This window comes from Castanea sativa, chromosome 3, assembly GCF_040712315.1.
Source record: "Castanea sativa cultivar Marrone di Chiusa Pesio chromosome 3, ASM4071231v1".
Taxonomy (NCBI): domain Eukaryota; kingdom Viridiplantae; phylum Streptophyta; class Magnoliopsida; order Fagales; family Fagaceae; genus Castanea; species Castanea sativa.
Window position 1 is genome coordinate 41,332,160 of NC_134015.1, and position 72,089 is coordinate 41,404,248.

A 72,089-nucleotide genomic window follows, 5' to 3' on the forward strand; every position below is an offset into this window, starting at 1 on the left:
AGTATTTTGTACAAAATTTGTAGTTAATCTGGCCTCCCAACCTTTTATAAAATTATGATTACAAATTCCCTTCTGAATTCAATCTAACTTTGGTATTGTATGTGCTAAGTGGCCAATAGCTCAGCCTACATAGCACCTAATTGAGCTAATATCTCAAATTTCGTAGTGATCACATCTCTCATGGTCAAAATTTGAGGTCTCTTACAAGATATTATGTATTTCGTTGTTTCATGTCATCTCTTGTTTGATCTTATGGTAGATTAATGGTTATGGCTCCGGGATCCATGTCATCTCTTGTTTGATCTTATGGTAGATTAATGGTTGACTCTGGTAGATCTTATGGTAAATTTGAGTGTTTAGGTAGATTATGTTTATGAAGTTCTATGATGCTCGTAAATAAAATTACTTGTTTGGTCTGTATTGATGCTAACCTTGTAATGAAATCTATTCGTCATGCATGATTCCCTCACTTATTGCCCAAATCATTTAGATTGGGTCAACATCAATTATTGCCTCTTTTATAGTTTTTTTTTTTTTTTTTTTTGTGTAAACTGTGCAAGGCCGGCCCTAGACATTTTGGAGCCTAAGGTGGGAACTAAAAATGGGGCTTTTTTATACCTATATATTAATTAAATTAATATTTATGTAATATTTTTATATTATAATATATTTTATTTAAAATCTATTTTTCTTGCCTTTTAAGATGCAAATTGACTAATTAAATTTTTGTATTCAAGTTCTTCTAACATCTCCTTTTCATCTAAATTTTGTGTTATATTTTGTTTATTACTAATAACAAATTTATCCATTGATCCTTTTTGAAAATCAATTAATTTTTCTTCTTTTTTTTATTTTTTTAAGTTTTTCATATCCAGATGCATATTTTCTAGTAGACATTTCTAATCAAACAATATACTTATATAGACTAAAATAAAAAAATAACTTTCAAGTGTAGAGAAAATGAGAAATGGAACCTGATTTATATAGAAAGTATTGTTATAGTTTCACCGAACAATAACAAATTTTTAGCAATCTCAACCTACATAAATAAAGACTTATTTAATATATTACCACTAACTAATATATATATATATATATATATATATATATATAAACACAAGATTAAAATAAAATAAAAATAAGCACAAGCATAACAAAAATTTAAGCACAACTATAACATTAGGCTTATTAATATATAATACCCACCCACAAAAAAACACAAAACAAATCCTATCTATAACTCAAAAAAAAAAAAAAAAGAAGGGTGAATCAGAATCATTACAAATACACGACAAAATCATTAAATAAAAAGGGCTGAATGTCTGAATCATTAAAAAAAACAAAAACTTTAAACTTGAAGGCCTAAACTGGACCCCAAATCCCAAATATTTATACTTGATAATTCATACCTGAAGATCAGAAGATGGATTGAAGTGAACGACTGTACTGATGAGGGAGGCGGGGAGCAGAGTAGATTCAGAGAGGCGGCAACGAGGCGGATTGTACTAATGAGGGAGGCCGGCAGCGCCGAGGCGAAGGCGGTCCAGGCTTGCTGCGGTGCTACCTTGCTTCAGTTGCTTGAGCTCAGGGCCGGCCCTCCCTTAGGCGAGTTAGGAAATCACCTAAGGCCCCAAGTGGAAGGGAGGCCCCCAAATTTTTAAAAAATAAGGGGTAGTAGGGAAAAAAAAATTAGTATCAGATTCAAACCAAAAAAAAAAAATTAGTATCATATTTAAACAAAAAAAAAAAATTTAGTATCAGATTAATTACAAAATCCGGTTAAACACTGTTTTCCTCTGGACAAACCAAAAATCATCCAGATAAACCACAAATCCGGTCTAAGAGATTAACCATCAAACAATCACAAATCAAAACAAATAAAACAATTCAAACCCTAAAAATTTTACCTTTCTCAGTTTCTCTCTGCTCTTCGCCTCTCTCTGTACTCTGTCTCTCATTCTCTTTGATTCTCCACTCCACTGTTCACTACTTCACTTGAATCACTTCTCATCCGCTCAAGCTCCACACTACAGGCAACAGCTCAAGCAACTGAAGCAAGGCAGCACCACAGCAAGCCTGGACCGCCTCCGCCTCGGCGCCGCCGACCTCCCTCATCAGTACAGTCTGCCTCACCGCCTCTCTGAATCTGCTCTGCTCTCCGCCTCCCTCATTAGTACAGTCGTTCACTTCAATCCACCTTCTAATCTTCAGGTATGAATTATCAAGAATAAATATTTGGGATTTGGGGTCCGATTTGGGCCTTCAAGTTTAAAGTTTTTGTTTTTTTTAATGATTCAGGCATTCAGCCCTTTTTATTTAATGATTCTGCCGTGTATTTGTAATGATTCTGATTCACCCCTTTCTTTTTTCTTTTTCTTTTTTCTTTTTTCTTTTTTTTGAGTTATAGATAGGATTTGTTTTGTGTTTTTTTGTGGGTGGGTATTATAAATTAATAAGCCTAATGTTATAGTTGTGCTTAAATTTTTGTTATGCTTGTGCTTTTTTTTTATTTAATTTTAATCTTGTGTTTATATATATATATATATATATATATATATATATATTAGTTAGTGGTAATATATTAAATAAGTCTTTATTTATGCAGGTTGAAATTGCTACACCTCCTTGAGGCATGTGTGCACAAAGGTTGTGCACATACCCTCTAGGTTGAGCACATACCCTTGGTGATTTAAAGTAAACACCACATTTTGCAACTAGTGATAAATTAAATGTCAAGTGAAAAATGATAATTTTGGAAATACAAGGGTAAAAATTCATTTTGAATTGTTAAAAGAGCATAAACTTAAATTGAAACATCATCAACACCTGGAGTCATTGTTGTGAAACCCTAACCAGCCGATTCGACCAATTTAACCAAGATGGTTGTTTGGATTATGGTTCAGCCCCTATATTTTTTTTGGAAAAAAATAATACTGAAATTAGCCAGCTCCAAGATTCAAACTTGGCTTATCTAGGCTGATATGTATGTAAACTATTAGTCCACAAGTTTTGTGTTGGTAAGATATAGAAAATTATTATATATAAACACAATTTATGAATTAAATATAATTAAATAATTAAATGACACATCATGATTTGACCTGGTTAAAGCCCAATCTGACCCCAAAACCTTAAACCTCTCAATTTTCTAGATCTTTGAATGCCTCGGCTTCAAAACCATGCCTAGAGTAAAAGTGTAGATTGACACTTCGATCTAAAGTTGAAGTGAGGATTCGTATATAGAAAACCCCCAATTTGGCACTTCAAACAAACTCCTAATATTGAGTTTTAAATCATTTGCTTGATTTTTCTGATGGCTACATTTATTTTATTAGCCGAATGATAAATATTACTATAAGTTAGATAACTCTAAAATGAACGAGTCCTAATAGTTTACTAAGGGCATATTTGGTAGCTACTCCTTTCTAAAATGACTGTAAATAGCAATTCTTTAATATATGTACCAACTTTTTAAATTGAAATATTTGCAAAAAATAAAATTTTTCCACATGCATAAATTTTTACAAACTTGCTAAACCTAACAATGAAACTTGTGAATAAGAATAATTATCCCATTACAATATCTTTTATTTCCAGTAATAAAAATTATTATTCCTAAAGTAATCTTTATTCATGGCATCAACGTGCTCTAAGGCTCTGAGTCTCTTCCTCAATAAATAGGTGTAGACTCGACACATATGGGGAACCAAGAGCTGAAACTTTTTATTGAGAGGTAGAAATCTAAAGGAGGGTGGGTGCACCATATCTAATGTAAACCCACAATCCTAAGCAAGAAAACACTTTCTTAATGGAGTAGAAAAATATGGGCTGTGAACCCATTTTTATGAAGTGAGAAATGCGAATCATTAGGAGAGATTTTGAGTAAAAGCCAATTTGTGTGGTTGGATAAAATTTGAGCTCTTTTGCTCCTTAAAATGATCTCGATCCAAGACCCATTCATTTTCCAATACAACCGCGTATGGTTGTGTACCAAAAGTGAGACCTCAATTCTCAGCTTCTCAATGTTGGAGAAAACTAGTTCCCAGAGAATCTAAGACAACCAGCTTCTCCTAACTCATGCATAATTTTTAAGTACTCTATAGAACATGTGTACCGTGTAATTCAGCCGATTTGATTTAAGATTGGATCAGATAAAACACCTTTTCTAGTAGCAGAGTCTAAGCACAATATATATCTACAAACATCTGCGTATGAGAGAAGGAAAGAAACATGGCTATTCACCATCTCTCCATACTTCCCGCAAAAGTTGATATCTGACAACCTTTCGATCTCCGTCTTTTTTCAGCATCAAGTTGGGTTTTGCTGAAGTAGGAGAAATCCGGAAGTTGTCTATTACAATTGAAGAGATGGGTGAATCCAACTCATCAAGCTCATCATCACTAGTGTATGATTTTCTTAGCATTGATGACCCACTCATCGTAGATTGACTTTTGACCTCTCCAATGATGCCTGTTAGTGAAGCTGCTGGAGGTGCTTGATAGATTGTATGAGCAGCAATGCATGGAAAGCTTTTGAAGGAATCTTCTTCAGACTCAAGGTCCTAAATCAACGCCAAAACAGTGAGTTCCATGCAGATTGTTGCTGTTAACTATATACCGTGATGGCCAATCACACAAAATTTAGAAGGGGAAGCAAACAAATCCTACACAATCTTAAGAAGAATGCAGAGTAGAAATTAAGAGGGGGAGAATATATTTGCAAAGTGGGAAATGGACTAACCTCAGAATCCAAGGCCTCAAAAACAGCCTCTGGAATTGGGTCTGGGCAAAACTCATCCGGGACAAAATTGTAAAGAACCCTCTTGATTAATGATGCATCCAATGAGGGGCATACCTGCAGATGTTAAAGTTAATCAGAGAACAGAGTAACAAAAATCAATTGAAATCATTGAAGTTACAGGATTTCACCTCTTTTCTTATAGACCTATCCGCAAGCATTTCAAAAGGAAGCATCATGAGATCACTCAATGCATTGAGGAGATGGAAAACCTTGAAGGATGTCTCATATTCCACTTTCTTGTCACCATCAAGTTCAATTCCACCTTCACTGTCATCAATGTCAAATAAATCTGTAAGCCATCTTGACCAGTTACCTATCTGACAGCACAAAGAAAAGAGAGCAAAGAACTTTAATCAAGAGTATGCAGAATTGCTAATCTTCATAACTAATCTTCATAAAGATAGAATTTGAGAATATCTTTTTTTTTTCATTCCTTTGAAGAAGTCCAGAAGACAGATTTTTATACCTTCAACATAATCATGAATAAGAAAGTTCATACAAATCCAAAATATCATAACTCGAGAAAGCAATTTAAATTAATCCCCAACTGAAGTTGAAAAGAAGCAAACTTCAGAGAGGAAATTTTCTTGTAAGACTCTGATGGAAAACCACATAGAATTGGTCACAAAGAATCAAAGACCACTGTTAGGTGTAACTAGGACCAAACTCTTTTCGAGGTAGCTTCTTTGCATACCATTAATAAAAAGGTTGCAATAGTGTTATCAAAGTGGACTCATCTTGCATACTCCAGGAGCAAGTATCTGTAATTCAATCAAATTTGTAATTTTCAATTGACAGGTTTCTCTTTAGTGAAAATGGCCACAAGTTCAGGAAAAGGTTTTAAAGTATCCAAAATTTATAGTCAACAATCATATCTGTTTTTTAGCTTCTGTCAATTCTTTTTTTTATTTTTTATTACTATTTAATGAATGCACCTCTGTCAATTCTTTGACACCATATTCTGACAAGTGAAAAATAGTTTATGAGATATCATTTTGAAAAACATCTCATTTCTAGGGGCCCACAAAAACATCAGGAAGGATACAAATTTTGAAGATTGTCACTGAAGCAGATAAGAACTGTAAGTCTTACAAAATAAGAATGAGAACGTGATAAAATAATGAAAGCAGCTGATAAATGATGATATCAAAGTAGCCCATATTAAATTTTTTATAAAAATACTCACAGCATTTTTTAGCTGGGCACCAGACCCAAAGCTTGATTTTCCAGCCGGAACAGGGAGAACCTTAGAATCACTAATGGGATCAGAAACAGGATCTGTTGGCATCTCTTCAGCTGATTCACGAAGAATAGCATTGAACATTGCCACATCTAATCTGGCCACCAACTGTTCCATTACCTAGAAACACAACAGAAAAGCAAAGATATTCTATCAGACTTCATTTCTGCAATAGTAAAACTAATCTTAATATTCAGAGAAGACAAAAACATGTATCATATGGGATAGGAGGAAGAGGTATAGTCATGCCCAAGTATCATATGGGATATGAAGTGGCACATGTAATTTGTAAACACTAAATATATCAGCAGTATGTTACCAGAAGGGAATTATATGCTAAGGTCACCTAGAGAAGGCACCCATTTTAAACATCCTGAACACAAGCTTAACTTCAGGTGCTTTTATTATTGAACTTCATTAGACAATATCCCAAACTGAATTCCAGCCTGATAGAGCAAAGACCAAATTCTTATTTTTGATGCCCAGAAGTGCAAAGAGAACTCCATTAATGAGGAGTTTGTAAAAAAAATAATTCCACTGAACTAGAGTGTTGATGTAGTTCAGACCCCACATTGCATGTAAACCACATTACAATAGAGCACCAATAGAATTAAGCATATTGATATCATAATGCTAATAAACAAGCAAAAAACACAACTGCATAGATTACCAAGAAAATATTCTCCAATTAATTACTTTTATTGCTTATGTATCCAATCAAGCATACCTCACCTACCAGAATGGCTTCATCAACTTCTACTTTCTAAGGAAATATACTTCCCCACATATGGTTTCAAATATGACATGAGTGTACAAATACACAACTTGAAGTTTCAAATTTCAATCAACAAACTAGAAATGTATCATTTAAGCATCTCCTTCTTGTAATACACATTTGAGGAAGGAAGCTTAAATGCGTTAACATACCAATCTAGCCAGCACAGGCAAGCAGCCACACTCATGCCCTCCAGCTCGAAGAGGACAAAGTCTTTCACAAGCATCCTTAAAAGCCCTTTTCCAAAGATCTATGGAGAAGTTTCCCTGCTCCTGGTCACCTATACCATATCTTGTTCCATGGGTTTTCCTTGAGCCTGAGCACTTAGCAGCAGCAGGCTGCATATGTGGAGTCAAAGTCTGAAAACAACCAAACAATGAATCAAATTAGCCAACAAAAGTGTATCAAATTTTTCTATGAGAAAGAACTCCTTAGGAAGAAAGAGAGAATTTGACCTGCCACCACACAGACTCTGTGATTCGATTGAAGATCCAAGTTTCAACATTTTCCAATGCAACTATAAAGGTTTGTGGGTCCTCCCAGTCATCAAAATATTCCACTGCATTATTTTTCTTTTCCACGAGAAGAGATGACTGACACAGCTTCAAGGAAGACCTCTCACCCAACCCATTCCCACCACCTCTACTGCTGATGTTTGGTCCAGCAGAAAGTTGCAATTTGTCAACAGCCTGGCTGATGATTGCCCTTAACAAAATTGAGTTTGACAACCAGAAAGTCAACCTGTTTAAAGAAGGAGAAACATTCAACAAAACACCCAAAGAAATACATGATTTTGGAAGCCCTGGAAGATGAATATTTCCCTGAAGCTTTCTGTGGTGAATTAGGAACCCTGGCATGAGTAATATGTATCACTAAATGACAGTTAACTGTCCTTGGCTGAAGCTTACTGGCACTTTCAATTTCGACAATAAACACAATCATTTTTCTATATCAGTGTAGGTAAAAGAGCTGGGTGCACTTAAGCGCAAGGACCTCTGGAGCCTAAGAATAAAGTGTAAGCACGCGCCTAATTGAAGTGAAGCACACAATTTTTTTTTTAATTAATAAATTTGAAAGTAATTATTAATGACCAATACAACAATCAAGTCATTTTATATAATAATATAACATTTATATAAGCCCCTCCTTTTGCAATTTTATCACAAAAATTGCAATATTTTGGATCAGCTAGATATCAGTACTTCGTCACCATCAATATCCTTTCATGAATCTCCAGTAGCCATAATGTGCTATGACTAATTACTAATATTAATTAATAATTTAATTACTTAGTATAAGAAAAATAAGAATTAGTCAATATAAGATTAATGGTGGATTACGGAGTGATTCCAGTCCAAAATGGGTCTTATAGCAGTGTATAGCAGCGCACGATAAATTGAATTTTATATACCAAATCAATGGTTTATACCAATAGTGTTAATATCACATGGCTACAATTTAGTTTTGGTTTTTTTTTTTGAAAAACATATAAAAGCCCAAAAAAGCACGCTCAAAGCGCTCTTCTTTGAATGTGCCTTGCTTTAGAGGCAAAAATGCTAGAGCTTTGGCGCTTCGCACTTAAGCGCACTTTTACCAACACTGTTCTATATGATGGAAAGATGATCATTTAAAATCTACCATACTTATAATGCAACATCATCTGCACATGCTTTAAAAATTCAACAAAGTGAGGTCTTTTACATACCTTGGAACATCATTTCCACATGCTTTAGCAACCAGAACTAATCCCGAAACAGCAGTTCTAGCTGCACTGGACCTCTTAGCTGGGGACCTTGCTTTACAAGCATGAAGATAAAACCTAGAAAGGCGCCGAGCCGGAGCATGTACCTTAATTGCAGAACTCCCATGCTCAGCAACCACTGAATAAAGGGAAACCTCAACAGCAGCAGCTTCTCGCAACTCTTCCTCAAGAATTTCAATTTTAGATTTTAATTCGACTTTGTCATCAGAAAAGCTACTAGTCATTTCTTTACTTTCACTAGTTGAATAGATCCTGGCAACCTCAACAGCAGCAGCTTCTTGTAACTCTTCCTCAAGGATTTCACTTTTAGATTCTAATTCGACTTTGCCATCAGAAAAGCTACTTATTGTTGCATTATTTTCACTGATAGCTTTTGGTGAATAGGCAGCAGCTTCTCGTAACTCTTTCTCAAGGATTTCACTTTTAGATTCTAATTCGACTTTGCCATCAGAAAAGCTACTTATTGTTGCTTTATTTTCACGTATAGCTTTTGGTGAATAGGTCCTGGCACTAGTAGCTTCTGGTGAATAGGTCCTGGCTCTAGTAGCTTCTGGAATATTATTATTGTTTCCCTGTTCCATGAGCTGACTATTGCCAAACATCACACTGCTATTGGAAGAGTGAAAAGGGAATTGAACAGACTTCACATGCCTTAATTTGTTAGTCGTAGGGACACTTTCCTGACCTCGAAGTGGATTCCTGCTGAATGAAAGGGTATCATTCCTAAATTTGACTTGCTTTCGGGCAGCATCGTCTGAAAATTTATCAATTACTTCATCTTCTAAATGATATTTCTTCACCTCTAAAGTCTGTTCTTCCCGTCCATTTTCTTGCTGCTCCTTTTTCTCTTTGTCCTCAAAACTGGCAACCTTAACCCAATCCTTTGCTAATTCTGATTTGTACTGCAATTTAATTAACCAAAATTACACAACTAAGTTTGTTACGACAAAATAAAGACAATTGTGTCCATATTACTCCATTTGCCAGGTTCAGAAGTATTAAACTGATGGACAATTGCAAGTTGCAACCATATCATTTACACACTTCTCTATGAACATTTTGCAATACTTTCATTATCCATCTAAAAGAATAACTGATACATCCAGTTGGACTCATCAAATGGGTGAATTCCATAAATATTTTCCAGACCTATGTACTAGAGTGGCTTAAGAACATACCACAAGTTAATAAAAGCTACATCATGTTTATTCATGTTATAATTACCATAAAGACAGTACAACTTGAAGAATTCATCAATTCAGAAGAGAGTCATACATTTATGTATGAACTTATTCATCCAACTAAATCCAAAACTAGTCAAGAAGACCATAATCCACACACCGTACAGATGAATGAAACCACTATTGTCACGTTTTAATGCATGGGACTGGGCCCTGGGCATTTGAGCTCACTCACCTTATTCCAGCTTGACTGTTCATTTAATTTGGGATTTGTTCAAAACTACAGAAATATTTAATCTAAGAATTATTATTAAAAAAAAATTTATAAAAAAAAAACACCATGAATTTTGAACCACATAAAGCTGAAATTCGATTCCAATTCAATTCAGAGCAGCCAAAAAAAGTTAATATAATTTCTCAATGACACCAATACAAATGTTTAATGCAATAGAGGAAAGATATTTTTGAGAATGCATTCAGTGAGAATAATAAGAAAGCAACAACATTGAATACCTGATCACTTTGAAGTGGTGAAACTCCTGCGAGTGAACTTCCAGTAGTCTCAAGAGCAGAAGAGGTAATGGTTTGTGATGAATGTGACGAAACATCATCATCTTCCTCATCAGTAAAAGAGGCAATCTCAGCTTCCTCATCATCCCCTTCATTTGCCAATTGCAAAAACGATTCACTTCTGTCCTTGTCCAATGAAACTTCCTTTGACAAGCTGCCCTTTGATGATGAGGGGGGAGTGGGACTATCTCTCAATTCTGAAAATGATTCACTTATGTCCTTGTCCAATGAAACTTCCTTTGACAAGCTGCCCTTTGATGATGAGCTGGGACTATCTCTATTAAGAGGTTGAATGTTAACATAAAGAACTGGCTGCGCCGAGCTCTTAAAACCCCGTTTGCAGTTCACCTGAGCACTTATGGTTAAAGACTCCTTGATAATTCCATAATCTGCAAGATTTATCACAGCTGAGCCCAAGAGTTGACCTTTCACTGCCTTGTCCTTTCGAGGTTCATATAGGCAAAACTCTAAGCTATTCTTCTGAAAATTTTCACGGCCTGTGCCTTTTCTAGACGCCTCCTGACACAAAGTAATGGGAAGCCTGAAAGACTCGCTGATTCCAATTTTCCCATCCCCAACACCACAGCTAAAAGACCCAGAATTATGATCACCATTTTCCCACTGAAGCAACACAGACTGAGAACATTTCAAAGACTGTGATGGGGTCCATGGCTTCACCTCCTGTACATGGACGAGGTAATCAACCTGAATTGGCACACTTTTTCTACTCTTTGATCTTAACCCAAGTACCATTTTACCAAAACTGCCCGTGTAGCCCTTAGCCGGTATGACTAATCACAATGCATCTACATTTACAAAACCACACACAAATGAAGACAACCATAAAGAAGAATCAAAATCCATTTAAAACTGGTGGGAAAGTCCACATTTTAACACACATGCACAAAGTACATGGAAAGAGCACAAGTTGTGAACTAAATTCCGACGAATGATGCAATGCATTGCAAAGAAGTTCATTCACCAAAACATTAAAAAAAGAGAAATGGTGAACTCTGATTATAAGAAAGAATTTGAACACAAAAGAGAACGTGGGAAGGTCTTCAAATCTAAAATTATTAACAAACTTGGGTTTGACCCAACACAATCATTGAGCTATATACAAAGCAAAAAACAATAATATAAAATAAAACATGCTAATAGATGCCTTAAGACTTGAGAGCTAAGAAAATGAAATCAGAGATAACAATAATAAAGAATAATCATTTAATTTAAAATAAAAGGTGGGCAATGGTCAAACAATTATATTCAACAAGATTAAAGAAAAAAAAAAAGTAGATGATCATTGTCACAATAACCAGGCAAAGTGGCAAACACAAAACTGCATCAGATCCAAATAAAAGAACAGAAACATAAAGCATTAAGATTAATACATGCAGTAGCAGCAAAATAAGCCAGAAAGGTAAAGACTTTAGAAGAAAAATGTGAAGATCAGAGTTTTGTGACTCTGTGAGTAAATGTATGTACAGTAAAAATGAGTAAACCAGAGAGAGAGAGAGAGTTTACTGTTTAGAGTGATGATGATGTTGGTGAAGAATAATGCAGAGGATTAAAATGAAAGGAAGAGGTTGTTGGGTTGTGGACTTGTGGGTTGGGTGGGAAATTTTCTGCTTCTGTTTGTTTGTTTGTGAATGCAGAGAATGTCAGAGTTGAGGTGTTGTTTTCTTTCTTTGGACGGGTCACGGCGTGAAAAGTGTTTTGAATAAAATGGAAACTGAAGGACCAAGAAAAGCAAAAGGCAAAAAAAAAATAGAATGCGTGTTGGCTTGGGATTAGGAAAAATGCCTTTTATTTTTGGCTATTATGGTTGCCTTTTCAGGTTCTGTGTTGGATACCAACACCAACTCCTTGGTTTTTTTTTTTTTCTATTTTTTTAGTATTTCAAATCTTTTAGGAACCATTCATGATGATTTTTCTTTATGTCAATTCAATATATCAATTGATTTTTTTGTGTAAACATAGACTAGTTTTTGGTTTTTGTCCTAATTAATAGTGCTTTTCATCTGTTGAGAAAATTAATAATGTTTCTTGACTAAATTATTTGGCTCTCAATAATTGATTATTTATTGGGATAATCTCTCCATCTCTATTCTAAACTCCCAAATTTAAACCAAAATAAAATTAGAGTTTTATCTTAAACTTCCAAATTTAGAAGCCGTAGTTATGCCAAGTGACTATCCGGTTTAATTGCCGAAGTTGCACCAAATTTTAGAAATTTCCAAGTTTAATCATTCCTAATATTAAATTTCATATTTTTATTCATGGGTTTTTAGTTGTGTTATATTTAGATGTATATGATTAGATTAAATTAATTTTCTAAATAGTAAAATTGATTATATGCACAGAATCTAACTATCATTTTTTAAAAATCTTTTTCTTTTTACTTTCTCTCTTCTTTTAGCTAATAAACGTATGTATGAATGATTTTTTTAAATGTGAATATTATGTTGTTTCAATTAAATGGAATACTTGCTTTCAAAAAAAAATTAAATGGAATACTTCTTTCTAAAAAAAGAACAAAAAGAATTTAAGGGAATGCTTCATTTATTACTTAGTGAAAAACAATGCGTTACTTTTATTGAAAAATTAAGATTAAACAAGGCTTCAAAATATTAAAATTTAAAAGAAAGTTTCACTATTTATTTTAAATTATTTTATAATCTAAGTATAATGTTTTGTTTTTAGAAAAGACTTGTACTTACAAAATATAAATTTGTCATATGACTCATATAACTTAAAATGGTTTTTTTATTATTTTATAATAATTCAATTAAAGTTATGCCTTTGAATATATTTTTTTAATTTACATATGAATCTTGATTTCTTGATTGAGCAGTGCATTGCATAGACATAAATCAATTTCATTATTTTGAAGGTATCATTATTTTGAAACTTGAAAGTAAGATTAGAGCACGAACCTATACTGTGAACTTGACATAGATCACTTTCATTATTTTTTTCTCATGATGTGCATTACTAAAGTGGTTTCTGATTATTCTCAAAAAAAAGAAAAAAAAAAGTGGTTTCTGATTATTAGTTTCAATGGAAAAGTTCTTATTGGATATGCATGGCTTAAATACTGTTGACAACGAAGTTTGAAGATTCTTTTTTTTATATATAATTATCTTGAATACAATTCAGTTGCGCTAGCTCACGCAATAATAATTTTGCATATAGTTTATGTTGATGTATTTGATAGGGATCTTTCACCCTCTGTGTTTTTCATTTCAAGTCATGTATGCATCATTCAGATGGCAACAATTGCATGTGTTGCTTGTTGAAAGAGATGTAAACCTCATTTGCTTAGAGGTGGTTTATCTATCAAAAATAGAAAAAGCTTAGATGTGGTTTCAAATTAAACCAACACTATCACAAATTTCAAATTAAATATCCTATTTTAACCCACAAAATAAAAATTAAATATCCTACACTTTCAAAATATCTCAATTTAAACCATAAACTCATTTCACATCAAATGTCAATGGAAAATGTTTGTACAAAACAACATTGTGTGACTTTGGGTGAAATAATCCATACAGAATAGACGTGTTATAAAAGTATGATGTTTTGAAATATAAGATTTCATTTGAAACATCTAAAAAGTCAAAGTTCGATTTGAAAACATTTCTAATTATGGGATTTAAAATGTACTTTAGCCAGATAACAACAAGAAGAAACTAAAGCATAATTACCGGTGAACTGCTAACTAAATTGATTGGGAGGCTTCATTAATCTATTGAGGTCAAACTCAATTTTTAACAAGCAAACTCAACTCTAGAGTCGTTGTCAGACAACAGAAGCAGCACATATATGACATAAGAGACAAAATACAGATTTTTTTGAGTCAAAATACAGATATTATTAACAAATTCATCAAAATGTGAAATAAATATCTTAGTGAAACACATAACATGAATTATGATTTCCCAGCACATCCAGAACGAATCATGTTTTCTCCGGGACAGTAAGTGAAGTCAAATTTAATACAGCTTAAAAACAGGCAGAATATGAAAATGACCGCCAGAATAATCTATCCTCCCAAAATCTGGGGGCACTGTCTTCATTTTATTCGATGATATCCACCACTAAAGCCATATGCCTACACAACAGAAACAAAAAAAAAAAATTTTTGATAGGTAAGAAAAATTATATTCAAGAAAACTGCTAGATGCAAAATAGCATCAGCATATCAGAAGAACAAAAAGGAAGGGAAAGCACACAACAGAAACAAATTAATCATTAGCCCAAAGCAAGACTAGTTAATATTTCTCATCCATAGTTCAAACAGCAACCACATGAAAACAATGACTAACAAATATCCTATCTTCTTCTCTTTTTTTTATTGATAAGTTACATACGCACCTAATAAGTCTTGAACCCATGACCTTAGGAGGAGGAGGTGCCGGTCAAGCTAGAACTCAGTGGCACTAAAACGTATCCTACCTCCATATGGTGGAAGGTCACCTAGTGACTTCTAAATCTATTTGATGAAAATGTTGAACATCCTTGACTGTCGAACTACAAATTATATACAATGCTATCTTTGTGTCTCTCTTTTCTTTTTTATAATATGGTCCAAAGAGAATGCATAACAGCATAAGATTAATTTTTATTTTTTTTAAGGTCACCATTGTCAGTCAGATGTCAGTATCCACCTCACATCTTACTAACTAAACATTATCAACAGTGTTGCTAATCCAGTATCTAGAGAATAACATATTTAGGGTTCATTTGGGAACAGCTTATCTAACTTTTTACTGAAAAAATTTTGCTAAAAGGGTGCTAAAGTATACTTGTACTTTGAAAAAAATTTTAAAAAGTGAGGTTTTAAAAAACTGTACATAAAAGCTTAAAGCTGATGCCAAACTCACCCTTAGTACAGATTCTTTTCCTCCACTGTTGCAGTAGCAATGAGTCATAACATGAGACGCACTCATGCACGACTCAAAAAAACATCAAAATGTTACCCTGTGTATTCATTCCCATATGATTTAGAGCAAAGAACCACAATTTTTTTATGTTTACTAATAAATTACTAATTGTCCCAAAAGTTAAGCTAGAGACAGTGGTTCTTTAACTTTTTAAATGGAATGTAAAGTGGAGACAGGATTCAAACTCAAGACCACATACTCTGATACTATGATAAATTACCAACTATCCTAAAAGCTTAAGCTATTAGGAAACTACGAATTTTATCAATTTAACATTATTCTAGCATTTACCAATATGAAAGAATGCACTGCCCCACTGGGCAAGTAATGTTCTATACTCATTTATGCTGCACCAGGAAGCAGAAAAATTGCTTGAAAATGAAAAAAAGTGATATTCAACTCAACTAAGTGAGAAGAAGTAAACTGCAGTACAGGCCTTTCAGCCACTACAGTCCTCTCTACATGCTGACTACATAGAGGCAAAACAAACTGTATTACAGATATCACTCTCAATTTGAAGATATAAGTGTTGTCCAAAACATCCGTCCGTCTAAGTTTGACAAACTTCCTAAAATATACCTCGTCTTTTCTGACAACAACAACAAGCAAAGCCTTAGTCCCAAAATTTGGGGTTGGCTATGGTCCCTATGGATCATCAATAGATTAGTTAGGGTCAATCATAATGGATTCTTTTCTGACAGTGAAAGAAAGATAACAAAATTCAATTTTCCAGATCAGGCCACCAATCAGTGGTCCTACATAAATATTATACCACGCTACAAGTAGACATCAAAATACTAAACTCTCTCCAAAAAAATAAACATGAAACAGATTTCAACATTATAGAAAGCATTCATGCCAAACCAACCAATTTAGGGATTTACGTTTTTATTTTATTTTCCATCTAAGAAACATGAAAAGGAGGAAAGAATAGCAACCTGAGTGCTTAAGCAGCAGCCTCTAGCAACTCCCTCTCTGCACGCCCCCGGATCCTTCTCTCAAGCTCTGGCCTAAAATGCCTAATAAGACCCTGCACAGGCCAAGCAGCAGCATCCCCCAATGCACAGATTGTGTGCCCCTCGATCTGTTTGGTTACCTCCTGAAGCATGTCGATTTCTTCCAACTTTGCATTCCCAACTTTCAATCTTTCCATGATCATCCAAAGCCATCCTGTTCCCTCCCTGCAAGGCGTGCACTGCCCACAGCTCTCATGCTTGTAGAAGTAAGAAAGCCTGGCAATTGCATCCACAACATCAGTTGATTTATCCATCACAATCACAGCAGCAGTCCCCAATCCTGATTGGACGGCCTTGAGAGCATCATAATCCATCAAAACATCATCACATATGTTCTTGGGAATCAACGGCACAGATGAACCACCTGGAATTATAGCAAGTAAATTGTCCCATCCACCTCTAACACCTCCACAGTGCCTTTCTATCAACTCTTTCAATGGTATACTCATCTCCTCTTCAACAGTGCATGGCTTGTTCACGTGTCCAGAAACGCAAAACAACTTTGTCCCTGAATTATTCTTCCTGCCAAAACTGGAAAACCACTCTGGGCCACGCCTTAAAATTGTGGGAGAAACAGCCACTGTTTCCACATTGGTAACAGTGGTAGGGCAGCCATATAACCCTGCATTAGCCGGGAAAGGAGGCTTCAATCTTGGCTTCCCTTGTTTCCCTTCAAGACTCTCCAGAAGTGCTGTTTCTTCACCGCAAATATAAGCACCAGCACCATAGTGGATATGAACATCAAAATCATATCCAGATCCACATGCATTCTTGCCCAAAAATCCAGCTTCATAGGCTTCCTTTCTAGCCCTTTCAAGGTTTAATCGTTCATTCACATATTCACCTCTTATGTAGATATAAGCAGCACTAGCCCTCATCCCTACACCAGCCATTAGGCAACCCTCCAATAGTTTGTGTGGATCATGCCGCATAATTTCCCTGTCTTTACAGGTCCCAGGTTCACTTTCATCAGCATTGACAACAAGATAGGAAGGACGACCATCAGATACTTTTGGCATGAAAGACCACTTGAGGCCAGATGGAAAACCAGCACCACCACGTCCACGAAGGCCAGACTTCTTGACTTCATTAACAATCCAATCAGCACCCTTGAGTACTAAGTCCTTCGTTCTGTACCAGTCACCCCGTTTCATAGCACCTTTGAGAAAAGGGTCATTCAACCCATATAAGTTGGTAAAAATCCGGTCTTCATCTTTCAAGCCACCAAAATGGGTTTTCTCTGGAGGTGGAGGAGGTGGTGGAGTACCAGCTGTTGTTGCACCCTGAGTGCTGAATGTTCTAAAGCCTAGGCCCAATGAATTACTGTGACACCGAGCTAAAGCTGCCCTTTGCAAAGAAAGAATACCCTTGATGGGTGCCTATCAAAAGGGTACATACAAATATTACATTCAAATGAAAGCAGTCAGATCAGTTGAATGGATTATGTACAATTTAAGTCCATTACCAAGTATAACCAACCAATCCTTACCTACCTTATCAAAAATCAAAAGGGTAAAACTTATGTATAGTTCCATAGCTGTAATATATTATATTTTCTAATTAAATTTCAAACACATAACTGTATTGAATTCAACTGTCCTTGGAGAAGATAACATTGTTTGTGCTTTATTGGTCAATGCAACCGTGCATTTGAATTTAATCGGAAAACCTAATGCACAGCACCTAAGGAACTGAACATAAGTTATACCCAAAACAAAACGCCCAATACACATACAAGTATAATTGAAAAACCAACACCTAGGGGTAAAATAACATCTAAAGCAAAACATTGATCTGAAAGGAAGACTGAAACATATCTCTAGGGCTAGGGTGTTTCATCTTATGCTAACATTTATCCTAGGCTCCACTAGTTTAGAATTTAGATGGATACTGTCATATTAGTTAAACTTTTGCTTAAAGAGATATATTTTCTAAAAGAAAGGCTTTTTTTTAATATTAAAAAAAAATACTCAGAATAAAACTAGCCAATGGGGTTTTAACCAAAAGCGGCAGCTTGATATCAGAATCACAAATTTCTACAAATACTGGCAATGAATTTGACAAGGCCGAATGTATATCTGTCTACCTAAACAAAAACTTTGCGCTATAACTTGTTACCTTCTTCTTCTTCTTCAGTAGTGCCGGTATTTAACTGCCTTCAATTACTTCTTTCTTTTTTCTTTTTTTTTGGATAGATTCAATAGGATTTCAAATTTATGGCATTCAACTCCGTGATTCAGGCCAAGGCGCTACTTGGTTTTTTTTTTTTTTTTTAAAGATGTAGGCGGGGATTCGAACCTACATCTCAATTGAGCTAACTAGAACCCGGGCGATCAACCACTGCTTGGATGAGCTTATTTTCATCAGTTTATCCGTGCTTTGGAAAAAAGTGAAGCTTAGGAAAGCTGTACATTCTGTTTTAAGATGAAAATAAGCTCATCCAAACAAATTCTAAGCAAGAAAACCTCGAGTCGTACTTGTTATAACTTATTAGATTACTGCATTTTCCAGCTGAAACATTGCAATGGAATAAAAAAATATAATTGAAAAAATAATTCTAGCTCTTAAAAGTTTTAATCATTTGGGAATTTCAACAGAACCTAAAATCTTCTCAAATTTACAGAACATTTTCAAACCAGATCTATTACAAACACAAAAAATTCATGATCCTTGGTTTAATTAATATAGAACTCAACAATTCATCCACATATTGATATAAAAACGCGAAAATGAGTGTGAAAGTGAAACCCTAAGGCGACGATTTCAAAAACGAAACGGAAAAGCGAAGATGGAGAAGAACAAGAACGTGAGTGAGTGAGTGAGTGAGAGATGTGAAAAATGCGTACCATAGCGAGAAATGCTTGGAAGATGAGCTGCTCCGATGCGGTTTTGTGGTTTCAGGTGATTTTGACAAAAACGAGTTTTTAGAGTCTCAGAGTCTGAAGGACTGAACCATACGAACTGGAGGATTTTTTTTACAGCAGGTGGGGAAATGATTCTCTACTCTCGCGGAGAATGGACGGTGGAGATTTGTTGATGGAATAGGCTTTTGTGGTGGTGATTATTTCTTACGGTTGAGATTGTGGTGGTTTTTGTGATGACTGTAGGTTACACGTAGTGATAGTAAGGAACAACGGTTCTGATTTTGGGCCTGTTTCTTGTATTGTATTAATTGGGCTTGTTTTATTTGGGTTGAATTTTGGGATTCTAAAAAAGAAATGGGCTTGGACTAGTTGGAATAGAACCGGCTATAATGTGCAAAATTGTATATGACATGCTTGAACCCAAGCCATTTATGGCTAGTATTGAAGCCATATTTCTTAACAATTTTTTTTTTGAAACATATTTCTTAACAAATTGATATGTTAATGACTTAACTATAAATTTTAAGATTTGTAAAATGTAATCTGAACCATGAAATGAATGAAATCGATAAACTTATACTTCACATAATAGGTACAAGCTTTCAGTAGCACAAAAGTAAATTTTTAATTGTGGGTGTTAAACTATATCAATTAATGGAAAAGAGAAACATGGCATTTCATTAAATATCCCTACTTACCCCCACGTCCCTCTTTGCCTCTATTTCGGCATTTCAGTTTCATATCACCACTTCATTTCCCTTTTATTTCATATTTTCTCATCTATACGGCTTTTAATCTTTGACACCTCGATTTTTACCCTTCTCACTTTTGAATTTCTTCTCATCTTTATCTTCACTTTTATCGTTTTATTTTTTGTCTTCCTCAATGATTTTTTTTTTTTTATTTGCGTCTTCAACCCAATACTAGTAGACTACAGGTGCTTCTACTACACTTTTCACTCTTAATTTTTTCACCATAAATGGTTTGTTTTGTTTTTATTGTAGCTGTACAAGTCACAGTTCTTCTTTTCTCATCATGACTCATTCTTCTTTTCTCACCATGTCTTTGTTTTTTGTGTATATATTCAAAGGGAAGTAGGGAACCGTTCAAACCATAAGAACCGATCACGATTCTTAGAACTATGCAATTGTACTACAGTTCAAATGTTTCCCTGCTTTTTTGACATAGATTGGTTCTTAGGGACCGACTTAATAGAATCACATTTATGAGAAGTTCAGGGTTAACCGGCTTGGACCATATGGCCAGATCCAAGTTTAAAAACCTTGCTCGAAGTTGATCCTAAATTATGTGCAGTGCGCAAAAGAGGCCCTTGAAGCATGAGCGATTATAAAAGGCCTTCGATGGGTCATATTTGAGACGCGCTCAAAAGACTAAATTGGTTTTCTAAATGGGCTTAAACAGCCATGCCACATGCTGTCGCAACAATTTTGAAAAAGAAGGAAAACAAAACAGGCATGGGAATTTGGGTCGCCCATGCACTGTATGTTGTAGCTTGCCTGTATTTTTTTTTTTTTTGTCACTTTGTTGATTTCCTAGCTACATATTATCACCCTTATATTTTGAGCAAAAAGTTCACATTTTAAGTGCCATTTGTTCCTATATTTAAAATTGACTTCGAAAATTGTTTTTCCTTTAATCTTAGTTGCACTAGTGAAACATGTTTAATAGTTTGAATTATCAACAATAGTAATAAGTGTAAAACATTTTCTGTTTTTCATGATTTTCCTTCTCAATAAAACTTGGGGAAAAAAAAAGCATTTAGTCTCAACCAAGGTGGTTAATATTGTACCATACCGGCGGGTATATACCATACCAGTACGTGCAACAATAACGACACATCATCGTTTCGTATTGGTTTAAATACCAGTTGTACCGACTGATACAAAAATAAGTTTTTTTTTTTTAGTTTTTTAATTTTTGAATTTTTGTAATGGCAGAATGGTAACTTCTTTGCATTAACTTATTAGTATTGTTTGTTTTCTTAGTATGCTAAAATCTAAAATCATGAATAATTTGTTCTAAATTGAGGTAATGTTTTATGGTAAACTTTTATTTTTATTATAATATATATTTATAAATATAAAAAATAGCAGTAAACCCAAAACGATACACCAGTATTGACCAGTACCGAAATATATCATTCCACTAGTCAAACCGGTATAACCTCCGGTACAAGATTAACTCCCTTGGTCTCGACTCTCAATAGTATGTTTCATTCTATCTCTCTCTCTCTAACTCTAAGAGCACTCATACTAGTCAATGTATAATAAAATAAGAAGTAAATTTTGCACATTTAACTCAAAAATTACCAACATCGATGTATGTAAATTTAGATTATTCCTACAATAATCATTTAAATATACATGGTTACTATTCATATGTAAATCTATTTTATAATACTTTTTACTTATATATATATATATAGAGAGAGAGAGAGAGAGAGAGAGAGAGAGAAATAAAAAATGAATAAAGAAATAACATTTTAATGAAATGTAGTGTAAGCTCACTAATTTCATCTATGATCATATAATATGATGTGAGGTATTTTTGAAAAGTAATTGTGCAAAATAAAAAAAAATAAGAAAAAAAGTAAATTCTTCTACTAAAATAAACAAGAATTTTTACACAAGTTGATGTGAATATTTTAACATCTCACATTGTATCAACATATTACTAACATGTGAATAAATAAATAAATAAAATCATTTTCCATCTTCCTTGTTTCCATCCCACTAAATAAACCATTAATTAATCATTTATATAGAAGAGATAAGAAAAAAAATCATTTTCTCTTAAAATAGTTTATACTAAATATATTTTCATGGCAAAAATATTTTTTTTCAAAACAAACCAAGCTTCATGTTAGCTTGCTTACCTTTTTTTTTATTTTTTTATTTCAATGAATGTTATATAACTTTCTGAACAACAATGGAATGACCTTATGTTAGTATTAGAACCAATTAAAAAATAGGTTTGGCTTATCTCCAGTATTTTTTTAACCAGAGGTCTCCTTTTATTTTAAATACACAATGACAAGTGGTAGTAAATTTTAATCCCCACATTTTATTTAGTTAGTGGATGATGTATGTAAGCGCACAGTTGCACCTGGACCCAAAGATAGACGTGGGCTCAGGCCCAATGAGCCTTAAACAATAAGATTTGTAGAGTGTGGATTTGAAATCTAGTTTAGGGGTGTTGGAAACTTGACAAACAGGCTAGTATGCCACAAGCTTTGCAAATAATAAACAAATATGACGAGGGAACCTCCTCGGATGTAAGCCGAGGACGATTTATGTATTGTTTCTCTTTTATGACAGAATTACAGTTCTTAGTTCTTTTTCTACTAACTCACGGATCCCCCTCCACCACTTTCTTCCAGTCCTTATATAATAGCTAGAAAGTTTTTTATTCTACTGTCCAGGGGTCATTTTCCCATTAATGCGGCCAAGAAGGTAGGTGTAGGGTCTTTAATGTGGAAGTAGCAACCTTTTCATAAGATATTTCCCTCACACCGTTGCGTCTGGAGGGCGCTTAAGTCCCCCTTCTAACCAACGGTTTTTACGTAACCCTGCCTTGATCTTTTTGGTGAATCCTAGGGTCACCATGGGTCTGTTCGAGGAGATATTCGTCCTCGGACGAATCCTCGGGTTCTTAACTCGTGGGCCAAGCTACAGTTCTAAGAAGCTTTTAGTCTAAAACAAACTAGAGCCCATCAACTAAGCCCGAGGCCCAAATACTTGCTTAGGTCCTTTTAGTCTCCACAATGTAGCAATTTCTCATTAAAACAAAAGGAGATTCCAATTAAAAAAAAAACTGGGGTAAGCCAAACCCTTAAAAAATTAAGTGTGGTTTAATTGAATATTTAATGTATCATTTATGTTATGTTCCTGAAATTTTCGATCGAAATCATTAATATTGAACCTAGATCCCACATAAGATTTGTTTAAATCTTAAATAAATTTTTTTTTTAAGCAATGTGGACCTTCTCGTAATAGTAAATGTAGATACCAAAATTGCATAAATTGTCCCATTTCTTTGTTAGTCACTTAAATTGACTTATTTGGTATATTTTGAATTAACAATATAAAGTTGTAAACAATTCAAAATTTTGTGGAATTGCTAAGAGAATTATAACTCAACTAGTTGACACTTTTTAGTATCTTTAAATGAAATATTTAGAGTTTAATTTTTTTCCCCCAATCTATTGAATTTATTATAAAAAAATTTCAAATTTGTCAAAGATTCCCAAAGTACGGAACCATCTTTCTATTATTTGTCTCTACTCTTAGAGCCCGTTTAGTCACTGATTTTAAACACTAGTGTTTGGTGTTTAAACACTGAACACTGGTATTCAACAAAAAAAAAACACGTGTTTGGTAGGATATCTATGTTCAGTGTTGTTTGAAAAATGTTGTTGAAAATATGGGTTTTAAACAATGCTTTTTGAAATCACCTGGGACTTATTTTTAAACAACAAACAATGCTTCTAGTGGCAGCACTGTAGATACTTTCAAATCCCGTGGGTCCCACCTGATGTGACAAACCTTCTCTCTCTTCTCTTCTTCTCATCAGACCTGCCTCTACCCACATCTTCAACACGCCGAATCCGCGAAGCATCAACATTGATCAGCAACTCTCACCCATCAGTAGCAGAACATTAAACTCTCACCCATCAGCACCTCTTACTAACCCATCTCACATAAACTCACCCAGCACCAAAACTCACACCAACTGCACCATTAACTCTCCTCACCGACCCATCTCACTAAACTCCATTAAGCTCTCTCCGTCACAACGAATCAGATCTCAAAAGTCATCTCAAACCCATCAGCGCCATAACTCACCGACCCATCAGCGGCTTCTTGTAGAAGCTCTCTCCCTCACAACGCATCAACAAAAGAAGTCAAAATCCTTGCTTAGAAATCGGATTCTTCGCCCAACTGCCCCTTATAAAGATCCCCAACCGTTACCAACCCAATTGAAGACCCAAGTCTTGTATGGATTTCACTCCACCTATAGCTACTCTGCTCTAAGCTTCTGCCACACAGTTGCCTAGGGCTTGGTTAGGTAAGATGTTTTAAATTTCTCCAAATTTTCTAGCAATTTTCTTTCACATCTAAACCTACCTCATCTCAAATCAAATTAACCCACTTTAGTTGCTTATTTACTCTCACTTCTTCATTCAAATGGAATTAGACACTGCATCCTCATCCTCATCCACCTCAGTAGTGCCATACAGAACATCAATACCCTTGAGTGCTTTCTCCCCTAACCGTGTTCCCTTATTGGTACGTCTGCATCTATGTAATGAAACTGTGATTTTACCGTGTTCCCTTCAATTCCTTATATATGTGTTTTAATTCGTCATCATTTTTTTGCTTGTTTTGTTATAATTTCATAGCTAGCTCATCATTTTGTACCTAGTTCTGATATAATTTGTCTTTATTTCATGGCTTCTGTGTTGTTGTGTTTACATCCTTATGCTCTTAATGTGTAACTGTGAACCTGTGAATAATCAGCAATCTATGTTTTGGATATTCTTTCATGAAGCTATTTTTGGCGTATGATGTCCACTTCAATTTTTTCAGTGTATTGTGAGAAAAACAAGATTATGATTATTACTCTTGCTATATAACAATTATAACAGATCAATGTATGGTTGTGATACCTTATGTACTTGCTATACTTGTTTCTCATTTTCTTCGGTTGCTGTTGTTGCCTTTAACTCTTGAAGATGAACCTTTGCCTTTAACTCCATTATGGCATTTTCATCCTTTTTTCCTTATAATGTTATGAAGCACATGATGATTGTCTAACTTAGATTCACTCTTATATGCCTGCTGCTTGGTAGTTAGTGAGTAGGAAGTTCATATTTGATTATTTGTATTGTAAAATTTCAAATGAGGAGTATATGTGAGTATAACAAAATTTAGATTGTCTAAGTTGGATTCGCTCTTATATGCCTGTTGCTTGGTAGTTTAGTGAGTAGGAAGTTCATGTTTGATTATTTGTATTGAAAAATTTCAAATGAGGAGTATATTTGTGTATAAAAATATTAATTTAGATGGCAAATGCCATAAATGATGCTGAGGATGGAAGGTTGTGGTCTCTCCCAGTGGAGAAACATTTCATAGATGTATTAGTAGAGGAGAAGCTTAGAGGGAATATGCCACCAAGGCCAATTCAAGACAGGACTTTGGACATCCATTATATGTGAATTAAATTTATGTGTAAATAAAAATTACAACAAAGAACAACTTAGGCAAAAATATCAAAGCTTGAAAGTTCGACACCAGATCTTCTCCCAGCTCCTAGGACGTACGTGAATGGGATGGGACCCCATTGCAAAAACGATTGTAGGAAGTGATGACGCATGGGCTAGTGCAATTGCGGCAACTGTTAAACATAATTTAATTACCAAAGTCATTTGTATTCATTCAAATATAAATAAATCGTTTAACCCCATATATACGATTGTTAATAGGCCAACCATCGATGCAAGGAGTTCTGGAAAAGGGTCTGCAACACTACGAGTTGTTGGGCAGGCTTTTCAATGCGAACACGGCCATGGGCCTCCTACAAATATCATTAGTCCAACCAACTCCAAACAGTTCCAAAGAGAGAGAGTTGAATGCAGCCTTCCTATCATCGGGGGTACATGTCAATTTCGACGCTGATAGTGTGGACGACGTGGAAGAGCTACGCACACCGGGTAAAGGCAAAGCCGAAGGCAACCTAAAAAGCGGGCAACCGAACCGGCTCATTCAAGCGAAAAAAAAGAAGAAAGGAGGCTCCCTCAAAACCATGAATGAGGCTATTTGGGGGTTCACTGATATGAGGAACCGAAGGCTGAATAGGTCCATCAACAGTATATCCCAATTAAGAGAGTCTGTTGTGAAGGGTGATCAATTGTCAATTACGCAAGCAGTAACACTGCTCAACTAGCACACAGATGTAGATCATTTCACATACTGCGAGGTCATAACGGAACTTCATAATCCCCAGAGTAGAATCGCTTTCTTTGTCATGACGGTAGATAGAAAAAGGGTTTGGATTGAGTTTGTTGGTGGTGGACTGCAATAGTGGTAGGGTGGTTGATGGTGTGGTTCGTTTAGATAGTCATGACTTGAGATTTTGTGGCTGAATATATTAGTCTTATTTTGATTTCATTTCTTTGGTCAAATTGTGTATTATTTTAATGCTTTAGACAAATGTTTGTATGTTGTCTTCTTTTATTATTCTAATGCTTTGGACTAGAGCTATTTATATATCACATATGTCTTACTGTTGTGTTCTTTACTCCTTGTTTGGTACACACACATATTATGTGTGTGTGTGTACATAGATACTTACATACATGTGTATATATATACATATATATATAGACACACACACACACATACAGTATTATATATACACACACACACACATTTATATACATACATTCAATAACATATATACATACACCAATATATATAGATCCATCCAAATATATATATATATATATATATATATATATATATATATATATATATATATATATGCCCTTATGCAATAATATATATACATATTTATATAATTACATTCAATAATATATATACATACAACAATATATATATATAGATCCATCCATAAATATGTACATAGATATATTGATATATGTGTGTGTGTGTACTTATATACAGTGGCTCATGTGAACCTATTGGCTGCCCATAGGTGTGATTCAATCATGGCTGACTCCGATTTAGATTACAATGATAGTGATGTCAAGCTTGAGATTGTCACAACGTATGTTCAACTTTGTATAGAGTATGTTCAAAAGTACTACATGAAACGTCCAAGGTGCACTAGTATCTTGAGTAGTAAGTCATACGTAAAAGAAGTATAAGAAGGAAATCCCCAAATTTGTTATGACATCTTTTGCATGGACGTTCACATTTTCAAACACTTGTGTAATGAGTTGAAGAGGTTACACCTATTAGAGGAGGATACTGGCATTGTGTCAGTGAAGGAGTCGATTAGGACGTTATTTATTGTTGGACACAATACTGACTTCCGACTAACTTGCAACCGCTTTCAACATTCTCTTGAGACCATTCAAAGGTAGCTCAGGCATGCATTGCGGGCTATCCATGCACTGAAATGTCTCATCATTCAGCTTGACACTGATGCAGCCGAGCTTCCTCATTTACTTCGCGAAAATAACAAATATCATCCATGGTTTTGTTAAGATTAGTGCCCTTAAATCCTATTGTATGATGCTATGTATGTTATTATTTATGACATTATGTATGACTTAATGTTGTGTTTAATAAAGTTGTTTTGTTATTATCTAAAAATAAAGGTAACATGAATATTGGGACATTATCATATAATTCATGAGATGCATAGTGTGTGATTTATATGAAAAGTCACAGAAGATATAAATCACAAATTCTTTGTAAACTCAAAATTGTAATTCGTAGTTAGTGATGAAATTGGATATTTCATCTGCGAAGACTATAACATATCAACTAAGATGATTTGTCTTGATTATGAAAATGGAAATTTCTAGTTGATATGTTTTAAGAGTTAAAACATATTGAACTGGACCGGTATGTGATTTATTATTCTCATAACGACTGTCAAATGAATAATAAACTCACGACTTGTATTTACATGAACTCTTAATCCTGAGAGAATAATGGACTTGATCATAAGATGTGGGTTGCCTTGATATATCAAAAGTGAGATCTAGAGTTACAGTCAAAACCTCAGTATGTTGGACAACCACATTTAATATTGATGGAACATATATTCTCAAGATGGAATTCATAGTCTCTTAACGAAGATACAAAATATTCCCTTGAGATAAGTTTAATGGGTTTGTTATTCAGAATGTTAGACCTAACTACTCTAGTAAATTGTTGCTAGAGTATATATTTATGAGATTGGATTTCATAAATATATGATGAATAACTTAAAAGATTAAACCGGATACTAAAGGATAAGATGTAGTAATTTACAAAGTGACAGTCTACATTCATGACTTTGTGTTATTACGAATATTTTATAAATGGGTTGTATGTACAGTAAAGTCTTGAGATATAATTTATAAATAAGGTCTAGAGTGCAATTATATTTATATAGTGGTATTAAATATAGCTAATGGTAACTTTGGACTTATCAAGAGTTGATAGAAAAACCCAAGGCCCATTGGAGCTAGTGTCTTATTGGTCCTTTTTGGTCCCACTCTAAGCCACACACTTAAGCCCAATTGGAAAGGCCCAAAAGGCTAGCCCAATTAGATAATCAGTTATAAGGAGAGAAACATACAGAATTTTAATATATGAAAAAGAGAAACATCATTGTGAAGTGGTGTGTATGTGAGAGTGAGACACTTTATCATTCTCCCTTTGAAACTGATTGAGAGACCACAAATCTTGGGCGTTAGTGGAATTTGAGTGAAGATTGAAAGTGTTTCCAAGTACTTCTGATCTTCGGTTTTGAAATTCACCGCTCCAAGGTACACTCTCTTATTTTATATTTTGAAACTTACATAGTACATGTTAACAATTACGAATAAAGTAGATCCGTTTATTTTCCGCTGCGTACATGCATTTTTCCATTAGGTTTGAGGTATGAGATTATACTAGAATCTTATTATTAATTCAATGACTGTCTACATTGGCCAATTTGTTCACATTACCCAATAAAATGTTGGTATAATGCTATAAATATAAAAGACAATGTTTTCTTTAGAAATATGGATTTAATATCTTCTTCATTTTATTCATTCTAATTTATGAAATATTTCTTCTACACTAGGCAGTTCCTAATACACCATACAATGCTTTATGCTCAGAGCTAATGAACGATGCTTTTATTGTTTTAATTCCTATACATAATTAGCATTACTCTTTTGTTAACAGAAATGTGTGGGGGCCATTGCTGGGACACACATCAGTGCTTCTGCGCCATCCAGTAGGACTGCCGCATTCAAAGATAAAAGGAGTGACATCACTCAAAACGTGATGTGTGCATGCAATTTCGACATGTAGTTTACATATGTGCATGTTGGATGGGGATGGAGTGTGAACGATTCAAGAGTTATGCAGAACGCAATTGGACATGCCGAGTATGAGTTCCATTGGCCGCCTAAAGGTAATTTATTAATTTCTTTCACAATGGTTTAGGTCTTGACAACGTCACTTGGAAAATATTCAATAAGAAATTCCTCTAGTTACTTCAATTTGACACAAAAAAAGAAAAGAAAAAAAAAACCCTTATTTGTTTAGTTTATGAATATTTGAATGTGTGATATGAGGCTAATTTGTTATTCTTGCTTAATTCATTGTTGTAAGTTTAAATGTGTAATTTTTATATAGTTAGTCCATCGCTTTATGCTCAGCTGTCTAAGTAGATGTTTCTATGGGAAGGGATGTGCATTTTGAACCGCCAATCAGTGCATTGCTCCTTATGCCATCCTTTTTTAAATATGTGTTTTTTTTTTTTTTTGTGTGCTATATCTCTCTCATTTTAGCAAAAAGAAATAGGTAAAGTAAAATGGGTGTCCTGGCCATTTTGTTTGTTTTGCTCAAAACCAACAACGAAAAAAGAAAAAGAAATAAAGAGTAAGAAAAGTGTCTAACTAATATCTTAAGTTGAATGATAAGCAAATGCAAATTGCAAATTGCAAATTGCTATCCATGAATGGTGGAGTCATGTCCAGATTGAAGGAGATGCAAAATGGTGCTTTGATGCGCTTTCTGCCAATGATGTCTCTCTAGATTGGTCTATCTGTAATATCAGTATCAGCATTTTAAGTCTTAAAATTTACTTTGTTGGTATTTGTTTCTGTTCAGTCAAAAGAGACTGCAATGCTGCAGCTCATACTGCTATAAAACACTCCTTAGTCTTTAAAGAGTCTTTTTGTTGTAATAAGGATAATCTTCCTAGTGTAGTTTACTCTACCTGTATGAAGGATTTGTCTTCATGTTGCTTTCCTTTTGAATGAAATTTGAAGTTTATCAAAAAAAAAAAAAAATGATAAGCAAATACATCGTTGGACAGACCTAGTCTCAACTTTATATTGCTCATTCGAAGTACCCACTAACTTTTCTTGTTTACTACTATATATTTATTGATTGACAGATGAACCTAATGGAAAAAGTGGGAGCCATACGTCTCTAGGTGAGATCAAGGATTTAAAAGTGTAATGCTGTTATTATTTATTTAAAAAGAAGTCATTGGTTATCTGTAAGTGAGTTTAGGATTGTTATCTGCTAGGATTTATCTTATCAAGTACGTGGTGTTATCTTCTCTTCCACTAAACAAAACAACTTGATTTTGCTAGCCACTAACTGCAACTTTATTTTTGATCCCAATGCAATTACTTTATGCCACTTTGTAATAATATAGTCAAAGTCTTCTATTGCAGGTTTGTGTCACAATGCATTATTGATTAATATGCACCAATCAAATATGTCATTTAGAAAGTAAAATTGAGAAAGTAATCACTTTTATTGCATGCTCGTACTATCTTATTGATTCGGGGTATGCAATAGGCATTGCCTTCCTCCCCTCACATAAGTCTGTATGATACCAGGCCTAGGAGTATCATGGTGCAAACAGGTAGGCTACAACCCCACAGGATTTGTTCAATTATAGGCATTTGTCATTGCAAATGGTGATTAACGATGCTTTGGCGTGTTGAAGGCAAGGTTCCCGATCTTGGATGAAATGCACTCCTTCTCACAGTCTAGACAACGGCTGATTGTGACTGCTTGTTATGCACTGCACAACTTTATGTGCGTGTATAAACGGGCGAATGAAATGTTTCATGTGTGGGAAGGTACAAATGTGCATAACAGTGATGCAAGCATAGCGTGAGATGCACGAGTTAGGGGTGTTTCGGTTCGGTTTCGGTCGATTTTTTTTTAACTGACCAACCGAAACCGAAATTTTCGGTTTTCAATATTGTCAACCGAAACTGACCGAAATAGTTGAGACACCGTCGGTTTCGATTCGTTTTTGTTTCGGTCGGTTTTTCGGTGAGTGTTCGGTATTGGGCCTGGGCCTAGAGTTTGGGCCTCTTGGGTTTTTTTTTTTAATTCTATTTGGGCTTCTTAAAAAAAATCAGTATTCAAGCCATTTGTTTTATGGCCCTTTTATGCTCTAATTAAGCCTATTTTAGAAACATGTTTTGGGCTTATTTTAGGAACCAATTGTGGCCCAAATTCGGGCCTTGTCTGTTTTGGCCCATGGCCATCTTTAGGCATTTTTTAGTTTTCTGTTTTGGCACTTTCAGCCCAGATTTGGGCCTTTTCTATTTTGGCCATTTTTGGGCCTTTTTACAACCTGCTTTGTATTTTACACAGATTCATCAAAAAACAAAAAAAATCACAACCTCAACCTCAACCTGCTTTGTATTTTACACAGATTCATCAAAAAACAAAAAAACAAAATCTCAACCTCAACCTGCTTTGTATTTTACACAGATTCATCAAAAAACAAAAGAAGCACAACCTCAACCTGTCACAGATTCATAAATCCAAAAATACAAACACATATAGCAGATTCATAAATCACAACCTGTAATAAATTCATAACCTGCTTTAGAGCTTCTATTATACTAATTAAAATACACATCACATATTCAAAAATCAAAAAATAACCTGTCAACATGATAAAACCTGTCAACTATACAATTGCACAAGCACAACCTGACAACACAAATTCACAAATCCAAAAATAATCTAGAGCAATTTCACAAGTACAACATTACAAAACAGATTCACAAATCTAGAAATAATCTAGAGCAAAAAATTGCTCTAGTGCTCAAAGCCTCAAATCTGTAGCTTTTTATAGGCAGTAGGCACCCATCAAATACAAACAAGATTAAAAAATAAACTGTACAAGTCACAATAAAATAACTAGTGCAGATTTCAATACTTACATAATAACATTATAACAAAATAACACCAAAATACTTACATAACACCAAAATTACTGGTGCTGATTTCAATACTTACAAAATAAACTAACTCGTCCATGTGTCAATACTTACATAATAGCATTATAGCCAAAGACTCAAAATAAATTGGCCATATGTCAATGTCAACATATTCTATCCATATTTAATATTTGGCCAAAGATTCAAAACAAATTGGCCATATGTCATTGCCTATTGACTAATATCTTATATTTTCTATGTATAGGGCACTGTCAAAGCACAAAATAAAAGCCCATATCTATATATCTATACGTAGGCCACTATCTACTAGTGTCTAATAGCAAAAAGTGTAAATATCATCATATACCATTATACCACCCTTCCAAAGAGCAATCTTCAACCATCAACGTTAATAGGTGTTGGTGTGGACATGCCTAATTCTGATGTAGCAGCATCATTCACAAGTTCTACAAACAAAAAATGAAAAAAATATAAGTCACTTGTACAATAAAACAATATATATGCCAAGAATCCAAGACATGCAGTTTTTTTAAATAATAATAGTCATGCAGAATTTTTTTTAATAAATAAAGAAATAGAAATAAAATTTTTTTAATATAACAAATAATAATCATACCTCTATCAAGCTTTTCAAACTCCTCAACATCATCCATGGCAGCACGAAGGCAAATTGGAGCCGATGAAGGACGGAGCCAATTTTGACCACAAATGAGGGTTTCCACCATAAGTGGAGACAATGAACTCCGGAAGGGATCAAGGACATGACCAGCCGTACTAAAGGCAGATTCTGAGGCCACAGTGGATACCGGAATTGCAAGAATATGTTGTGCAACTCTTGAAAGCACACGGTATCGTGGAGAATTAACCTTCCACCAAGCCAAAATATCAAAATTATCATCAAAGACATCTTCACAACTCTCTAACAAGTATTTATCAACCTCTGATTTGATATTTGAAGAATCAATACCCTTCAAGTGCTCCTTAAATCCCATCATCCTCATTGCCTTCGCATCAACCACACTAGAATCATCTCCCTCCATTGATCCACTTGGTTTTTGGCCTTGGGCTTGTGCAGCAGCACTTGCACTACTACTCCCCACTTGATTTTGAGCATAAGCATTATATAAATCCACCAAAACAGCCTTTATTCTTTTTGCCATATCAACAGCCTTTTGGTTCTCATACAAAGTACCAAAACAGTACTCAAGATACCTCATCTTGTATCGAGGATCAAGAACTAGCCTTACATACAACAAGTGATTCATATTATCAAAGTTCCCCCAATACTTTTCAAATTTGGTCTTCATGTAACCAGCCATTTTTTTCAACAGATAACTATCTTTTTCATACTCCAAATCAATTGTGTCATGAATTGACATGAGCTCCAAAAAGAAAGAATTACTAGTGACATAATTAGCACCCGAAAACCGCAAGGTTGCATCATAAAAAATTTTAAGAAATTTAGAAAAGATCCTAATCTTTTCCCAATCCACATCACCCATTCCCTAAGCAACCTCATCTATATCACTTCCATCTTCCTTTTCCTCCTCTCTAATTGTCATAAGATAATTTGGATCTTCTTCCTCCAATCTCTCAAAAGCTTTTTGATACTTCTCAGCCTTCTCCAACATAATATAGGTGTAGTTCCACCTAGTGGGCACATCTAAGCATAACTGGCCTTTAAACTCAACTTTCTCCTTCTCCGCACAAAAATTAAATGTGTTTTGTCTTTGTGGAGACGATCTCACATATCACACAGATTTTCTCACCTTCACTATTGTCTCATCCATTTCAACTAACCCTTCACGAACAATTAAGTTCAAGATATGAGCACTACACCTCACATGCAAGTATTTATGCCCTAAAATTGTTGCCTTCCTATGCTTAGTCTTTTTTTGCATAAAAGAAATCAGCCCACTATTAGAAGCAGCATTATCAACTGTAATAGTTAAAAGCTTGTCTATCCCTCAATCAAGTAAACACATCTCAACTGCCTTCCCAAGTGTTTCACCCTTGTGATTTTCCACTAAACAAAAACTAAGAATTCTCTTGTGTATTTTCCAATCACTATCTATAAAATGGGCAGTGAGACACATGTAGTTCAAATTTTGAACGGATGTCCATGTATCTATGGTAAGGCAGACCCGCTGCTCTTTTAGGGCTTCTTTCAACTTTTGTTTCTCATCTAAAAAAACCCTAAAGCAAGTTTTGGCAATTGTTGTGCGGCTAGGGATTGGATTGAACCTAGGTTGGGTTTTAGACATAAACCTCTTAAAACCATAACCCTCCACAAACCTAAAAGACAGCTCATCTAGAATAATCATTTCTGCCAATGCTATCTTACATTCCTCAAAATTAAACACCCATGGCATTAGTTTACCACTACTTTCTCCTTCTTCTTTAGGTTTGAATGCTAGGGTTGATTGGTTTTTTTTTCTTCCCTATAAGGATATTTCAAACATAGTGATTGTATGTGAGTTCTCATGGTTGTAGTGTCATTTTGCTTAGTGTCACAAGCATAGGTTGTGCCACAGTAGTTACAAGCTGCCCTAGGTTTATCCCCCCCTTCAATAATAGTGAAATGACCCCAAACAAAAGATCTTTTTTTACCAGTATTACCTGCATTTGGTGGGAGTGGGGGTTTGCCTTTGTCTTTATGCACATTGGTTGTGTCTTGACCCGCTTCAAGGTCTTGACCCTCTGGGGTTTCCGTTGTCTCATTCATCTACAATAAAAAATAAAACACAATAAGTCAGCAACTATAAAAAGTAAAAATTAAAAATTAAAAATTAAACCCCAATAACAATAAAACAATAACACAATAAAAGTCAGCAACCAAAAAAAAGAAGGAAAAGGAATCTAGTATACAGCAACAAGCCGACAATAAACTCATCAATAAGATAATAATAAACACATCAACGTCAAGGCAATAATAAACAAATACCCCAACATGACAGTCAACTATTAACAAATGCAACAACATCACAATTAAGCACATGGGGTAATTGATTTTCAAATCTGTAACATCAATTAGAAAATAACAACTCAACATCATAGTCACGGATTCACAGCATGTCAACAACAATAAACAAAAATATATCAACAATAAATAAATAAAAAAGCAGCTAACGTTATATATATAAAAAAAAAGGCAATCAGCTAACTTTAATTATAAACTAAAGTTAGGGTTTTGAAAAAATCAATAACCCATGTGTTAAAGTTAGCTCACACTCTGGGTAATGTCTCGCAGTTGTATTCCATTAGTAATAGGTCATGTACTAATTGAGAAACTTGATCTTTTATTATCAATTTTCATATTAACCGATTAATCAATTAATTTATCTAAAATATTTAGAGGAAAAAAGGACTTGTAAACTGGCTTGATGAGTATTGACATATTAGAGGTTCTATTTAAATTTGTCATAATATGATGTTAAAGACATTATTTTTAAATAATTTTGAAAGTATAAAGACTAAACAGATGTCAAACATTCAAAAGTAAATACACCCAAAAATATTTTCTAAAAACAATTTTTAGAGATTGTAAAATCTAAAATTTTTTAAAAAAAATGCATCGACAAAATACTTTTAAATAATAAATTAGGGTTAAATTTTGGGAACGTTTGAATTGTACACCATAAAATTTCAAAATATAGATTTTACCATTTGAAATTATATTCCATTTGCATTAATAATTATTATCATTCATGTTTTTCATAAATTATCACATAATCTTACCATATAATTTTGTTAGTTGACATGCATGTTTAGTTTGTCAAATAAAATAATCACATGCAATATGCGGTTTCATTTTTCTAGAATAAATTTTAAATAATTTTAATAAATAATTTTAATTTTAAATAAATAAATAATTTTAATTAAATAATTTTAATTAAATTAAAATAATTAATTTTAAATAAATAATTTTAAATAATTAAAATAAATTTTTTTATAAAAATATTACAACAACCAGTTTTTGATGACAACCAATTTTAGGACACTTTGATAAAAATAAAAATAAAAAACCAATTTTTGGACACCAAATATTCCTTTATTTTTTTCCAAAGCCCCCAACAAAAATTGCATTAAGATTGGGAATCCCAGTCGATCCATTCAATCGAACCAAATATGGAGAACCTATGGCTCACCGTGAGATGGAGGCTGAATGGAGGCCATCTGTGGGCGTGGACGCTGAATGGAGGCCGTCTGTTTCGAAGGCTGAATGGAGGCGATCTGTCGGCGTGGAGGCGGTCTAATGGGAACGACGACGATTAAGCGAGGAGCGGTGGAACTGGTCCGTGAACATCGCCGCGAGTCAACCCGAGTCGAGTCTTTCTGGTACTCACCCTTTTAGCCGGCCGAGTCATGGCTCGATCGAGAGTGAGACTGAGAGTCAGTCACTGCGTCGGTGCGTGAGTGAGTGTTAGTCAGTGTGTGAGAGAGAGAGAGAGAGTGGAAACTGGAAACTGGAAAGTGTGAACTGTGAAGAAATGGAGATGGAGAGCGGCGGCTAAGTCTGAAGAGGAGAGAGTGGAAAGTGTGAGGTGAAAATGTGGGGTATGTAGGGTAGGGTTTCCATCTTTACATTATATAGTGTAATTAGTTTTAGTTTAATTCGGATCTTAAATATTTACTTAGTTTAATTATAGGTAATTAATTTCATAGATTTTATTTTAATTATAGCCATTAGGCCGGATCACTTATCAAACTGATTCAAACAAACAACAACAACAAAAAGAAGGGCCGGATCAGTCAAGACTCAAGGCCTACAGTGAGTCTATTTAAACTTTGAATCACCATTGGCCCAATTGTGAATAAAATTGGGCCAAAGTATGCCACTTATTTAAATATATATTATATTATATATTTAATATAATAATATATAATAATGTTTCGGTTCGGTTCGGTCGGTTCGGTGTACAAAAATTTGACAGCGACAACCGAACCGAATATTTCGGTTTTTTATAATACAAAACCGAAACCGAACCGAAATTTTTGTCTCGGTTCGGTCGGTTTCAATCGGTTTTTTCGGTTCCACGGTTTTTTGCACACCCCTAGCACGAGTAGGCAGTGGGGGCAATGAAGAAGCTTTTAATCCTGGAGCACAACAAGTCATGACTGAGTATTGTAATGCGATAACTACTGCTATGTGGGTAGATTACACAACCAACTATGGTTGAGGTTTTTGGGAGGATGTATTTGTGAATAACATGACCCTGTAAATGTTGTTGAAATTGTTACACTTCTAGTTTGTAGTACTGACAGGTGGCATACTTTGTGAGGGTGCCATACTTTATAAGGATGTGGGTCTAACTATTTGATTGTTCTGTGTTATGGAAGTTAAAACTAAAAGGATGAGACAACTATTTGTAAGAGTATGACAAACTCCTTATGAGCAACACAAAAGCCATCGTTTTGATAAGTGAAAGAGTTACCTTTGAATGTGTATTTCTTTGTTTGCATGCATGGGCCACAATTAAATCATTATAGATCTATAACCATTGACCATATGAGTACCAACTATGAGGACATAATAATCTTGCTATAATTGATCATTGTTGCAGGAAAGGAAACAATTTTATAAATTCAAATAGTTGAAATCATACCATGCTTTCTACTATGTCGAGAACAGGTTCGTGTGCATATTTGATTAAGAAGCATGCTGCTGTCCAATAGTTAATGGAAATCTTCTTGGTTGACTTTTTTCTAGTTGATCCCAACTTAATTGATCAATGGATTAATAATTATTAATGGTATCAGATCTATGTTTTTTTTTTTACTAAATTATTCACCACAATGGGTTTCAATAAAGTTAGTTTTTAATGTTTTGTTCTTTTTTTTTTTCTAAAATAAAGAACCTGCTAGTCGTTAGCATTATTACAAAATACTTTACAATTACATCTTGAAATGGTAAATGAGTATAACAAAATAAATTGGAATGCTATCGTGATTATTATTATTATTATTATTATATTTATGGAGTATTTGATCATCTAATCCCTCCTAGCCATTAGCATGATTACAAAGTACTTTACAATTACGTCTTGAAATGGTCCTACAATAATGTGAACTATCATTAATTTGAACTAAAATTCTTGAATCAGAAAAAAAAAAAAGTTCAACAAAGAGAACTATTGTATGTATAGTGTAAAAGCTTATCCCATAACAATAGGAAAGAGATTAATGCAAAAATAAGTGGAAATTTTACAGTTCATCCCCATAGACTTTTACTAAGATGGATGCACTTCATCCCCATACATATACCTAGCACTAGCAAAATCAAGAGTCAAGATTGTCCAAAAATATTATACAACGCATCAGCAAAATGGTCCTATTTATCTATGTCAGCTTCATGAGGAGTCCCTAGTACATAATAAATTAATATGGTTACACACCAAAAACTAAGTAGTCATCATAACAATTTCATTTACACCGTTGTCTTAGTGAGCAGTAGTGCAAGAGTGGTGCATAGTAGTCACCATCCAATGAACATAATCTTTACCATTCTTTTTGTCTCAACAATGGGTTGGACCTTGTCATGCATGACCCTCAATTCCTCTCGCAATACACACAGCTCTACTTGTAGTTGCTAGAAGTCCTCCGCATATGACAATGGCATCTTTAAGGGAAAACAACCATTGAAAAAACCCACATTCATCCCTTGGGCAACATTGGAAAAGTCTGTATCGGTTCTCATTTCGTTTATTTGAAATCCTCATGCTTGCTCTCAAGCCACACAAACAATTCAAATCTTGGAACCGAAGCTCGTTGTCCATATCAGTATGCATTGCTTCCGGCATCTGCAAAAAGAAGCCACTAATATCTCAACAATTATATTAAAGGCACAATCATATACAAGGCAAGAATGTTTACAATCATATATAGTGGTAACCAATTAAAATAGGACTGCACCCTCCTTAAACAGTTTGCTAGTGTTCACGAAACTTCATTACTTCTTCCAAGGGCACATTGCCAAGTGAAGTAAATCATTACTTCATGTTACCAAAAAAATAAAAGGAATTCAAGTCTTGCCAATGAAAACTGAGTACATATTCAGACATCTATGATATGCACTAGCACATGAGCAGACGACATTTTTACTAAGCTTAAGAGGGCAAAAACACCATTCTTTAATTGCATAGAAGCAGCATTGAGAGTATTTGCTTCTGAAGATAATTGGTCAAAATTGCACAGTAACAGAGCATTCAAGAGGTATTATCTTCACCATTTAGATACAATCTAACTTCAACATAAAAGTGATAAGCAACAGACAAAATTATGTGATGAAGACATTACAGTCATTGCAATTTGGATCAGTGATAACCAAATACAAAATGCCTTAAGAAGAATTGCCCAACAGTTTGAAGGCATGGTTGAGAGAAGATGGAGATCCTAAAACTGAAATAAGCTCTTTTTCAAGGCATGAAGAAATTCCACAATTTGATTCCTCCAAATATGCTTTCAGCAATTGGTATGCAGAGGGCCTCACATTCCCAGGAGTATATCATATAGTATTTTAAAGAAATCAAACTCTATAGTAAAGATTACAGGCCCAATTACTCAATACGACAACTAAACTACGCATTGTTTGGTTCAAACAAAGTGTAATGTTTGGAATATTCGTCATTTATAGCAACCTAAGATAGATTTCTTATTGGCACTGAAATTTACCAAAACAAATAAATTTATTACATCATTGCCTGACAATATTATTAATCTGCAATTAAAAAAATATGCAGTCTCCTCTAAACTACAAAAGAAAGTTAAATCTTAAGATCAGTGAATTAAAGGAATATTGGAGTTGAGAAAAAAAAAAACGAGACATAGTAGACCTTTTATTACAGTATTTTTCTCCCCAAGTAATATTGGGGTTGAGAACTAAAGTTCTATGTGCAAATGAACACTAGAGATGAGAGGCACGAAAGGATTGAAAATTTCTATCGTTTCGTGCAAACTCTCTCACAAAACCCCTCTCACTAAATTGTCATAGCCTTTCAATTAAGTGTATGAAGAAGGAACACAACAATCTTTATACAAAAACCCATTAACAACCAAGGTGAAAGTGAGATTCGAACCTGGATTTGCAACAGGCCTATGGGTTGTCAGTGTTGAAGTAACACCTTCTTCCATTGGCTTCGGTGGCGAGAAAATCTTGATTTGTTGTTGGTACTTGGAGTGTTGATAGTGGAGATGAGATTCGAGGAATGTGAAGCCCAGCCATGGATCTTCTGTTGCGTCGATGGAGATGAGGACTGCGATGGCGTGGGTTTGATTTTCTGCTCTCAAGGAAGAGAAGGGAAAAAGAAGGAACACTGATGAGAAGAGAAGGGCAACAATATAATCTGGATTTCTTCTCTCTCCTCAAATAAAAAATAAAAAAATAATTTATTTTGTACAGGTCCAAGAGGCTGATTCATTTCCATTTTTGATACATCCACCCTTCACCTCCCCCTTACGCACATATTTAGCACAATATCTGATTCAATTTATATTAGCCCATTAATTACTATAATTAAAAAGAATAAAATAGTTTTTTTTTTTTTCAATGTGAGATTAAAAAGAATAAAATAGTTTCTCTCTTTTTCAATGTGAGATTAAAATAGTCTCTCTTTATTCATTTTAATTAATTAATATTAAAATGCTCTAGCAACATGTGTTTCAACAACATTTTTTAAATTACAATTTTCATATCATTTTAAACAACAATGTTTGGAATCAACTACCAAAATGGCCTTTAAAATCTGAAACCTGGAAGCTCAAAACAAAAAACCTACGTAGAAGTGGACAAATGGCAGGCTCCAAGTGGCGGGTTTATCTAGAATTAGCTGACAGGCCACGTTAGACATTAGTCTTAGGAATATGTTCTCATATAAATTTGTTGTTCTTTTTCTCTCTTTTGGGTAAATTAAATTTGTTGTTCTGACTCTGTGTGGTTACAACATAAAATTACTTTGTAGTTTGTACTGTTCTATGAGTTAAAATTAAATGCAGGCCAAATCCGGCCGCACCTAAGTAGAAATATACACATGATGCAAGCGTCCCTCAAGAGATATATTATTTTGCAAACAAGAGCAGCCAATTGCTGATTGTAATGTTAAAGCATGCAGTAGTTGTTATAATAATAAAAATAAATAAGAAGAAAACTGGTCCACTATTGATCATAAGAAGGAGCTTGAGTTCTAGTTAAAGACGGGTTCCATAGTCCTTGCCTAAACTTTTTTTATTTAAAGGGTTTCAATCTATGTCGTTTGCTCCTGATAATAATTCTTTGTTATCAAACCAAAACGCTAATTGTGTAAGCATGGATTGAACCACAGATCTCTTATTCAACCAGAGAAGACTATACCAGTTGAACTAACTAGAACTTGCTTATTCCCTTACATATTATGCCTAAATCTTATTTAATATTAATGTATCATATATCAAAGTTCATGACGGATTGCAAGAAGTTATTCTAATTGGTCCTTATATAGGATGACATTTTTTTTAGAGAATTTCAACCTATGGCGTCCGCTTATGATAATTGCCTTTTATTATCAGACCAAGACACCAATCAGTTTTTGGTGTAGGTGGGGATTGAACCCCAGATCTCTTATACAATCATCAGAGACTTTACTAGCTGAGCTAACTGGAACCCACTATAGGATGGCATTTTAAATTAAGCTAATAGAGGTAGATTTCCTAATATATAATGAACCATACCGACACAATTGGAAGGGGAAAAAAACCCAAGGCAACTTCTTTATTCATTTGTTGATCTAGATAAAGCGCCCAATAATGTTCTTACCCTTTTTTATTTAGAAGAATAATGTTCTTACCCTGATTGTGCACCAAAAGTTAAAAGGGACTTGCCATAAGAGCATGATTTTTTTTAGAAAAAAAAAAATCATTGGTTCACTAATACACTTTTGGTCAGAGACAATAGGGGAAAAAATTAAGAAATCATATTGTACTCTCTTCTTTGTTACGTGGAAAGAACAATTAGAAAAAAGGAATGAAAGTTTTCTAAAAAGAAAAATGAATGAAAGATATAACTCTTCTTGTCAAGAATTTATGATATTTTTTCAATGACACTCCGGCCCTCCGGGTTTGGATAAGTTCATATTTGGAGCGAACGTATAGCTATTATATAAATTTATTGTATAAGCTTTATGAATTTGACAATTTGTACTAACTTTTTTCGTTTAAAAAAAAATAGAGTTTCAACCTATGAATTGTGCTCTTTATGATCACAACAAGATACCAATCGGTTTTGATGTAGGCAGATATTGAACTTCAGATATCTTATTCAATTATAAAAAAATTTACCAGTTGAGCTAACTGGAACCCACCAATTTATACTAAATTTTAATTACAGAATAAAACATAGCTAAAATTGTATTTCTTATGTTATTGATGTGATTGTTGTCACATTTATTATTTTATCTAATTGTTTATATGTCGTTTATAATAAAATTGATAAGAACTTTAACACTTTTCTTATATTTGGAATATATGTGTATATATATATATATATATTTATAAATTATGGTAAGAAGTAAATTTGCATTTTAAATTTAAACTTTAAAGAAGGGATGTATAATTCGCAAAAAAAAAAAAGAAAAAAGAAAAAAGAAGAAGAAGAGGATAGTGAGAAAGTCTATAGATACCCAAAAAAAAAAAATTGACACTTGTTGATATGATAAATTGCTAATAGTAGGTAAAAAATGATATTAATAATAAATATAAATGAGAACGGTGCAAGTTTGCCACATCAAATGTCGTAAAAAATATTGTCAATTTTTTGGTTTATGTAGCATTTCTCTAGTAAGTTCTAATTAACTTAACTAATAAAGTTTTTTTATTGTTAAATAAGAGATATGTGGTTTAATTACCACTTATACCAAAAATCAACTAATATCTTGATTTGATAATAAAAAGTTATAACAATGAGTAAATGTCATTGGTCAAAATTTGAAACTTTTTTTTTTTTTCTCTTAAAAACTTTTCTCTTGGATCAAAGGTTGGAAGGTAGCTGCACCCACTTATAAGGCTAGTTACAACAATGTCAAAAGTTAAAATTGACGAAGATTGGAGTCATTGGACCACACCCCCGCCCTATAATAAAAACTTTCTCTCTTTCCCTCCCTCTTTATTGACTTCTTTGGCCGTTCATAAAAAAAAAAAAAAAAACTTCTCTCTCGCGCCTAACGCACTAAATTTGACAGAGACAAATAGCCTTTCGCTGAGAGAAACAGATTGAGACTGCCACTACTCCCGCTGCCAATACCTACCTACGTACGTCAAAACGTTTTCGAAGTCAAACGGGAAATAATGACTGTGTCCGTAAACTCCGGCACCGCAAAACTAGCTTTCCCTGTTGATTACGATAACGAGGCTCATGAGGTTTCGCAACGCTTAGTCGACGCTGCGCACAACGACGATTCGAAGTTGGTTTATGAGTGCATCGCCAACCCTTGCGTGGACGTGAATTTCATCGGAACTGTGAGCCTGAAGGCGAAGAAGACAGAGATTGTGTTGCACGAGGAATCGGCTCACGAGGTCTGCGTTCAGTACGAGGAGTTCAAGACTGAGGTTACCGCTCTGTTCCTCGCTGCTCATTCTGGAAATTTGACACTTGTCAGAAAGCTATTGGTAATGCATCCTTACCATGTTTTCTTAATTTTTATTTTATTTTATTTTTTTAAAGCAAAATTAGTTTGTGACTTGGTTAGATTGTTACGTGGGTGTTTTATTTGATTTATTATTAAAAATGGAAAACTGATAATTCGATTTTTTCAATGATAATCTTTACAATCATTTGCAGATACTTGAAAGATTTTGAAAAGGAAATTACTAAAAGCCATAAATGATTGAGAAGCGTTAAATTCACAATATTTTCGCAACAAATTATGAATTATAAATTCTTATTAGTTCTAATTTAAATCTATTACTAAAATTATTTTCTTGTTCCGCTAGTAACATTCATAACAATCTGTCATTTAGAGTTTGTTATGAATATATTGCAAAAATATTGTAGGTATAACATTTTTTTAAAATTATTTTACAATATATACAATTAATATAATAGTTGATTATTACTTTATTAGTAAATAAAATGTGGTGTTATTGGTTAATGGTTGGTCAAATGAAAATAATAAAAAAATTTCTACGTTAATAGTTGGTAAAATAGTTTGTTGGCATTGCTCATTTGAAAATTTGAATACACTGATACTTATGGAAGGGCATTAGTGAGGTGAGTTGTAAGTTGTAACTGACATGATTCTCAAAAAAAAAAAAACTGACACGAGAGATTACGTGACATCTGGTGATTCTTATCGGATCTTTTGTGCAAGTGTAGAGGCTACAGTGGAGAATAAGATCACGTCACGTTTATATAAATATAGCCATTTTCTTACTTTTGCTTTATTTATATTTTTGTAGCACAGATTTTCTTACATCTCGTTCTTTAATTAGAATTTTTTTTTTGATAATAAACTTATTTAGAAATTATTATACACATCACTTATACAAACATACATATGTGATGTGTAGGCTTAGGCCGAATTCTGTTGTTTGTTCTTAGTTCTTAATGCATTACCTTTTCTACCCTAAAAAAAAAAAAAAAAAATGTCACTCGCTCCTGCTTTATGCTGACAGTTAAAGCAATAGGATTTTGCTACTGCTCCTATTAACTTTATTAGGAATTTATTATTATTATTATTATTATTATTAGACTTTTTACATGTGTTAAGAGGTTATAAAATTTTAAATTTGATGATAAGGTGGAGTTATGCCTAGGTAAGAAATAATTAGTAATTACGGGATGGACCTAGTATTTTAAGTTAGAAGGGGCTATAGTATAAGTATAAAAAAAAAAAAAAATCAAATAGGCATTCATGTAGTGTTAAAAAAAATAGCATTAACAAATTATATATACACAAAATCATTGTTTTTTAATACATTAAAATGCAATCATCTATCAACAAAGACAAATAATAATAATAATAATAATAACTAGTCTTATCACACGCACTCTCGACATGTGTGATGAGGCTTTTTTTTTTTTAATGTAATTTTTCAATTTGAATTTATCTATTATTAGTGAGTTTATACATGAAGAGATTTTTAAGAAACTAAAATTTAAGATTTCAAATGAAGCAAACAATTGGGCTTAGTGTGTGCTTACGTGAGATATATTTAAATAGAGAGTGTGTGCTAATTTTTGGAAAAAAGTTACTCTTGTAGTTTTTTTTTTTTGACTTACAATTTTAACCCTAATTTTTATTTTTTTAAGAATAAGAATTATCTAATTAAATTAGGGGTATTTTTGACATTTTTTGAAATCATAACTAACTTTCTGAATCCTCTTGATGATCATAATAATGATGATAATAATAATAATAATAATAAGGTTTTTTTTAATGCTAGGATTTTTTTTGAAGTTAGAGCATTTATAGTAATGATGCTAAAAAATTTAGTTTTTAACACCTCAAAACTTTATCTATTTTTAGAACCTCACTTTACAATACAAAAGGACCAGGGGCGGGTCTTGGTAATTACTATTTGATTCTCATTGATGGGATTTCCTTCTTCTTCTTTTTTTTTTTTTTTTAATGAGAACACGTGCTAGCCACACATGCACTATACCTCAAAGAGTAATGCTACAAATACAAACTATTTTAAAACATTTTTACAAACTGCTAATATGGCTTTAGCATTTTCCAAATAGTTATTGTAAGTATTTTATTGTAGGTAAAAATGTGATATTAGTGATACATTTTCCAAAGGACAAAGTTTATCTACAAAATTGATTGTAGCCTTAGGCTACAAATTCACTCAATAAAATAAATATTACTGCATATTTTAAAAATCTAATCGTTGAATTGCATGTTCTTTATGCTCTTAATACATATGTCAAATTTTATGTCAATCGGATATTATTTACTATATAATCTTTAAACTTATATTTTATGCATAATTTTAAATTACAAAAACTTACAATTTAAAAATGTATTGATGACATAGCTATTGATTTTTAATTTTCTTGAAATTTTACAAATATGGAGGATATAAGAAGAATATGTAATTCAATGGTAGATTTGTCAAAATTCACCTCTAATAAAAAGATATTAAGTGAGTTTGTAGCATTACTCATACCTCAAAAGAACTAATCATAATTGAGGTTTCTTGTAGTTGTTAATAAAGCTCAGTTCAACCCAGTATATGCCCAACGTGGGACTCATCACACACTCACACACAATCAATCAAATTGGGAAGTCACAGTATGATAGGATTAATTTTGACAAAACATAAAATAGACACTAGAGAGATTGTTGTTGGTGTTGTTGATATTAATTGAGTGATAGAAATGGACTAATAGTGGCAGTAATGCAATATGGCTTGTGTCTGCGTTCTTTGACAGAGTGAGGGAGCTAATGTGAACCAGAAACTGTTCCGGGGCTATGCGACAACAGCAGCAGTGAGGGAGGGTTATCTGGAGGTGCTGGAAGTGCTTATCAATGCAGGGGCATCTCAGCAGGCATGCGAGGAGGCATTGTTGGAGGCAAGCTACGTGGGGCTGGCTAGGCCAGTTGAGCTGCTTATGGACTCTAATATGGTCCGCCCTCAAGTTGCTGTGCACGCCCTTGTCTCTGCGTGCTGTAGAGGATTTGTCGATGTTGTTGATGCACTCATCAAGGTAATTCATTTATGCTTTGAGAGTTGAGATAAAGAATGTGAAGATTTAGTAAATAAACTGTTGTACCTGGTTAGTTTCTAATTGATTAGCTGTAGGAAATGTAGTGATTGTGAGTTGTGACTAATATTAAGATGATGAAATGAGCTTTGTGAGCCCCTTTTATTGTATGAAACTACTCAAAGTAAACTGACCAACTTTCTTAACGTAAATTTATCTTGAATTTAGGGACCAAAACTGAGTTTTGATTGCTGTCTCATGCAGAACTAAATCCAATTAGTCCATGAATGCAGTTTATATATATATAGATAGGCTAGGAATAGGAAAACTTTGGGTGTTATTGATTTGTGAAGGTAGATAGTAGATTCACAATTTTATTTTATTTTTTGAGAGAGATTGGATAACTAAAATCTGGAATTTCTGTACAACTCATTCCTCCACAAAAATATCCTAATTTTGTCACAAAGTAAAGCATTGTCTTTTGAGAAATTGAAAATGCTTTTTTTTTTATTCTTCTCAGTGTGGATTGGACGCCAATGCAACTGATAGGGTGCTGCTTCAATCTTCCAAGCCATTTCTGCACACCAATGTTGACTGCAATGCACTTGTTGCTGCCATTCTTAGCCGGCAAATTTCTGTTGTCAGATTGCTGTTGCAGGTGGGCCTCTTTGTGCATAGTGTAACATGTGAAGTATGGATATGCTTGGAGTAACTGGTGTTTAACATTGGTAGTTGGAAATTGACATCTAGCGTACCAGTTGGACTGTTTGCTTATGAAAGCATTTTTATTGCAAAGAATATGTAACTTCAATATACCATGGTATTCACCTTCTTTGTCACTGGAAAACAGGTGGGCGTCAGGACAGACATCAATGTGAAAGTAGGTGCTTGGTCATGGGATATGGACACAGGAGAAGAATTCAGGGTGGGTGCAGGACTAGCTGAGCCTTACCCTGTCACCTGGTGTGCTGTGGAGTACTTTGAAGCCAGCGGTGAAATCTTGCATATACTCCTCCAACATCTCTCAACCAACACCCCTCACTGTGGGAGGGCTCTCATCCACCATGCCATTCTATGTAACAATGCAAGAGCAGTCAATATCCTGTTACGTTATGGTGCAGATGTAGAATTTCCAATGACAACTTCTAAAACCAAGTTATACGCCATTCATTTGGCAGCAAGGCTTGGGTATGCTAAAATTCTTCAATGTTTGATAAGTGCTGGCTGCAATCTTAACTCTCAAACTGAATCTGGGGAAACTGCATTAATGATATGTGCTAGACGTAAGCATGAAGAGTGCCTAAAAATTTTGGCATCAGCGGGTGCTGATTTTGGTTTGGTCAACACAGTTGGTCAATGTGCAAGCTCAATTGCTTACACAACTCACTGGACTCTTGGCTTCCAGCAAGTAGTAGTAGATATAATTCAAGCTGATAAGGTTGTTCAGTCAAGCAATGCCTCAGTATTCTCCCCTCTAATGTTTGTAATTCAAGCTAATGATATCGAAGCTTTGAAGAAACTCATCAAGAAAACAGACATTGATCTAGATGTGCAAGATGCAAATGGATTCTCAGCTGCCATGGTGGCTGCAAAAAATGGTCATGTTGAGGCCTTCCAGTTGCTTGTTTATGCTGGGGCTAACATAAAACTGCGTAATAGATATGGTGAGACAGCAATGAACCTATTTGAAGTACAACAAAACAGTGAATCCTTTGCAAAGTTGATGATTGAATATGCACTAGATAGAGGATATGATGGTTCTGGTGGATTTTATGCTCTACATTTCGTTGCTCGCCGTGGAGACATCAGTTTTGTTTGTAAATTAACAAGTAGGGGATATGATGTTAATGCCTTAGACGATGATGGATATACCCCACTGATGTTATCAGCGAAAGGAGGCCATGGTAAGTTGTGTGAACTTTTGATCTCATGTGGAGCAAGATGTGACATTGAGAATGAGAGACATGAGACTGCACTCTTGCTAGCAAGGAAAAATGGTTTTGGAAATGATGCAGAGCGTGTGATATTTGATGAGCTTGCTCAAACCATAGTACTAGGTGGTGCTCGTGTAAAGAAGCACACAAGGTCTGGTAAAGGAGCTCCTCATGGTAAATTATTGAGCATGGTAGGGAATGTTGGGATTTTACGGTGGGGGAAATCAAGTAAGAAAAATGTGATTTGTAAAAGTGCTGAGGTTGGGCCCAATGCAACATTTCGTAGGAATCGTCGGAGGAAGTTTGATGTTGATGAACCAGGAATGTTCCATGTGGTGACTACAAAAAATAAGGTGGTGCATTTTGTATGTGATGGTGGGGTTGAAATGGCTGAGTTATGGGTGAGGGGAATCAAACTTGTGACAAGAACAGCTCTTTTTGGAAAGGAGCAAAGTAGCCTGTAAATAGTGAGCTTTGTTTTCACAATCATGTGAGGAGTTGGAAAATACTTCATCTTCTTGTTTTTTCCTGTGTTATAACTTATAATACTCCCCTTGCATTGTGAAAATTTTAATTGCAGGATGAAATGTTTTTCTTGGGGATGACGGCTTCCATTAGATTTTCTGCATATATTTGATATTACTTCTTCCAGAAATTAACAATATTTACAAAGAGAGAAAATGATGCAGAACATGGATAGAAAAATAAAGATAAAAGAGAAAGATAAAGATCAACAAAACAAATCCTAGGCTTCACCACCTAGAATCTGCTTGAAAACATAGAGAACAAAGGACAAGACATATTCTCAACTCATTACAAATTCTTATTCAAAATTCTCTGATTTCACAATTACAAGAACACTACTTTAATGGGTTTAAGAATTACATTAATATGGAAAATGCTTGATCAAATCGATCCCTTAAAATCTCAACATTAAAAACTAAATTCCAAAATTCAAATTCAAAAATAATTTCAAATTTAAAAACAAAATCTTAAATGAATTTGGTGCCTCTTACATCAGAAAAGGATACTGATTGATCGGCTGTACACAACATTATGTTGAACTTGTATCCATTACATAATTTTTTTTTTTTGATAGGACCATTACATAAATTAGAGGTGGGTAGCAAACTTCTTTTTGCCTACATGAATGACAACTAAACAAGTTTTCCATACTTTATCTATTTGGGGTGAAAATAACATATATATAAGGGAAAAGTTAAGGGTTTTGGTTTAGATGATATTTTTAAAAACTTTTTATTAAAAAAAAAAAAACTAGTTTTTTGACATCTTTTTATATTTTATATTAAAATGGTATCAAAATTTTCTTAAAATAATTCAATAACAAATATCATAAGGCCACCCATTAAGCGGATCCTATACACTACAAAAGAAAACACGGTTGTATTGATATTTTTTCTTGGTAGTTTCTAAAATTGCTGCTTAGGTTGCCTACGGCAGCGCTTTTACTGTAAAAAGTCAAAAGCTTTGACTTTTTGTTGACATTTTAAAATTTTGACACATAAATTTTGCAAGCTTCACAAATTTATACCTTATTATAATTTTTTTTTAATTATAAAGTATAAACATTTGATCAAGTACTATAAGGATTTAAGATTCTTGCCAACTTAAATTATAAAAGACTCCAAGTTATACTTGGAATTCCATTTTGTGTACACGACGGCAATTCAATAAATTTTTTAATATTTGCTTTTGCTGTTGCATATAGAATTAGACATGCTAAAATTGGTGTGGTTAGTTGCTAACATACTCAAAAGCTCAATCGGGATCATCTGGCATGGCTCCAACCATATCGCACTTAGGGGTGTGCATGGGTCGGGTTAAAAAGATTTTTTTATCCAACTCACCATGGTGGGTTAAAAAAAATGGTTTGTTAAAAAAAATTCAACCCAACCCAACCCATCACATAAGTCCAGCTCAACCCACATGGGTCGGGTTGGGTTGTTTTGAAGCCATGGGTTGGACAAATTATTATTATTATTATTAAATTGAGTAGAAAAAAATATAAATATAAATATAAATATAAACATATTTTAGAAACCCAAAGATTAGTATCAATGTAACTTCTTAAAGGCAAACAACACTAAAAACTAAATAACAGGAGTAATTTACTAGGGTTTGTGTAAACTAATTGACTTTTATATAGGATAGAAAGAGCTAGTTATTTTTAATAATTTATTAATTATATAATATATTTTAAATATATATATATATATATATTAAATATATGGGTGGGTCAGGTTGGGTTTGGCGGGTTTAAAATTTTATGACCTAAACCTAACCTGACCCGCTATCAAAATTTTTTTTGTAACTCAACCCAACCTACCAAGCCCTAAAAATCGACCAAACCTGGTGGGTTGGGTCGGGTCGGTTTTGACGGGTTGGCAGGTTGGCTGCACACCCCTCGTACCTCTGCATTCTTTGTTTAATTTGTTGTTTTAGATGTTTTATGGTATTGAATAATTGCTTTGATTTGGTTTGTAACGTAGATTTATAGCTAGTAAATTTGATTTAGTTTTAAATATGAAGTAGCAATTATATATGGTTTATGATGCACTGAGGTCAAGGGTTATGATTTTAGGTTGGACCATTAATACTTTAGACTGTTTTTAACCTTTATTTTGAACTAAAATTATTTATTTTAATTAATTTGAGATATGCAAAGATTTTTTTTTTTTTTTGAGAAACAAGTGTAGATATTTAACCTTTGCTACCTATCAAGTGCTAACTAATTAAATTAAAATTTCAAGGTTTTAAAAATAAAAATAAAAACAACAAAAATAAAATCAAACTTCAGCTGGGTTGCACATAAATTTAATTAGCCTCTCGATCTCGATGTATGAGCAAGTGAATAAATAAAGGGCAAATTACAACTTACTCATCTGTAGTTTGGTTGAAATTTAAATTGTCAACTTGTGGTTTGAATTTTCATGATGCAAGTGTTCCGATGGATAGTTTTTTTTTAATCTTATTTGATACTGTATTTTTATGTATTTTGGAGGAAAGAGGCATAAAAGTAGAGCAATTACATATTTAGTTTTGTTTTTAACAGAGGTAAGTTATAGAAATTTAACTGAGCTAACTTCAGGCAGATTAAGAGGGCGTTTGGATAGCACTTTTCTGCATCCACGTCCAGTTTTTTTTTTTACGCGTGTTTGTTATTGTTCATTGGCCATGAACAGTGATTTTAGGCCAATGAACAGTAACTTTGGCATGAACAGTATTTTTTACTCATTTAAAAATTATTTTGCTACAGTATTTTTAGTTTTCAGTTTTCAGTAATAAGTTCTATCCAAACGGACCCTAAATATCAAATTTCAAACTGAAGATAGAAAACTTAAATTTTAACTAAGCCACAATTGAGTATATTGTAATTTACCCATAAATAAATGACCAGCACTACAAGTGACTAAGGCTGCGTTTGTTTCGGCAGTAAACAGTTTCCGGAAAAAATTTTACACCACTGGGCATGTTTGGTTGTCTTGGAAAATTCAGTCAAACGGAAAATGATTTCCGTTGACTGTAAATCATGCCCCAAAACCCTGTAAAACCATTTCCGTTCTTATTTTCACTTCAAATGATTTCCGGGCTCACAGACTTGCAGAGAGAGAGAGAGAGAGAGAGAGAGAGAGAGAGATCGCGCCAAGCACCGGCGAGTCGCACCCCACCACTGGCTCCAACCCCAGATCGCACCGGTCTCGTCACACCCCAGCACCGGCGAGATCACGCCTTCGCCATCGCCGATCTGATTCGCGCCTTCGCCTTCGTCGATCACGCCTTTGCCTTCGCCGATCGCGCCTTCGCCGATCGCGCCTTCGCCGATCGCGCCTTCGACGATCGCGCCTTCGACGATCGCGCCTTCGCCGATCGCGCCTTCGACGATCGCGCCTTCGATGATCGCGCCTTCGCCGATCGCGCCATCGCCAGTCGCCTCTCTCTCTCTCTCTGTCTTCGTTCTTCTCTGACCGATTTGGCTTTTGTTGATTTGAATGGAGAAAATTTTATGAGTTTTTTTTTTTTTTTTGGGGTTTTGTTGTTCTATATCACGAAATAATATTTGTTTGGAAGCTGAGAAAATGTAAGAAAATGTGAGCAACAAATACAAAATGCATTTTCTATAATATTTTCAAGATGACAACCAAACACCTGAAAATATTTTCCAAAGTATTTTTTAAAATGCCACCAAACATCTAAAAATATTTTCCTTTCCTGAAAACATTTTCTGGAATTACTTTACTGTTGAAACAAACGCAGCCTAAGGGTCCGCTGTAGCTTAGTAAATTTGGATTTCCGGCCTTCGCAAGAAGGTCCCGGGTTCGAGTCTCGGCAGCGGAAAAATTTTTTATTGTTATTTTTCACTATAGAGAGATTTTGAATTTACCCCAAGCTTTTAAAAATCTGTAGAAAGAGCAAGCGCGCCTCAGTCAATTAACAAACAACGGTTTAGCTAAAGCCCAGTCAAACAAAAACAGATTTCAAAAACCCTAAATTTTATTCAATACAAAATCTCCAAAACCCCCAATTTTTTTTTAGTTCACTCTGCACGTTAGCTTTTTCTGGTTCATCAATGGCGAACCTTCCAATCCTCCAATTCGAGAAGCAAATCGTAGAAACGGTGGACCAGAACCCAGTGGTGGTGATTATCGGAGAGACCGGATCGGGAAAGAGCACCCAGCTCTCTCAGATTCTGCACCGCAGAGGCTACACCAAGTCTGGAATCATTGGCGTCACTCAGCCTCGCCGAGTCGCTGCAGTCTCAGTCGCTAGGTAGAGTTTCGAAGAATTCTTTCTTCACTTGTTAGAATTGGGGTTTTAGGGTTTTGTGATGGCCGTTTGATGTGAAAAAAAAAAAGTGAAGGAAGTTGATATTGATATTGTTGTTTATTAAAGTTGTTTATGTAAAATCGTTTATGCTCTGTTTGGTTTCTTGGAATACTGAGGAAATGAAAAGAACTTAGGATTATGAATGTTGCCTTTTCCAATATAGGGAATCCTAGAAAGGATTGAATTCAACTGAACTCAGCCTCATATCATACTGCACTAATTTGCTTAGTTAACTCAATTTACACTTTGCCATCCTAATTATGCCCCAAATTATAATTTGCACCCTAAACTTTTAGAATGCACGGTTTCCACAGTCCATGTTACACTCTGCACCCACTGTCAATTCTGCTGTTATCTTGAACTGCATCACATAAAATGACCTAATTTCCACTCTTCTTAATCCCTTAAAAATAAATGAGAAATAACACTTTACCACCCTAAACTATACTCTGATTACACTGTGCACCCTAAACTTTGGTTTTTCGTCCAAGATAACTGCAAAATTGACAGCGGGGGGCAAAGTGTAACATGAGTTATAATTTAGGGTGCTAATCGTGCATTATGAAAGTTTATGGCGTAAAGTGTAATTTTGTGTATACTTTAGGGTGGTAAAGTGTAATTATCCCCAAGTGTAAAAAGTGTTGGAGACAATTATATAGAAAATGATGCCCAATCATGTTATTTTGTTGATTTGTTTCAATTCCTTGGCAACATAATAATGGATATTGGTTATGCTGCACATGAGAGGACATGAAATCTGAATTATTGCCTAGCTGTTGCCCAAGCTGGCTGTGCAAATTCTGGTTTTGAGAAGTGTCTTTGTGGTTCATTCACTCATAATTATGTATCTTCTTAAGAAACATCTGAAGTGTAATACAATATCTTGTAAAACTTTTTTTTTTAATTGGGTTTTTGCCTTTTTGGTGGTTCCTCATTATATGATTTAATGTCCACAGACGGGTTGCTCAGGAGCTTGGGGTTCATCTTGGGGATGAAGTGGGGTATGCCATCCGATTTGAAGACAGAACCTCAGAAAGGACTCATATTAAGTAATGCATTTACTTTTGATTAAATGAGAATAACTTCAATTTTACTTGTCATTTGAGCCTTGCCGAGTGTTTCGGTCCCTTCTTATGGTTTTGTGAATTGCTCAGATATCTAACTGATGGAGTCCTCCTTCGAGAAAGTCTGTCCGACCCAGAGCTTAGTCAGTATTCAGTAATCATATTGGATGAAGCTCATGAGAGGAGTCTGAACACGTAAGATTTAACTCTCTATGCCTTGTTCTATGCCATTTCTGTGTTGAATGTTGTGCCATTAGTCTTTACCATATGATGTTCCTAGATTTTAAATAATGTGAATTTCCTAGTGTTTCAACTTTTGACGCATACTGGTATGCCTATATTGCATTTTGAGTACACACTACAATTATGGACATATTCTTTTGTCAGGGACATTTTGCTGGGACTAATGAAACGCTTGGTTAGAATGCGTGCCTCGAATTTAAAGGTTCTTATCACTTCGGCAACTCTTGATGGTGAAAAAGTATCGAATTTTTTCTCAAATTGCCCCATACTAAGTGTCCCAGGGAAGTTATACCCTGTAGAAATATTGTACAGCAATGAGCGCCCCACCAGCTATCTTGAAGCATCTTTAAAAACAGCTCTTGGTATGATTTAACTGTTTGTCTACTCATTTCATGATAATGTATTTTACACTATAAATTTGAGTAGCCTGTTTCTGTTGTTTATAGATACATTTGGTCTTGCTTTCCTGTGGTGTATTCATGGAATATTTGTTAAATGGTAATTCAGAGAATGGTGACCAAGATTCCTATTATCAGTATATTGGTAGTAGTAACTTGGTGAATCAGATATTGGTTGACCTGATTGGGTTGGAGTTTGGATTAGCTAAATTTCTAATATTCTGCTGTATCTTTTTTTTTTGATTGTATATGTTACTTGTTTTGTTTTGTTCTCTATTATTCTCCTTCATCTGTTACAGAATGAAGTTTTCAAATTAGTTTAATTTTTTTAAAGTTTCTTTCCTTTTCAACTTTAAGTGATTTGATCTAGATGTTTTATACACTTTTTTTTTTTTACCTTTTTTTGAGTTTGCATTAATAGATGATAAGCTTTTTGAGCTGCATCTTCCTGCTGATTTTAGGCTTCTAAGCACCTTCAAGATAAGCGGAAAACCATTCAAATTTTCTTGTTTACATTTCATGTTAATCATGATCTGTGAATACATTTTTTTTCTATGCTATGGTTGTCCATTTTGCTATAATTTCAATCTTTGACTAGATGATGAGGTCTTATTGACCTCTTTTTTTTTTACAGACATACACATTCGAGAACCAGAAGGTGATGTCCTAATATTCATGACTGGACAGGTGAGCTTTTATATTTTCTCATTTCTACTTTTTTTTGGGGGTGTATGGGTCACTTTTGTGACTTCTGCTTATGGAGTATAATTATTTATTTGAATGCTTCTCGTACCATGGTTCTTTTAATCGAAAAGGTTGCATTTTATACAGGATGATATAGAGAAGTTGGTATCAAAGTTGGAGGATAGAGTTCAAAGTCTTGAGGAAGGATCATGTTTGGATGCCATAATCCTTCCCCTTCATGGCTCTTTGCCACCTGAAATGCAGGCAGGTTTTTTCGTTCTTGTATGTTTTAAATTTCTTGGTGAAACTTGAATCATGTATTGATATTTCCTGCTTTTAATGTATCTCCTACTTTAGGGTTGTTCTAGACCAGCTACGCTTCATATTTTGTAGTTTGTATCTGTAGCATGAGGAAAAACAAAATTTATTGTCCCTCCCAAAAAAAAAAAGAGAAAAAAAAAGTTATGTTTTATTTCTAGAAGTTAATGCATCATATAAACGCTTTTGACTGCAATGGGTTGGTTATCTTTGTTAATAGTTTAACATGATAAATGTTTTAGTGATTAACTACTGAGCAGTTGGGTTGTTAAATATGGAAACACAAGAGCCTTAAGTGTTTTTCATTAATAGGTGTGTGATTTTATGCACTGCCTAACTGGAATCCTGATTCTGCATTTATACAATCATATCAATGTGGTGAAGTCTTATGATTAAATGGGGTTTTTATGAGATTTTATTGAAAGTATAGTTGGTTATCTATTAATTCTTTAAATCCTAAATGCATCCGATTTCAAATAAAAGGATTATGGGATTTTCTATGACTCTGCAGGTGCGTGTATTTAGTCCTCCACCTCCAAATTGCCGGCGATTTATTGTTGCCACAAATATTGCTGAAACTTCATTGACAGTTGATGGTGTTGTGTAAGATACTTGATACTTGTATCAAATTTATTATTTGACAATTACATTCATTCTAAATATTTATTATTTGGCAATTACATTCATTCTGTTATTTATAGTTAATCTGTGCAACGTGTGTATATTGATTGTGCCATAATAGGTTGGTTACACAGTTCACTGATATTTCCAAATTTTGTGTTATTGATAGGTATGTTATTGATTCTGGTTATGTCAAGCAACGGCAATACAACCCATCAACTGGCATGTATTCCCTTGATGTTGTTCAAATTAGCAAGTAAGCAGTTAATCTCATCAGCTGTGGTCCCCAACTGATTATGCTACCCCTTGTGGTTGAGTTTATGTCCTGTTAGAAGTTTCTTGATTGTGCCTGAATAAAATTCCTTTTATATATTAGAAAAGGTGATTGTTTTAGCCACAATGTAGATGTGGCATGTTAAAGAAGAAATGATTCAAGCCTCAATTTTTACTTTAGGCCAAAGATAGATCATTGGAGATCAGATAGGCTGTAGTAATTGTCCTTTTTTTGATCAGCAGAATACTTGTTTGTAGTAGCTATCCCTATAGATGATTTTCTGTACTGCCTAAATGATTGTGCTAGCTGCATTTTTATTGCTTATCATTAAACATTGGGTTATATAATTGCAGAGTGCAAGCTAATCAGCGGGCAGGTCGAGCTGGAAGAACACGTCCTGGGAAGTGCTATCGGTTATACCCTTCCATACTTTATAATGATGACTTCCTAGATGTAACAGTTCCTGAAATACAGAGATCTTCTCTTGCTGGAAGTGTTCTTTATTTGAAATCATTGGACCTCTCTGATATGGATATTCTCAAGTTTGAGTTTCTCGATCCCCCTTCCCGTAAGAAGGAATTTTTTCTTTGTTTTCTTCAATGTTCATGCATACAAATGGTGATCCTTGGATAAAGTCATAAAATCTGGTTGGCTTTGCTGCAGCTGAGTCTTTAGAAGACGCTTTGAAGCAATTATATCTCATTGATGCGATTGATGAAAATGGGTTGATCACAAGTTTTGGACGAGTAATGGCTGGTAAAAGATTCTCTGGGACTGTTATAACTTATAAGTGTGTAGCCATCATCTTTTAGAATACAAGTATTTTAGTAATCTCTAATTATCCTCACCATCATTACTTTAAACAAAACAATTATTATCACCATCAATGGCGTAGCTAATTCTTATTTACCTTTCTTATTTTACACTGAAATCATTTGAACACCATTTTATTAGTGATACATAAATCTTATGCATCATCATCCCTTCTCTTACCAGTGTCATCATAGAAGGTGTTTCTGATGGTGCATTTGATTATGATTTATCTGCTTAGCATTTATTCCTTGAGAATTTACTTTGACAGCTGCTCTCCATTCTTGAAATTATTTCTATTTGCATATAAACATTCTGTGTTCACCGAGTATTCTCTGTGAATTATGCAGAGCTTCCACTAGAACCTTCACTCTCAAGAACCTTAATGGAGGCAAATGAGTGTGGTTGCTTATTCCAGGCTTTGACTGTTGCTGCCATGTTATCAGCAGAAACTACATTGCTTCCTGGTCGAAGGTGAAGTCCTAAAAATATTATATAACATGGTCACCTATTGTGGATGCTTTAAAAGTTTTTCCTGTTGTCTCCAAGATTTTACATGTAGTAGCTAGCTAGTCAACACTGCCTTCTTTTGAACAGTGGGCACTGCATGTCTAATATGGTTAGGTCTACAAGTACTTAGGGGCCCTCTTCTCAATAAAAAATACTTGAGCTAGTTTTTGTGGGACTGCAATGGTGTTGAGAGACAACCCTTGGGCTGCTTTGCAAAAGCTGCCTAGAAAAGCCTAAGTTGCTTTAAAGAAGCTACAAAAAATCCCTTACCAAACAGGCTGCATGGAAATATACAGCCTTTAAAATGCTAAATCACCCTTGGAGAAGCTGTAAAAAGGGCTAACTAATGGATCCTCAGCCATCGTGAATTAAGAAGCAGTTTTATTAGTAGCATCACAATAACTATTTATTGAAGTTTTATGCCTCTGCAACTTTTCATGTGGCCCTATGAATTTCCTTTGAGATGATAATATCTTTGTCTCCACTTGCAGCAAGAGTATTGAGAAAAAGAGGAAACATGCTCACTTGGACCTTCCTGATGGATCTGGCTGGGGTGATCACATCCAATTGCTTCAGATTTTTGAGGAATGGGATAGAACTAACTATGATATTGGTTGGTGCAAAGACCATAACTTGCAGGTACTCTTTTATTTTCTTTCTCAGAAAACATGCAATACTTAGCTGCCTGTATGAGATGTGTCATATCAATCATGCAAGACTAAGCTCTTGAGGTGAAGTTACACCACACAAGCAACATGAACATACAGCCATGAAGTAGGGCGGATCCTTGTGGACTCTTTATCTTATATTACATGAATCCTTTCATTAGTTGCTTTTCTTGGACAATGGGCCATAAGAATCTGCTGTGAGTACTTGATGAGCATATATGGTTGTCATTATTTTTCCAGTGTCTTTGTTGCAAGAAGGGAGTCCCACCAAATTGTGTAGATGCATAATGTTTAGAGATTTGGGATAGATTCAATCCTGGTCTAATATATAATGCTTGTCAAACTTTCTGATTGTAGGTGCGGGGGATGTTGTTTGTCAAAGATGTCCGGAAACAATTATCTCAGATAATGCAGAAAATAGCAAAGGGTTAGTATTCTATAGTATTGAGGAGCTTACAAATTTGAAGCATATTGATTATTTAATCATACCTTGATGATGTTAACGTCAAGGTTTTGATTTTGCAAAACTAATGCGGGCTTTACTTCTGATGTTGAAATTTGTGTTCTTGTTATAAGGGTTTACTTAATCAAAAAGGAAAAGTAATTAAAAAGAAATTGTAATGGGGAGAGGGGATACCATTTGGCACCTCATATCAAGCTTCTTCAGTGTTAGTATGGCAAAACTATATTCATATACTATTATTGATTCTCTGACATGTATATTGTTGATATTGCAAATCTATTAATTTATGGTATCCGAAAGATTATTCAAGTAATCTTTTTCTGCTGGCTAGATTTTATGGTTTTTGACGCTTTCCTGTCTGTCCATATTCAGTAAATTGGCAATATCTACTTTCAGTTGGGCTGTAAAATATATTAGTTTGGTTGGAAAGATGTCCACACCCAAAGTTTTTTTGTTTTTGTTTTTGTTTTTGTTTTTTTGTGTGTGTGTGTGTATAGGAGCTCTTATTTTAGAATGTCTTACTGAACCAAGAATAAAAATGACCAAAATTTCCCCCATGCGTCTATTGCGTTCGTTGTGGGAGTTGGGGCAAAGAAGAATCTAGTATGGAAGAAGAAAATACATCAAAACTTTCCCTTCTTTGGAGTCTAGAAGTATACTCCTTTCAGTCTTCTGTCATTTTAGTTATTACTGTTTTCTTTGTGTCCTGGTACCTTTTTGGATGTTATTCTCCTTCTTCGCTCTTCTAATGGTTTATGTGGTAATTGGCATCTGGAAAACAGGATCACTAGATGTACGGGCTAATGGAAGATGGAAGGAGGGTGAGCAAGATTACCGTAATTTGAGGAAGGCGTTGTGCATAGGTTATGCAAATCAGCTTGCTGAGAGAATGGTTCATCACAATGGCTATCGAACTTTAGGTTTCAAGCCCCAAGTAGTTCAGGTAATTTACTTTGGTGTCTAGTCTGTGTTAGTTATACTACTCTATCTACTTATCAAATAAAAAAAAGTTATACTACTCTATCTTATCCAGACCTAGTTAAGCAGAGCCTTAATCTAAAAATTTTGTTGGTTTGATTCAACTTTTTGAATGATTGTCCATTCCAAATTCACTTTCAAAAGCTTGATTTGAGTAGGAAAGTGATTGTGGCAAGTTTTATTTTGTTTGAATTAGTATAAGCAGTGATATTGTGGAAATCTTGGACCTGTGGTCCATATTGTAGATGTGATTTTTCAAGTCATCTGTGTTTTAAGAAACCTGAAGGTAAGTTATTGTTCATTTTAGGTGCACCCATCCTCTGTGCTGAAACCAGATGATGAAGGAAAGCTTCCAGAGTATGTTGTCTACCATGAACTCATTGCAACCTCACGCCCATACTTACGTAATGTATGTGCTGTAGAAATACATTGGGTCATGCCCATTTTAAACAAGGTTAAGAAGATAAATGTCAACAAACTGAGGTAAGTCACGTTTGTTTATTAGAGATGAAACTGGTTTTTTCCCAATACAAGGTTGCACATGAACATTGTTGACTGACCTTGAGATTTTTGGCTTGTGTGGGGCAGCGGTGGGACTGATCTTACTGTAGAAGGAACTGAGGGAAAACTCTCAGACTTGCCAAAGAAAGAGGTTAACATTGCTGGTGTTCCTGATGACCACGAAAGTAGAATTCAGGCAGCTAGGGATCGATTTCTTGCTCGTAAAGCAAAGAAATGAGCTTTTATTACCACTCTCTATGACCATGAAATCAGAGTCCAAGCAGTTGGAGAATGATATCTTGTTCTTGAAGCAAAGAAATGAGCTTAGTTATCGGTTATTATATTGATAAATCAGTGGGCTTGGCAGCCCCAGCGGGTGGGCTAAGGTCATTTCTTTTATGGGGAACAGGTTTTCTGTTTATGAGTGCCAAAAGGAGAGTTATCCTGGTAAGTACAACTATGATTGTTGACATTGGTGACACCCTTTAGAAAAAAGAAAGGTATTTCTACCTCACCCATGTTTATGCATTTGTGATGATCAGATCTTGGAGGATGTGGATCCAGCACACCTACAGTTCAACCTCACCCATGATGACGCATTTGTGATGATCAGACTTTGGAGGATATGAATCCAGAAAACCTATGGTTGAAACTAGTTCTGAGCTGAAATTTGGTCATTTTTTTTACTTCAAGGAGCATGTTTGTTTTGATCTCCTTGCAGTGTTGGCCTATCATCAACTATTAAGGTATGATAGCAGTTTCTCCTTTTTTTCTTGCTGAAGGTATGCTAGCAGTTGACAGACTTCCACTCTACATTTACAAATTCCATTCAAATGAAACATAATCTCTCTCTCTCCAAAGAATAGAAAAAGAACCTCTGCAATGTGCCTACTGTAACACTACGTACATTTTGCTGTCATAGTGTTTCTATTATCTTGGCAGCAGGTGTGCAGGTTTAGGAATCCCAATTAATGCTTTCTAAGTATGAACATACAGCTTTAAGCTGGATCTCTGTGTAGCTAAATTGCATGCCGTTTTCCATTTTTGTACACAATCTGCTTTCTTGATCTATGTAAAGCAGCATGTCGATTTTTATTTTTAAATTCTTCGTCAATTTTCTTCTTGGTTAGCATAATTTTTTTTCTATTTGGTCTTGTAATCTACTTCTGCATGCCTTTTGGGTTATGGGTCACTGTGAGGCTGTGAGCTGCATGTTGTGTCTTCTTCTTTTTGTGTGTGTGTGTGTGAAGTGAACGCCAGCCTCTTAAAAAAATCAAATCTAGGGGTAAGGATGCTTACTAATCACCTCTCTAAGATCCCACAAAAGTGGAGTTACGTGCATTGGAAACTTATTAGTAACAATTTTGGTTTCATATGTTGTGAATCAGTTATGATTCTAGTGTCTCACATGGATTAAGTATAAACTTAACCATATATTTATAAGCTCTTGGACACCCTCTCATTACAAGCCGGTTTTCAAGAGTGAGTTCTACCCATGGGTTTGTAACATTTGGTATCAGAGCCAATCCCCACGTTGAGTAATCGAATATAGCTCATTGAGTATGGGATCAAATGAGTTGCGGTTTTGTGGTCGAATCCTGGAAGGGGCGACTTAAAGGCTAGATTAAAATAACTTATAGGTGAGTGAAGCAACCAAAAGAGAAAAGGGCTATCATTAGGTCAGTGTCGCTAGAGTGAGTCATTGTAGATGTTAGCTGAAAGTGTGATGTTATGTTATGATCCTAGTGTTCCACATAGATTAAGTATAAGTTTAACTATATGTGTATAAGCTCTTGGGCTCTCTCCCCTTGTAAGCCGGTTTTCAAGGGTGAGTTTTACCCATGAGTTTGTAACAGAATCACACACTTTCTCTAAACTAGATTTTGTTTTGGTAATTACATGGTGTTGTCATTTTTGAAAAGAGGATGAAGTTCTTGTAAGGTGCATACCTCTTGAAACTACACGTCGGTTTATGGAAGAGACTTCTCGTGCATCTATTCATGCAAAGAAGAGCAACAGAAAACTCTTTGCATGAATCCATGCGAAGAAAAAAATCATAGATGAGTTGGAATTATCAGAACAAAAATCAGATACATTTCTGAAGCCCTAAAATTGGAAGTGCTATTTATTCCTCAATTATGTATGGCGGAACATAATTATTTTAAGAAATGACTCTTAAGTGGAAATCCTACTTGCACACTTGAGAATACTCGTCGGTGCTTTTACTCAATAGCCGCCTTCTATTTTTGTTGACAAACTCAATAGCCACCTTATTGTTAGAGCTTTTTGGTTGCTTGAACGGTCTTCTATGGAAAATGTATTGCGAATTTGCAATTAACCTTTGAACGATGAAAATGATATAAGGTGCATGACTGCATTCCATTAAACGCTCATGGTGTTACAGGCACATTTTGACTTTCGAACCATTTCTCAACCATATATCGGTTTACCCTGTAGTTTTATGAAAATTGCACCCCCAAAGTCGAGGGTGTCAATGATCCATAAACCACTGTTAGGTAGGACTTAGGATCTAAGTATTTTCTTTTGGGACATTCTTTGTTTTCAAATGATGGCAAGCATAACAAAGGAAACTGCTGAGCTTTTATTTATTTATTTATTATTGATATATAAAGAAACCAATAAATAGTATATTTTTTAAAGGCCTCATCGAACAGACCTTTTGCTAAAATGCTATTGCTGAGCTACCATTTCTAAATTTAAAGAGGCACATCTAGCTAGAGAGTTGATGGCTTAAATAATTTAATGTTTTTCTAAACTTTTATAATTTTTTATTTATAAAAAAGGTTTGTCTCATGGTGTAGACTGTAGGGGCACTTCAGGTTTGTTTGTCCATTCCTTTCTTTGTTTTGCACATTTAGTATATTTCTTTCGGATCATCTGGTATGGATGATCCATCACATTTGGCCTAGAAAAAAAGAAAGAAAGAATGATTATCACATTTAGGCATTATTGGTGATTTATCTATTGAGTGAATTAATTTATGTAATGCAAATTATTTAGGACGACTCTCTTTGGGTATTATACAAGCGCCTGCTTCTGCAGGTGGGTATATAATGATTACTAGTAGTTTTCTTGCTTATGTGAGTTTGATTGGGATTTTCGATTTTATATTTATTTATTGAGATTTTCGATTTGGGATCCGTTTATTTTGCTGAAACTGGAATTTTTTTGTTGAAAGTACTATAGATAAAGGTAAAAGTTAGTTGAAATAATACAGTGAGATTCATGAATAGTATCAAAAAGTGTAATAGAACCCATGAATAGCAGCAAAATTAAGTCGAATAGTAAAATAAGTTGGCAAAAATAATTTTTGCAAAACGGACACTTGATGTCTTAATTTATTTATTTGCCCTGCTCATCTCATCTAATATATTGCATAAGGGAGAGTGATTGTTAGGCAAATCAAATTATATATATTGTAAAGGAATTTCACCATGAGTTGAATTTAAGTGGTTTCATGTGTATTCTCTAGAGCATCCGCATCAATGCCTTTAAAATACAAAAAAGTGTTCAAATTTGCACAATTTTCCTCCAAAACTGCCTACATCAGTGGGTGTAAAGATGTGTATATTTACACACTTGCTACAGTAACCGTCATATTTGCACGATTATTATAGATGTGCATAACAATAATTTATTCTTTTTTTCTCACTCACCATTCGGGTTCCCTCTCTTTCCCAACGGTCACAACAACTCAATAAAGAAGAAGAAAACAAATATTCAACCACTAACTCAGCACAACCCGACCATCATCGTCACTACCTCAACCCAAACCCGTCAAAAAACTCATTCCAAATCCAAAACAAAATCAATAAAAAGTAAATTCAACGGAAAACCCATATGAAAAATCCAACAAAAGCCCACATGAAAAACCCAACAAAAATTAGTCAGATCTGCCGCCATTGCTGCCGTTGGATTTACCTTGCTGCTGCTGCCGCATTTGCCTTGCTGCTGCTGCCGCATTTGCCTTGCTGCCATCGCCAGATCCAACCCAAATGGACTTAGATTGACATGGGTTTGTGTTGAATTGAAGTTTTTTGGTTTGTTTATGGAGTTTTTTGGTTTATTAATGGAGTTTTCTAGTGAAGAAAGGAGCGAAAGAAGAAAACTTGACCGGTGAAGAAAGATGAGAGAAAGAAGAAAAAGAAAGAAAATTCACCATGTGAGAGAAAGAGAGAGAACCAAAAGAGGTATTCATTTAGACACTTCCCGCCCCTTGTGCCATGATCAAGCTGAGTATATCTCCCATGCCCTTCGGGACTGTTGTTTAGTTAAACTTTTGTGGCATTAGTTGGGCTTTTATAACTCCAACTCCATTTTCTTCTCTCAAGACATCAAAACTTGGCTGACTTCTAATGCTAGTTCAAGGTCCACCCACAATGTCAAAGGAGTTCCTTGGCAATTCCTTTTTCCTTTTGCCATCTGGTTAATATGGAAGCAACGGAATTAGGTTGTCTTCAACAATAAGGGAGTCAATCCAAACCTTGCCAATGTGATAACTATGCAAGCCATGGAGTATGTGCTCTGTGCTACTCAGCCAAGGTGCAACAACCACATGGCAATCAGACAAGTCAGATGGGAAAAGCCAAGTCTGGGTTGGGTGAAGCTCAATACCGATGGGTCTTTTGATGCTTCTTTAGGTTCCGCTGGAGGAGGAGGAGGTCTGATTAGAGATGATCAGGGCAATTAGATTATGGGCTTCACTAGAAAAATTGGAAAAGAAAACAACTTCATAGTTGAAATCTGGGACCTTCACGATGGTCTACTCTTGTGTAACCAGCTAAACTTAAATGCTGTTATGGTTGAGCTTGATGCCAAGGCACTAGTTGATGCTCTCAACAACCCTTCATATGCAAATTCTATTATTTCCTCCCTATTTGATGATTGCAGGCGACTAGTTGCACATATTCCCCACCTAAGCATCAAGGATATCTATCGTGAAGCCAATAGGTGTGTTGATCGCTTAACTAACTTAGGCAGATGTCAATTTTTAGATTTTATTTCCTACTCTTGTTCGCCTATGGACTTGATTCCTTTTGTTGCGGCTGATTGCCAAGGGATGTACTTTAAGAAGCTTTGTCCTGAACTTTTGCTTTCTCATTAGTTTTCCTAATGATAATTCCAAATTACCAAAAAATAAAAAAAAGAGAGAGAAAGAGAGAGAATAGTGTTTAGAAAAGAAAAGAGAGAAAGTAGGTTTGACTAGGTTGTTGGAATAATAAAAAAAGAATATAAAATGATTATTTAAAGAAAATAGTGTATATAATAGACAAACTGATGTGAGAGTTTTGGATAAGTGGCTGTGTAAAATAGAAAAAGTAGATTCTTATGTTAAAATAAACAAGAAATTTTGTACAAATTGATGCAATTGCTCTAATATAGACAAGATTGACATGGCATATATATATATATATAATAAATTATTTTGCACAAATTGATGCAATTGCTCTAATATAGACAAGATTGACATGGCATATATATATATATATATATATCATCATAAATTTCAAATTGAGTAATTTATTCAACCTAATTATGAACAAAGAAATTCATAATTACGTTCTTAGGTTTTCATTTTTCTTTTTGGTTGGAGTAATTAAGCCTGTAAAGAAAATGTTTGTTTGTCTTATATAAGCTTGATATAAGAATATTGGATTTAAATTCATAAATAATACTATTATATTAAATTATTATTTGAAATCTATATATAATATAAATGGTCCCATTTCATAGAAGATTGATGAAAATCGTCCTATCCAACTAGCTCTAACAATATGCTATATACTATCAATCAAAATTTAGTTATTAATTTAGTAGTACGGATTTTATCAAAGTGGTGAAAAATTTATCATAATGGTGTTTATAGTATGAGAAAAAAAAAGTTAATTAAGTAATTCAGGAACAAATTTAAGTTTTTTGAATAAATTTGAATATGTAATCTAATTTATGACGAGGTTGAATGCGAATTATATATTTTTACTAGAATTAAGATTGAGTGTTTATGTCTAAAATAAAATTATAGGAATAATCTTGAATATTCCCAATTCATTTTGAGTCTTATTTTCAGAGTCGATGTCTGCCGTCTAGACTATAAGATCAAAAACTAAAAAAACGAATTATATATAAAAGAAATAATAAATAAATAACAAGCAAATAAAATCAAAAGACGGCAACGCAGTTTCCAATATTATGTCGCTCATAAAGAGAGACAAGAAGATTGGTGGATCACAATACTGAAAGTACGAGAAGGGCACGAGGGTCAAATACAATAAAAAATATATATATAGAAAAAACAAAATTAAAAGTAGTATAAACAAAGTCAAAAACAGCACCAACCTCACACAGTGACTCCAACTACCTTACCCAAAATTGAAGAGACATAAAAATAGAAGAACAACACCCACCAAACCAAAGCAATGCAATACAAAAAAAAAAAAAAAACCAAAACCAACTACCCACCATAGTTGAAACATGAACAAAGCCTTTTTACGTCAGTCCCCATCTGTCCTACCTAAGTGTTAACTCCGCCACAACAACACTATATAGCCAACCAAACCAACCAACTAAACCAACCACTAGGTACTGTGGAGAGAGAGAGAGAGAGAGAGAGAGAGAGAGAGAGAGAGAATGGCGAGCTCTGGAGCAACGTTGGAGGACATACCTTCGGTGGACATCATGACTGAACTCCTCCGTCGCTTCAAGTGCAACTCCAAGCCTAACAAGCGCCTCATTCTAGTTGGTGTGTGTGTGTGTGTGTACATCTCATATTTCTTTTTCCTGTCGTTCTAAACTAGGGTCTGTTTTAACTTCAATTCTTAATATTTGTTACATGCAAATGTTTATGTTTCTTTTTTAATTTTTGTCTGTGATGGGGTTTTTGTTTTGGTGTCATTGTTAGAATTATGGTTAAATTCACTATTTCCCAACGGATTAATCTTTTGGGAGAATTGGTAAACTAATATGGTATTAGAACAAACATCTAAAATCGTGTTGGACTCCACTTATTAAGGGGTAGTTTAGGCTACAAGGAAGGGCAGTGTTAAAATTATGGTTAAATGATTAGATTCACCATTTTGCTAACAACTTAAGCTTTTGGGAGATTTAGTAACTTAACAAACATAAAAGTTTGTACTGGTTGGGTTGGATCTTGTTTCTCTCGTGGCCTAGTATTTGTGGATTGTCGTTTGAAATCCTGAATGATGTCTGTGACTTTGATTGCCATACATATAAATTTTATGTTCATGTTCATGGGGAGGAATAATTTATTGTTATCTCTCTCTTTAAAAAATAAAAAATTTCTAAGCTTTTTGTAAAGTTTCAGGATAGAAAATGGAGGATGGAAAAAAGAAGAAGAAGGAAACAATATATAAATATCTAGGGTAAAATAGAAAAACCATCCCTGAGGGGTTGGGCTAATACCAGGTACCAGTGCAAAACTTTTCCAAAACATTCAATTTTCCTCCTAAGCACAACTACCCTTTAACATCATTTGAAAGTTCCCTGCTCTTCTAAGTCCCTTGCTTTTCAACAGCTTATCTTAATTGTGCATGTCTTACAAGTTACAATGAATGCAGTGTTTGGGTAGCCAATGGTAGATAAATAGTAGCCAGAGATGGAGAAGGAAGAGCAGGGGAATTTTCAAATGGTGGAAAAGTTAGGGTAGGGGAATTTTCAAATGGTGTTAAGTGACGTTTGTGCTTAGGGAGAAAATTGGATATTTTTGAAAAAGTTTTGGCAGTACCTAGCATTAGTATTCCACACACACACACATATATATGGAATACGAATACCTGGTGTCCACTTTTTTATACCTAAAAAATAACCTTATTATCTAATTGAAAGTGATTTTTAATAAGAATCTTAAATAATATGAATATGAAAGTAATTTAAAATTACCCCAGGCACAGGATTCTTTGGTGTTCAACACTTTTTTTTTATTCTTCCCAAATTAACCTTATTACCTAATTAAAAGTGATTCAATAGAAATTCAAAACAATGAGGATATAATAGTGAATTGATTAATTTTAAAATTACCCCAAAACAATGTTCCAACCTCTAGACTTCCTCCAATTTTATTTCTCCTCATTTTTGGCCTTTAATTAAATAAGGAATAAAACCATATGAGATTGAGAGAGAGCTATGCATATGCAAGGAGGCTTGTTAATTAGGACTTAGGAGGATAAGAAAGTGGAGGGAAACAAAGAGACTAGTATTAAATTTCAATTGAATCCTTATATTGAATTGTTTTTGAAAATCTTGAGGGATAAGATTGTTAATTCAACTACGTAAGACATTTTCTTTCCTATTTTCCTCCTATTTTGGAAAGATTAAAAATGGTGGGCTTTTTATAGAGAATAATCATCTCTCATTTTTTTTCTTCCACTTTTCTACTCTACCTAACAAGAGAAAATATCAATTTATCTTCAAGGTTCTTGCCATTCTTTTCTATCCTCTTGCTTTTCCACCCTACCAAATTTCCTCCAGGCTTCATGCTCTTGCATAGTTGCATATATCCATTTGAGGATCTGAGAAGAAAACATAGTTCCACTACCTTTTGAATGAGCCTACCATACGTACCCAATTGACTAATTCGTTGCATAGAAGCTTACCAAAACTATATTTGGTGTATTAATCTCTCTCTCACAAAGTAGGTAAATAGTGTAATCCTCTTAATCATTGCGAATGGGAAATTTGCATCTATTTCAATTTCCATTGTCATTAAGATTGATGCATAATCTGTTGGGGGTTTGCTTGTAGCAGTGTGCATGATGAATATTTGAATGACATATTGGAAATGTGAATATTCATATGGACTGTATGAAAATGGCAGGTCCACCTGGATCTGGAAAGGGTACACAGTCACCAATTATTAAGGATGATTATTGCTTGTGCCATTTGGCTACTGGTGATATGCTAAGAGCTGCAGTTGCTGCAAAGACTCCTCTTGGAATTAAGGCTAAAGAAGCAATGGAGAAGGTCATATACATTTGATATCTTATTTAGACATGTGCTTTGTACATGGAGATTCCTTCTCTTTTGGGCTTACTTTTGCGGTGGCTTGTTTGTGAGTGGAATCATCATTGAATTTGATCTGTTTTGTAGGGAGAACTTGTATCTGATGATTTGGTTGTTGGCATTATTGATGAAGCTATGAAGAAGCCATCATGCGAGAAGGGTTTCATTTTGGATGGTTTCCCAAGGACCGTGGTTCAAGCACAAAAGGTTGCATTCTTTTTTGCTTCTTTCTTTTTCCCTTTTTTTTTAATATGATAGCTGTTGTTCTTTTTTGTTACCTTTTGCACTTTTTTTCCCTTTAGAATTCTTGTTGTTGACTTCTAATATATTCACTACATCATATACAGCTTGATGAGATGCTTGAGAAGCAGGGGGTTAAAATTGATAAGGTGCTCGACTTTGCAATTGATGATTCTATATTGGAGGAGAGGATCACTGGTCGATGGATACACCCTTCCAGTGGTAGGTCATACCATACAAAATTTGCACCTCCCAAGGTTCCTGGTGTTGACGATGTAAGTTGATGCCATTTTTCCCCCATTAAGTTGGTATTGATGATTGAGATTTGCCTAAGTGTTGGCAAGCTATGGTAATTCTAGATGGTCCAAAAAGACACTTGATAACCCAAGCTACACTTTACACTTATGGTGGATAAAGTATGCAGTATCTACATATTAATTGAAATGCAAAGCTCATGTTGTAAATTTTGCAAACCATGTCTATTCAAGTGATTTGCATATTGTATTGAAAGTATAAATTGAATGATATATCATATTTGATCACCTTAACAATATCATTGAACTTAATGAGGTATAGCCAAGCTTCTAAATTTGGGGTCCATTTTATTTCCATGAATCATTTTTTCTTCATCTTTTTCTTCTTGTACTGAAGGTCTCTGGAGAACCTTTGATTCAACGAAAAGATGATACAGCAGAAGTTCTCAAGTCAAGGCTGGCAGCCTTTCATAAACAAACTGAACCGGTACACTTCTCTGATTCAACTTGGAGTTTACTTCTTTCTTGTGTTAATTTATAACATTTTTGGGAGTGATTTAAGGAACATTGTATTTCATATGCCTTAGAATGGAAATAGCTATTAGAGTGTGTTGAGAAATCCAACTTAGTTGTCATTTAAAGCTGTTACTTCCTTGTTGAAGTCCGAACTCTTTTCTTTGTGTTTTCATGTTGCACTCTTTTAAGATTAAATGTAATTTGCATTTTTTTTTCCGGTGTACCCTGAAGCTGTTGAATTGTGGAAATTTTTATTAGTTTTATTCATTTGGCATAATTATAATGTGTATGTTGTGGAGTTAATGTTGAAAAATATCGCCCTTATTTTGAATTATGATGTTAATATGGTTTGGAAGAACTATTTATCTTTTGAAGAGCAAGGTATTTTATTATATGCCATAAATATGGGACTAAATGCATCTTATTTCAGTCTAATGCTAAATACATTTATGATTCATTCATTATCTCTCAAATGTGTGCTTTAGTTATGAACTTATTTTGTTTGTAAGTTACACATGCACCTAGTGGAACTTTAACTCACAACCTTGTATTCCACCTTGGTCATACCAATGGAGGAGGTTTTGTTTGAGCTAGATCTCATTAGCCTTTTTCATTTTTATTTTTATAAAACAGTTATTTTCTGAGGATAGCAATACCCCTTTTCTGCCAAATGGAAACAGGGGGGGAATAGTGACTAGGGAATGCATCTAGGGTGTCTCAAAATTTTGTATTTAAGTACTTGTATTTTTTGATCTATTTCAGCAAGTCTGTCCTCATTGTTATTCCATTGAAGAATGGACCAATAAGAATTCCAATATATGCAATGCAGCTATGAGATGATATTGGAGTATCATATTGTGTTCACCACGAAGAAATGCAGGCCCTTTTTAGTCTGAATTCTATAGGGGGTGACTGTTTGAAT

General features: G+C 34.4%; 5 protein-coding genes across 7 annotated transcripts in view; 3 read left to right on the forward strand and 2 right to left on the reverse strand.

Annotated features, from left to right (window-relative positions):
* Positions 1-4,111: 4,111 nt before the first annotated feature.
* LOC142629779 (uncharacterized) lies at positions 4,112-12,051 on the reverse strand. 2 transcript variants are annotated; one of them, XR_012843116.1, is made up of 9 exons: positions 11,853-12,051; positions 10,272-11,134; positions 8,521-9,479; positions 7,271-7,556; positions 6,968-7,174; positions 5,987-6,160; positions 4,929-5,113; positions 4,741-4,854; positions 4,112-4,561 (listed from the first exon to the last, which is right to left on the reverse strand). XR_012843116.1 is itself a non-coding variant. In XM_075803814.1 (9 exons), exons 2-9 carry the CDS (start codon positions 11,079-11,081, stop codon positions 4,235-4,237), a joined length of 3,066 nt encoding a protein of 1,021 aa, XP_075659929.1. In that variant the 5' UTR covers positions 11,082-11,134; positions 11,853-12,047; the 3' UTR covers positions 4,112-4,234. The 2 variants fall into 2 exon arrangements, 1 of the variants encoding a protein (XP_075659929.1); XM_075803814.1 differs by having other exon boundaries at positions 4,929-5,117; positions 11,853-12,047.
* Positions 12,052-14,129: 2,078 nt separating this feature from the next.
* LOC142627869 (NADH dehydrogenase [ubiquinone] flavoprotein 1, mitochondrial) lies at positions 14,130-19,380 on the reverse strand. 2 transcript variants are annotated; one of them, XR_012842952.1, is made up of 4 exons: positions 19,140-19,299; positions 16,216-17,672; positions 15,218-15,314; positions 14,130-14,445 (listed from the first exon to the last, which is right to left on the reverse strand). XR_012842952.1 is itself a non-coding variant. In XM_075801755.1 (3 exons), exons 1-2 carry the CDS (start codon positions 19,140-19,142, stop codon positions 16,224-16,226), a joined length of 1,452 nt encoding a protein of 483 aa, XP_075657870.1. In that variant the 5' UTR covers positions 19,143-19,380; the 3' UTR covers positions 14,130-14,445; positions 16,216-16,223. The 2 variants fall into 2 exon arrangements, 1 of the variants encoding a protein (XP_075657870.1); XM_075801755.1 differs by lacking the exon at positions 15,218-15,314 and having other exon boundaries at positions 19,140-19,380.
* Positions 19,381-43,369: 23,989 nt separating this feature from the next.
* Positions 43,370-49,340, forward strand: LOC142629533 (uncharacterized). Its single transcript, XM_075803540.1, has 4 exons — positions 43,370-43,767; positions 46,538-46,813; positions 47,331-47,468; positions 47,661-49,340. Exons 1-4 carry the CDS (start codon positions 43,447-43,449, stop codon positions 49,206-49,208), a joined length of 2,283 nt encoding a protein of 760 aa, XP_075659655.1. The 5' UTR covers positions 43,370-43,446; the 3' UTR covers positions 49,209-49,340.
* Positions 49,341-53,184: 3,844 nt separating this feature from the next.
* On the forward strand, positions 53,185-62,214 carry LOC142630061 (putative pre-mRNA-splicing factor ATP-dependent RNA helicase DEAH4). Its single transcript, XM_075804135.1, has 17 exons — positions 53,185-53,532; positions 54,546-54,638; positions 54,744-54,848; positions 55,041-55,258; positions 55,929-55,981; positions 56,126-56,242; positions 56,808-56,899; positions 57,087-57,173; positions 57,545-57,759; positions 57,855-57,947; positions 58,352-58,475; positions 59,003-59,150; positions 59,537-59,606; positions 60,425-60,585; positions 60,928-61,103; positions 61,209-61,568; positions 61,664-62,214. The coding sequence occupies exons 1-16, from the start codon at positions 53,333-53,335 to the stop codon at positions 61,357-61,359; spliced, it is 2,103 nt and encodes a 700-aa protein (XP_075660250.1). The 5' UTR covers positions 53,185-53,332; the 3' UTR covers positions 61,360-61,568; positions 61,664-62,214.
* Positions 62,215-67,533: 5,319 nt separating this feature from the next.
* The window catches only part of LOC142626905 (adenylate kinase 4-like), a 5,289-nt gene continuing 733 nt past the window's right edge, over positions 67,534-72,089 (forward strand). Inside the window, exons 1-5 of the mRNA XM_075800620.1 lie at positions 67,534-67,881; positions 69,973-70,118; positions 70,245-70,364; positions 70,505-70,672; positions 71,049-71,138. Of these exons, the coding sequence (XP_075656735.1) occupies positions 67,770-67,881; positions 69,973-70,118; positions 70,245-70,364; positions 70,505-70,672; positions 71,049-71,138 (636 nt within the window). The 5' untranslated portion in view covers positions 67,534-67,769. The remainder of the gene's footprint in view (positions 67,882-69,972; positions 70,119-70,244; positions 70,365-70,504; positions 70,673-71,048; positions 71,139-72,089) is intronic.

Bases quoted from the DNA above. Each gene is read 5' to 3' on its own strand.
- LOC142629779 (XM_075803814.1), bottom strand. From the start codon at position 11,081: ATGGTACTTGGGTTAAGATCAAAGAGTAGAAAAAGTGTGCCAATTCAG. The intron at 7,175-7,270 runs GTCAAATTCTCT...GGTTGTTTTCAG, and splicing joins CAGAGTCTGTGTGGTGGCAG to ACTTTGACTCCACATATGCA. The intron at 6,161-6,967 runs GTATGTTAACGC...TTGTGTTTCTAG, and splicing joins TGCCTGTGCTGGCTAGATTG to GTAATGGAACAGTTGGTGGC.
- LOC142630061 (XM_075804135.1), top strand. From the start codon at position 53,333: ATGGCGAACCTTCCAATCCTCCAATTCGAGAAGCAAATCGTAGAAACG. The intron at 53,533-54,545 runs GTAGAGTTTCGA...TAATGTCCACAG, and splicing joins GCTGCAGTCTCAGTCGCTAG to ACGGGTTGCTCAGGAGCTTG. The intron at 57,174-57,544 runs GTAAGCAGTTAA...ATATAATTGCAG, and splicing joins GATGTTGTTCAAATTAGCAA to AGTGCAAGCTAATCAGCGGG.
- LOC142629533 (XM_075803540.1), top strand. From the start codon at position 43,447: ATGACTGTGTCCGTAAACTCCGGCACCGCAAAACTAGCTTTCCCTGTT. The intron at 46,814-47,330 runs GTAATTCATTTA...TATTCTTCTCAG, and splicing joins TTGTTGATGCACTCATCAAG to TGTGGATTGGACGCCAATGC. The intron at 47,469-47,660 runs GTGGGCCTCTTT...ACTGGAAAACAG, and splicing joins TTGTCAGATTGCTGTTGCAG to GTGGGCGTCAGGACAGACAT.